This window comes from Dipteris shenzhenensis, chromosome 13, assembly GCF_047967505.1.
Source record: "Dipteris shenzhenensis isolate YYH24624 ecotype China chromosome 13, Dip_SZ_1.0, whole genome shotgun sequence".
NCBI classification, from domain to species: Eukaryota; Viridiplantae; Streptophyta; class Polypodiopsida; order Gleicheniales; family Dipteridaceae; genus Dipteris; species Dipteris shenzhenensis.
In genome coordinates, this window is record NC_141608.1 from 5,466,297 (window position 1) to 5,538,385 (window position 72,089).

Consider the following 72,089-nt stretch of genomic DNA (forward strand, 5'->3'; position numbering starts at 1 on the left):
AGGTACACGGCGCAACAACATCTACAAACTCTCAGCTTTCAGTGCTCAAGCCGATGTGAGCAACACTAACCTGTGGCATGAGAGGTTTGGTCATCTAAACCTTAGTTCTTTAAAGGAGATGCATAAAAGTGGAATGATTGCAGACCTACCAGAAATTACGTATCTGCTCGATGTATGTGAAGCTTGCATGATGGGCAAGCAGCATCAGCAGCCCTTTCCTAAAGAGGCCAGCAGGGCAAAGGCTCCTCTAGAGCTCATTCACACGGACCTCTGCGGAAAGATGGAGACGGAAGCTTTAGGTGGTTCCTACTACTTCATGACGCTGATCGATGACTACAGTAGAAGGATATGGATCTACTTCCTGAAGACTAAAGATGAGGCTTTTAGTAAATTCAAAGAATGGCATGCAATGGTCAAAAAAGAAACGGGGAGGAAGGTGAAGAAGTTGAGATCAGACAGAGGTGGAGAGTTCACATCAAGTGAATTCGAAAGTTACTGCAAAAGTCACGGGATCAAGAGGCAGAGACCCCCGCCACATATATCATAGCAAATCGGAGTAGCAGAGCGCAAGATGCACGTCATCTGTGAAATGGGCAGGAGTATGATGAAAGGGAAAGATTTGCCGAAGACTTTCTGGGCTAAAGCATGTAACACGGCAGTCTGAATCGTAGCTACACGAAGGCTGTGAATGGGATGACTCCATTGCAGGCCTTTTCTGGTAAGAAACCTTCAGCTGCACATTTCAGAGTTTTTGGATGTGACTGTTTTGTGCATGTCCCTGATGCTAACAGGACCAAATGGGAACCGAAGAGCCAGAAGTGTATTTTCTTCGGCTATACTGAAGAGGCAAAGGGTTACTATCTCTATAATCCTGTTACCAAGAAGGTAATAGTAAGTCGCGATGTGGTCTTCTCTGAATAGCCACATCAATTGGAGGAGGATGCTTCCTTCCCATACAATAATGACTAAGATATCCATCTAGTACAACCACCAACAACAGACCAAACTCCCCCAATGGTGCTTGGGAGGATTCAAGATAAAGAAGAGGAAGAAGAGCCTACAGAATCACAATGGCAACGGCCATTCCTGAAGTGGGTAAAGCAGCTTTTGGACGATAGAGAACCTTTAGCCATTGAGGAGGAACCATCCGAACACTGCCGGTCCAAGAGACTAGACGAGCAAAGAAGGGCACAAGAACACTTGGTCAACTACGCTTTGATGACAGAGGTGATCCGTGCTGAAGAACCCAAGTGTCTTGAAGAGGCACAGGGTGATGATATGTGGATGGAGGCTATGCAGTCGGCGTATGGCTCCATAATGAAGAACAACACTTGGGACCTTGTGGATCGACCACCAAAATGCAAGGTAATCAGCACCAAGTGGGTGTACAAGACCAAGTACAAGTCCGATGGCACGTTAGATAAGTACAAGGCTCGGCTCGTGGCAAAAGGATTCGCACAGGTACATGGTTTTGATTATCAGGCTAACCACAATTCGCAGTGTTTTGGCTTCAGCAGCACAGGAAAGTTGGCCTGTGTTTTAGATGGATGTAAAATCCGCCTTTCTAAATGGAGATCTCAAGGAGGAGGTATACGTGGAACAACCACCAGGTTTTGTGATAGCCAGTTCAGAAGGTAAAGTCTGTAAACTAAAGAAGGCACTTTACAGGCTAAAACAGGCCCCACGGGCATGGTACCAGCAGATTGATGCCTACTTTCTACAAAATAGGTTCAAGAGGAGCCCATCTGATGTAAATTTGTATATCTACAGAGAAGGAGGCAGGTGTATGATCGTGGTCCTTTATGTGGATGACCTTGTCATAGCAGGGAACCATGAAGAAAAGATCTCGCAGATAAAGCAATTGCTAGGAAGAGAGTTTGAAATGACAGACCTTGGACTGATGCATTTCTATTTGGGGATTGAAGTTTGGCAAGAGCCAAAATAGATCTTCATCTCACAGCTGAAGTATTGTGGAGAGATACTGAAGGCATTTGGCATGGCTGAGTGTGAAACCGATGTCTATTGTTTGGTGGAGAGCATTAAGGTTTGTTCCAGATGCAATAATAGAAGAAGTATGCAAGAAGATCCTAAGCGAGCACACTGCAACTCAGAGGAAAGAAATAATGAAACCGATGTCTATTGTTTGGTGGAGAGCATTAAGATTTGTTCCAGATGCAATAACAGAAGAAGTATGCAAGAAGATCCTAAGCGGTGACTACTTCTTTGGAAAGAAGAGCAAGCATAGTAACTTGGATGAAGTGGTCACCCGAATGATTCAAAGTGAGGCTGCTCTCTCAGCACTATTGTTTTTATTGAAATCTGATGATGAGTTAGTTAGCTAGCAAGTCAATTGATGTGGATAAGAAGAAAGCACTTAGCCTAGGTCAACTCCTTGATGAGACATGGGCTAGAAAGTGGTTGGCTTCAATGGATGCAGATGCCACACCAACAAAGGATCTAAGAGCTAAAATGCCAAAGGTTATTGAGACAGAATATATGGACATCAAGAAAAAGGCCTTGCAGTCCACTGCCCAAGATAGAGCAATTGGTGGTTTAGATGATGGTTCTCCGTTCAACTTCTCCTATGATATCTTGCTATCAGAGAATGATACAAATTTGGCACACATCAATGACATTGATACATAGCATTTCATAACAATGAGCGGTCATGCTTGGGAGAAGCCATGTGTATTTTTCATAGATGAATTGCAAGACCTTGCAGTGTCACGGATAGTTGAACTTGTGCGGTTTATCATAGAAGGTCCTATGGCAGATAAGAAAAGATCAACGTTGGTCCTGTTGTTCGTGATAGAATCACAAAGGGATGCCTTGTATGCGAGTTTGACATCTGCATTTGGGTATTTACTTTCAAAAGTATACCAGGTATAGTCCTACACAATCATATGACTGTCTTGGAAGGCACTGCCATTCAAGTCTTGCAGCCTTTCTTAATGTGCTTCTTATCCAGGGGTGGTGGCAAGCTACTCTCGAGCTTCATTACTTTGAGGACAATAAGGTTAAGCTTGATGCAGCAATGGTGGATTACAGAAAGCCAATGCATCCTAATGTGATACTAGAGATGACAAAGAATTTATTGAATGATGGGTGGGAAATAGCATTGTATCGAATGGGTTTTGCTACTGAGAAATTGCTACGCCAAGGTAGAAATGTAAATGTCATTGATACCCCCCATCAAATTGAGTTCTTTGACACATATTATAGTTACACTTCCTTCTTTGAAGAGGAAAATGTCAAAGAAGAGGGTAGTGAGAAAAATGTCGAAGACGAGGGTAGTGAGTCTGAGGGTGATGATTCTAACTTAGGTGATGATGAGGATGAAATCTCTGAATCCAATGACTTACGCCAAGAAGAAATCCGCACAAAGAATAAGGGTGATCAATTGTCAACTAGAGTCAAGGAGGTTCCACCCAAATGTACCCCTCATCCTCTGGAGGATGTAAGTCTGCTACACTTATAGAAAACTCTGTGAGACTTGTATCTTCTTCTTGTGGATCCTCCTGATCATCACTATCCAATTTTTCGCCTGGTTTTAAATAACCTACACTTGAACGATCTACACATGGAGTAGGAGTTATTTTGGCTCTCTTTCTGGGAATAGCTGTGGAACTTGAATCTGCTCCACGATCACTCCTTCTTGTTCCTGTAGTTGCAGCAGTCGATGGTGTAGGTACAGTTGGAGATACTATAGTTACTGCCATAGATATTGTAGCTACTCTTACCGGAGATATCGTAGTTATTGCCACAGATATTGGCGGTACAACTTGAGGGCTACATGCTATAGATGGCGTACTTACTGCTGCTGAAGGTAAAACACCACCACTTGGAAATGCATCCCACATTTTCTTTAATGCTTCCAAGGCACTAAGTAATTCTTGGGATCCCTCAATTGAATTTGGTAAGGGCTTCAAGAAGTGCTTGTGCATAACTCGTAACTTGTAGACCACATCGTCATTCTTACGTTTGCACACAACTTCTATCAAATTGTTTTCTTTAATATTGATGGTTGAGACCATGCCACCATTTCTTACTGCCTCTGGAGAATATTTCACGCTTGATACATTCCCGGCAGTGATCACTAAAAAAATACTTTGATTTGCGCTCCATAAAATACCAAGCATGTTGAAGATATTTGAAAGACACCTTGGAACCTCGAAGCCATAGTTTTCTACAAAGCAATCAAAAACAAAAAATGAGAATTACAATGATTTTCAAACTCAAAATATTAAAAAAATTACTAATTAAATATTTAAATATTAAAAATTAAAAATTAATTGAAATTTCAAAAGTTCAAATATATTTTAAAAAATATATTTTATTGAAATTTCAAAAGTTGAAATATATTTTTAAAAATATATGTTTATATTTGTAGATACTTTTTTTTCTCTAATATTTTTTTACATAAAAAATTTAATTCAAAATATTTTATAAACATAGATTAAAATTTTTAATTAAAATTTTCTAAAATTTTATTTGATTTTTAAATATTTTTATTTTATTTAGTTAAATTTATTTATTTATATATCTATATATTTAAATTTTAATTTAATTTTTTTAATTTAAATTTTATTTTTTAAAAAATTTTTATTTAAATTAAATATAATATAATATAATAAATTTTACTTTATTTTTAAAAAAAAATATTTTATTTTATTTTATTTATTTGAATTATTTGAATTTATTTATTTATTTAAAATTAAATTTTTTTTATAAATAATTTTTTAATTTTAAATTTTTTTACTTTTATTTATTTATTTAATTTTTAATTTTTAATTTTTATTTAAATTCAATATAATATATTTTATTTTATTTTATTTTTTTAAATTTTATTAATTTTATTTTATTTTATTTAAATTATTTAACTTTATTTATTTATTTAAATTAAATTTATTTTTTTTATTTTTTTTTGGAGGCCCAAAGCGCCGCTACTTAAGGGAGGGTTAATCCCCTCCCCTAAGGCCCCAAGGGCCCCCTGTTGCACGCACAACAGGTTGGCCCTCGCGGGGTCCCCTGTTGCACACTTAGCGGGGGTTAATCCCCAATCTTAGGTTATACAATCTAAGCTCTTAAACTTATATAACAGTTCTTATCCCTAAACCCTAAACCCTAACCCCTATAGCTTAAATTCTAAAACCTAATTTCCAGATCCTAAACCCTAGATTCTAGACTCTAAGCTCATGACCTTATATACTAAACCCTAAACCCTAAATCCTAAACCTTAAAACAATAATCATAAAACCCTAAACCCTAAATGCTAAATCTTAAATCCTTAACCCTAAACCCTAGATCTTAAACCCTAAACCCTAAATCCTAAACCCTTAGCCCTAAACCCTGAACCCTAAAACCATAATCATAAACCCAAAACCCTAAACACTAAATCTTAAATCCTAAGCTCTAAATCCTTAACCCTAGATACTAAACCCTAAACCCTAACCCTAAAATACAACCAAAATTTAATGATTTTTTTCAATTTGTGCAGTAGGTCTGATATATCCCCCAACCTGTTGCAAGTGGAAGAGGTTAATGGTGCACCCAACCTATTGCAAAAATAAAGGAATTTTCTTGATTTGTGCAACATATTGGATATATCCCCCCACCTGTTGCTCAAGCAACAGGTTGGGGATGCAGAACAAGTTGGATATATCCCCCAACCTGTTGCTTGAGCAATAGGTTGGAGTGACATTTGTGCAACAAGTTGGATATATCCCCTAACTTGTTGCTCAAGCAACAGGTTGGGAGATATATCCAACCTATTGCACAAATAAAAAAAATTCATTAAATTTTGGTTGTATTTTAGGGTTAGGGTTTAGGATTTAGGAGTTAGGATTTAGGATTTAGGATTTAGAGTTTTGGGTTTATAGTTTAGGATTTAGTGTTTAGGAGTTTAGGATGTAGGGTTTAGGGTTTAGGGATTAAATGTTTAAAGTCGGTGGTTAAGATGTTTTGGTATTAATTGTTTAAAGTTTAGGATGTAGGGTTCAGGTTTAATGCCTTCTCTACTAGTTTTAATTTAAAAGTTATCAAGTAATAATAAGCTCAATGATTATTTATTGTGTCTTTTTTTGAGTTGCTAATCTATTTTTGTACATAAAACAGGTATTCACCCTAACAGATTGTATGGATGTGGTGTTATATAAGAAGAATGAAGTGGTGGCTTTTGGACGAATTCATAGTCTTGATCCTATAAATGTGTGTCATTTCCAATGTTGTGGTCAGAGAAGATGTGTAGTGATAATCACCAACGTTGTAAATCTTGAAGTATATTTAAAATATCCACATGGAGACTTTGAAAAATTGGGAGATATCTTACAATGTGACATATTTGATATGCAAGCACACAGAACGCTTTGGGTACAAGACAAAATTATTCCAAAGACATACTTTCAAGATATCAAGAAAACTTATTTTGAGGGGAAAAAAGTAGAGATGTTATCTTGCTTTGGAGAAGTTTTAGCAATTGGCAACTTTAAGGGCTATGCTCAGAGTTTTTTCTGTATAATGGAGATAATTAAGTTGAATAGTGTAGGTGTCATTCAAAATGCAATGGATAGTACTTCACATCTAGACGTCCATAATACTACGTCTCATCTATAAGTTCATAGTACTTGTAAATGGGGGTTAGCTTTCTTGAAATCAAGTTTGCCCAAGACAGTTTCCTTCAATGTCATGGAAGACACAACAGAATATTATCAGAAGAAAAGGACTATAACACAAATGGGATCCAAATTAATAAGAAGCTATAGTAGTGATTAAGAGTATCATAGTGGCATGTTCATAAGTATTGATGACATTATAGTAACAGATGTTGATGTAGAAAATGTTTCTTGTGTTGCAAGTGTCTCAAATATACTCACTAGTATAGAAGACTTGTCTTGTGTTGCAAGTGACTCGAACAGGCTCACTGGTATAGAATACTTGTCCTGTGTTGCAAGTGACTCGAATAGGCTCACTGGTATAGAAGACTTATCCTGTGTTGCAAGTGACTCGAACAGGCTCACTGGTATAGAAGACTTGTCCTGTGTTGCAAGTGACTCAAACATGCTTACTGATATAGAAGACTTGTCTTGTGTTGAGAATAATAAGATGGGACCACAAAGAAAAATACACGCAAAGATCGATGGGATAAGTGATGCAATAACAGGAATTGATAATATTAGTGACAATGATCATGATGTTATCACTCGAATGTAGGGCAAAGGGGGTAGAGAATCTGAGACTTGTCATGTTGTTCGTAATATTGTTGCTAGCATGCTAGAGAATATAGATGGGAGAATAAGGATAAAGAGTTCAACCACAAAATTCAAGAGGCATTGGCAACAAATTGACATCAATGAACATGTCTACCAGATTGCCATTTCCAAGATATTATAAGGCATCAAATAATTCTCAAGCCCACACAACATTTGATTATAGAGATGAAGATTCAAGGGAAATGGATTCAAGGTTTGATGGTCTTACAACTGGAAAACGCAAGACACTATTTACAAAAAGAAAGTATGTGAGTGTGAAGAGGTGAAGAATCATGGCATCAATTCTAGAACCAAAGAGACATGTAATGTTATCCGAGGAGAATATGGAAAGGATGCTTATGCGAGTTTGTTGCAAGAGACTTTGCATTAGAAAAGTTGGGAAAGATGATTGTGCAGCCATACGCCTTGGTATTTGGAGTAGCCTAATAGACATAACTATCTTCTTTAAGAGTTTTCATGCTTTCTTCATCAAGGCACTGATCAAGATTTGTGCATAAGACACTATAAACCTAGATTAAAACCCATGGTTAATGGGAGACCCATTTGCAATCGAGGATATCAATGGTTAATTGGACTATCACATGGCACATATTGGACCATCTAGGCAAAGGTGAAAGAAAAAGTGGTTCATACAGTTCATGGAGATACCTACAAGCTTAAATGCCATGGAAGCACTATAAATGCAACCGCAACATTAAAGCAAGTTCTTGAAGACCATGCATTACCATAGCCTCATCTTCAACAAACAATGCTAGATGGGACGTGTCGAATGTCAACAACATCTTCCTTTGGGAATGACAAAGAAGGTCGTCCTAGAAACTGCCAATAAATCTTTACAAGACAGAGATGAGAGCATGATTTCGTGGTCAACCTTGTACAAAATTTGGTGTAGAGAATTTTGCCATCTCAAGATACCATCAAAGCAAAGGATGTCAAAATGTAAGACATGTAATGAATTAAAAAATGCCATTGAACATAGTAAATGTGAGTAGCAGCAAGGAAGATATATTAAATGGCGATCAATCCATTTACATCATGTGCAGGATGCTCGAAAGTTGTATGCTTCTTGGAGACAGGAAGCTATTTCACATGTCGATAAGTCCATGTGCATCACCATTGATGGCATGGACCAGAATACAACAACTTTGCCACGATATAGATGTATCCCACTGGCATTAGAGGCAAACATGGACTAAAAACACACTTGTGTGGAGTATTAGTACATGGATACCAAATCTTTTGTGATGTATGGATTGATAGTTTGCATGACCATGATAGTAACCAGGTTGTTACATCAATCATGAAAGCAATAAGAAAGGTTAGAGATGCTTGCGGATGTTTACCTAACACATTGCGAATACAAGCTGATAATTGTTGGAGAGAGAACAATAATAAATATATATTTGCTTTATGCTCTATGCTGGTTGGTTTGAAAATATTTAAAGAAGTGGAAATTGGATTTCTTCTTGTCGGCCATACACATGAAGACATAGATCAAATCTTCAGTGTTATCTCTGGTGAGTTGAAGTCAATGGATGTTTTGACAATGGAGGATATGCTATTTCGAATTGGGAAAAAAATTGGAGGGTCTCGCAAGGAAGAATGAGAAGTGGCTATCTTAGAGAGGATGGTAGATTGGAGAGCATTGATAGAGCCACATTTACAAACAGGAGATGATGCCCTAATAGGACACACAAATCCACACTACTTTCGGTTTCACATGCATAACAATATTCCAGTGATGCAATGAAAGCACTACTCAATAGATGGAGATCATTTATCGATTGAGTCATATGCTTTATTACAACGAATAATTCCATTGGAGGAAACTAGATTTGTTCTTGCAAAAAACAAATCACTTGACATAGATGAAATGAAAGGCTCGAAAGCCTTTATTAAACATCTTCAAAGTATGATGCAGAAATATCCTGAGCAATCAACTAAGAATTTGGAGACAATTAAATCAACTGAAGCACTTATCCAATCTTTAGAAAGACAAGAAAACTTAATGAGCATTGAATACTGTGAATCCTTTTGGCCAGAACAAGCTAGGTCACCAAGTTTTCCTTTAGATATAAATATGTTAGTAGATATGGAGGAAGCAGAGGAATGCCTTTTACCTCGAAAATATCGTGGTAGGAAGGGAGACAAACCCTTACCAGAGTTTATACCATCTAATGAGATTGAAGAGCGTCTATTTGTTGCAGTTTGGGCATCTGATCCAGGTTCAGAGTTGGATGACCAAGGTGGCCCAATTTAGGTTGCAAAGGTTGCTAAGATAGAAAGGGATGACAAGGGAACTCCTATAACATTCACAGCTTTATGGTATGAACCAAAGCCATTGAAAAATCTCCCGAGAAGATATACAATAAAACAACTCTATGAAGGATGCTTGCAAATGAAACGTGAACGGGTTCCAAATAATGAGGGATTAACAGAGGTGGAAGTCAGTAGCATTATTCATTGTTGGAAATCGAGGACACGAAGTTTTAAAAAGAAGCATGGATACAATGTATCACAATCCCTGATCCAAGTCGTGTCCATATTAAACATCATTTGGCAAGACTTGACCCATCAAGCGCAAATACATTACATGAATCTGATGACTCTGAATGAGATTCAGATGCATAAGATAATGTTTTGTATGCTTTTTTCCATACAAATGGTATATCTATACACCACCAATAAGATAATGTATTGTATGCTTTGTTTTTCAAAAAAAGGGTGTATCTATACACCACTTATATATTAAATTCAACAAACTCTTTTTTTTCAAAAAAATGGTGTATCTATACATCACTTATATGTTGAATTCAACAAACTCTTTTCATATGGTGTCATATTTTCACTTCTTAGTGTTAAAATTGAACTAGAGTTAGGAGACTACTACTATTATTATTATAGTTATTGGATGGGGGCACCATGCACAATTTTGGGAATTATAGCTTCTTTTTTGAAAATTAGAGGTCACCACTTGACTTTTTAGCTTAATAAGGCAATATTTGTATATAAGTGACCCATTTAGTGCTCTAAAAAACCCAATTTTTTAGCTCACTAAGTGAAGTTAAGTGGAGAGGATATGCTCCAAAAAAAAGTCCAAACCAGGAGAGAAAGTCCAAAATTTTTGAATAGTGTGTTTAAACCGTGTTTCAAGATGAGATTCAAGAAAATTTAAGACCTCCTGGTCAAGGTCCAAATGTTGTGCCTCTTAAACCAATTTACAAATGCTTCCTCAAGGTTGTTGAGAATCTTTTAAACTACAAATCATTCTTGGCAACCCAAATAAACCACAATGCATGTGCTGTGACTTGAACCTTAATTTGAAGTTGGATGTCTCTTAAAATTAAGATTAGGGGGCTATCAATTACGTGTTCCATACAATTCTTCTTATCCAAATATCCATATTGTCAAGATTCCTCCATCCTTTGTTTTATGAAGGAATTCATCTCTTTATATCTAACAAATCTTATCTTAAGTAAAGCAATAAACTTGATTTTCAACTTGTATCCCTTCACAAAAGGTTCTTTGAGTATCTTACTAGTCCTTCTTTATTAGTAGTGGGAATAGGGTTAAATTCCTTAGGGTTACATTTTCAAGCATCTTACTAGTCTTTCTTTATTAGAATTAAATTTTCTTAGCATGTTACTACTCCTTCTTTATTGGTAGTGGGAATAGGCCCCAAGTTGATTGAGCCATGGACAATGGAGACTAGGGTTCTTTACACACCTAAGACTACTCGCCCATCTTTAATACGAGAAGCCAATTAGGATGTTTAATTAGGACAGGTGAGCACACTTCTTTATAGCTGAACTTCAAGAGAGTCCGAAAGTTGATCCACCTACCACTTAGTGCTCATGTGGTAGCCACTCTTGGCTGGCCAAGGATGTGCACGCATCGACCGATGAAATATCAGTTAGGTGTAGCAATAACACCGTTGTTTTCGTCCTTAGGAATGTTGCTATAGTGGCATTTTAGAATATTTAATGGAGACCACTTGTCTTGTATATAAGCCTAGGCCTTGGCCAAGCTTACCTCCCCACAACTGGGCATGGGATTGGCGATGTGTGAAGGCTCGAAGGCTAGGTTGACACCACCTGCCCACCATCCTCCAAAAGATGGTGTAAGGATTGATCATTGCCATCCTAGTAGGCCCAACAGCAAGGACGAGCAGAGACACTACACAAAAGATTTGTGTGACTCCATGGCCAACTCTCACTTCATGGCCAACTCCTCCAAGTGCTATGTGATTGACCCATTCCATGTCCTCCAACAGGTTGATTGGGGGCGAGTGGTGTGAAGAGACCCTTCCTAAGCCCACAAATGCTAACAAAAAGTGGAACTCACGAAGGATAAGGTGTGGCATTCGTATAAGCTTCTCCATTCCAACCTTCGGAATTCTGCACTGCCATGGCTGCTTCATCTCCCCTTGTTTCCTCGCCACCGGGTATTTTTTCACACCTCCTACCACTGTCTTTCGATCTAGATGCTTTATAGTCACGAGAAAATGAATGCGTTTTTGAATTCTAAAAGAAGTTGCGAGCTACGAGAGAAGACGCGCATCCCATGCGTCTTGAATTTCGTGGTCAGTGAAGCTAAACCCTGCCACGCTTTGCATCCTCCCGCACTGTATTAGAGAAGATGGAGACATTTTATTAATTGCTGTATGACAGTCAAGTCAACTTACATCGTCGTTTTTAAAGATTGGCTCGGCAAATTCTTTATTTCATCTCTAAATCGCATTTCAGTGTAAGGCTTCAGGGTCCATTTGCCGATTGTATGTCCACTGAGAAGCTTCTCTGCTGTCTTCTTAGAGTTTGTTCTCTCGTCTTCGCTTGCATTCCATTTCCTCTAAAAACCATAGAAGAGATGGCATTCTTAAAGGTAAGAACAAGCTAAAACTGACCTACAAGTAGGTGGAAGGTAGTCCCAATAGAATGAGAACATGCTAAGCTTATTGTGTTTTTGTTTTTTGCGATCCATATGTCTAGGGCTATAGAACATGCTTGTCTTTTGTGGAGATTTACATCATCTACGTACAACAACAGAAAAACAGTCCTAGAAGAGTATAGCCAAAAGAGTCCTAGAAGAGTATAGCCAGCAAGGTACACTCCTTGCCCCACACATGCTCTTGTTTGCTCAAATTGTTCATTAAAAAAATGCCAACTAATGTTGGGAAAGAGGGCAAATCCCAACTAGAATCCAATATTTTTGGCTTTCAAGAACTCATGTCATCTGTCTGTCTTGCTAGTTCAACCAATCTCTCTCATAGAAATGGCTATTGGTCTTGTAGCTTCCATGAAACTGCAGCTTTGCGTTTCTCCCTCATAGCTTATTTCTAGGCACTGTGCCAAATGCATTCTTGAAGCCCATTCTTGAAGCCAACAAAACAACAAAACCTTTAGTGCCTTACCAATTTACTAAGTTCTTCAGTATTCTGTTTCTGTTGACTCCATGTGTGGCCTTGGTATCAGCTCACCTCCTCTTTCATAGAGCAATTAAATAGATTCTACCATGTCTCCCCATCTGACCTCTCCATACAAAGACTTCTTCAATGGAATTTCATGAAGAATCTTTTGTAAATTGTAATCCCCCTTGAGTAGCTTGAATTGTTGGGGTGTGGTTATGGAACTTTCCCTTTTTATCCTCACAAGTGCCTTGTGCAAATTTTCCTTTGTTGGGCCTCTTCCACTGCCTAAGGACTTAATTTGTTTGTTTGTTGCCCTTTTTGAAGCACGTGTGAGCCATTTCATTATCCATGGTTTTTGAACCTCTGTTGGGATTTCTTGGCATCTTTAGATTGAGATGTATTGATTGAGGTGGGGTTTGTTGTTGTGAGAACCATGTTTGAATGACCCTTGGAAATCAGTGATCTACTTTGCATAGGTGATGGCTTTTGAAGTGATAGAGGTTTTGGCCTCGAGGGCATGCATATGCATAACATGATTAATAGTTGATATGAAAGCGTCTAGATATATGCTTCTGCCGCTATGAAAGCATCTAGATATATGCTTCCGCCGCATTAGCGGACATGCAAATTTCACATGTGAAGTTTTCGTCCATGTTGTGGCGTGTTGATATTACGATAAATTCTATTTCAAGTGGCACAGTGCCCTATTAGCTAGATTGTCTAAGCATTCTTTTGCTTAGATGCTCGTTTCGGAAAGACTAAAATGAAATTGTATAGTCTTCACAAGCACCAATGTGGTGAACTGGGAGACATAGGTAGATAGGGAGAAGAATGTACCTGAAAGTCCATCTTGGTAAATGCGAACTGCTTACAGAGCACGTGTTTAAAATCATCCCATGTGATTATGGCTTTGCCATTGTTGAGGCTTTTTTACCACTAGAGGGAGGCAATGCCTTTCAATAGGGAGATAGTGAGTGCTATCTTCTTGCTATTGTTAAGTTCAATTGTTTCATAGTATAAGTGCTTCTTTGCAAGCCATTGGTCGAGAATTCAGCGGTCTCTTTGATCAGCATAGGCTTCCGGAGGCTAGATTTGAATTTTTTATAGAAGAAACTTGCAGGAGATGATAAAGGGCACGGAGTTCTTTGTTTCCCCCTTTGGGAGAATCTCATTGTCTCGAGCATCCGGAGAAGGTATGGTGTCTTCGCGTATGAATTGGCTCTCGAAGTCTGGAGCTGTTGAATTTGAGCCAGTAGGGTAGCCACAAGGTGAGGCAAGGGAGGGTGGAAATGGCAAGGCAGAGTGATGGCATGTAAGGCTAAGAGACAGCTGTGTAAAGGCTGTATGACAGGTGTGCAGACTGCAGAGTGTTCAGTAAGGTATAGGGTGGCTGTATGGCGATTTGCAGGATACACAACTGGGACAGGTTGGCTGTATGGTGGTCTGCAAAGGTGTATGGCAGGATGCAGGGCTGTACTGTTGGTGCAAGAGGGCTTGCATGACCACTGCTGACTGTATGATCAGGCATAGGGCTGTATGACGTGGGCAGGAAGAGGTTGTACGGCAAGGCATGGTGAGGCTGTATGGCGAGCAGGGTGTATAAAGAAAATACTTGGAGACAAATAAAACAATACTGAAGACTAATAATGGCTGAAGAAGAAATATATATATCACAAACGGAACTCAGTACAGGAGAAGATATGAGAGAGAAGCTCTGGAGGAAGCAAATGTCAATCCTCCAAGGAAGACAACTGTAGTGGACTTCTGCACTAGCTCCACAAGTTGGAACTGAACCAAATCTGAGACAGCAAATTGATGCAAGAGTTGCTGCAGATTTGGAATAGAAAGAACATAATCTGGAGCAGAAGTTGGGGCAGATCTGGAGCAGAAGTTGGGGTCAGATCTGGAGCAGAAGTTGGGGCAGATCTGAAGCGGAAAGGAAGGCAGATCTGGAGCAGAAATTGGGGCAGATCTGAAGCAGAAAGGAAGGCAGGTCTGGAGCAGAAAGGAGGGCAGATCTGAAGCAGAAAGGAGGACAGATCTGGGGCAGAAAGCAGAGCAGATCTGGAGCAGCAAGAAGGGCAGAAGAGGAGGCAGCAGAGGAGGCAGCCAGGAGGCAGAAATTGAGGCAGCGGAGGAGGCAGCCAGGAGGCAGAAGTGGAGGCAGCAGCGGAGGCAGCCAGGGAGCAGAAGAGGCTCAGGGTGTGCAGGTACCTCTGGAGCTGGAAGTGATAAAGAATACCTAGGCCCCCCCCCTTTAAATAGGAAGGGGCTAGTCGGTCAACCAGCTGGTCGGCCGGCTGGTTGACCCAGATCTGACCGACCTGGTCAGATATTGACCGGCCAGGTCAATCTGGTCAGCCAGATCTGGTCGGCCAGCAAGGAGCCTTTTTGTTTTTATTTTTGACCTCCGAACCGGGGCTCTTTGACAAGGCTTTGGTTGTGGATTTTGCCTCCGATCCGGGGCTCTTTGACAGGGCTTTGGTCGTGGAATTTTGTCCTGACGGAGAGTCACCTGTGGTGTTTTTACCTGTAAGTGATTGGACCTTTGCGCCAGTTTGACCTTTGATTATCCTGTCCTCTAGAATTGGAGATTGCCTGGCTTAACACCCCCTCTCAATGTCCGATGTAGACAGGAGAAGCAAAGAGGTGTTCCATGAGTGATCTATCTTCTTCATCAGCCTTTTTTTTTTTTTTTTGGTTGGGTTTTCATTTAGATGAAGATGCCTACAAAGTAGGTTTTCATCTTCACTAAATGCCCAGATGATGGTACAAAAAAGAAGTACTTGAAGGAGTGCCCTTGCAGGGGATTTGTTCACTTCGTTAAGTACACAAAAAACTGCTAAGAAGGAGGAGGCGGTATACCAATCCCCAACCGTGGGCAGAGATGCTCAAGAGTAGGGCGATTAACCGGCTTGGTAAGAATATCAGCATGATTATCGGCAGCTGGAACATAGATCAATCGAATAGTACCTAATTCCACTTGCTTGCGAGTAAAATGAAAGTGAACACTGACATGTTTGGTGCGGTTGGAAAAAATGGGATTGCCGGCGAGAGCGATGGCACTTTTGTTGTCGACGTAGAGGATCGTTGGTTCAGTACAAGGAAAGTGGAGCTCTGCCAGAAACTATCGGAGATATATGGCCTCTGTGGTACAATCATACAAGGCCCGGTATTCAGCCTCAGTAGAAGAGCCAGCAACAGTTTCTTGTTTACGGCTAGACCAAGAAACAGGTGCCGAGCCAAACGAGAAAATATAGTCGCCATGAGAATGACGATTGTCCAGGTCGCCAGCCCAGTCGGAATCAGTGTATCCCTGTAGGGTTAGTCTTGGTTTGAAATGTAAACCATAAGAGTAAGTACCACGTATGAACCGCAAGATACGAATACATGCATGCTAATGAGTGAGCTTGGGTTCATTAAAATACTGACTGAGAATGGAAACGGAGTAAGCAAGATCCGGACGAGTGTGAAGGAGCCAGAGGAGTTTGCCAACAACCTGATGATAGAGATGTTCATCAAAGGGAGGAGACTCCAAGTCTTTTGAGAGCTTTACTGTGGGATCTAAGGGAGTGGCAGCGAGCTTAGGCTCATGGGGAATGATCTGATCAAGGAGTTGAAGAGCATATTTCTGTTGAGAAACAAAAATACCACCAGAATATTGAACAACTTCCATGCCTAAGAAATAGGAGAGAAGACCGAGATCAGTCATTTCAAAAGTGGTGCTGAGTTGAGTTTTAATGAGTTGAAGTGTAGTGGGAGTAGAGCCTAAAAGCAAAAGATCATCTACGTAGAGTAAAATAAAGCAGACCCCCTCTGACGATTGATGGATATATAAATTTGGATCAAAAGGAGTAGAATGAAAACCATTAGTTTTGAAGAAGGTGTCTATCCAGTGGAACCATGATCGAGGTGCTTGTTTAAGCCCATAAAGAGCTTTGCGGAGACGGAATACCTTATTTTCATGGCCAGGAGGAGAAAAACTAGGTGGGGGAGTCACATAGACTTCTTCATCAAGGTAGCCATTGAGAAAGGCACTCTTGACATCCATCTGATAGATAGACCAGCGGTGATGAGCAGCTAGGGCGAGAAGAAGACGAAAGGAAGTTAATCGAGCAGTAGGGGCAAAGGTTTCCTCATAATCTATACCATGTTTTTGGCGAAATCCTTGCACTACTAAGCGAGCTTGGTACTTATCCAGTGTTCCATCGGCTTTGAGTTTTGTTCGGAAGATCCACTTGGTTCCGATGACCTTTTTGTGAGTGGGTCGATTGACCAAGATCTAGGTCTGATTGCGATCAATGCTCTCAAGCTCCTGTTCCATGGCACGATGCCACGCAGGATTTTGAACTGCTTCCTGCCAAGTGGCAGGTTCAGAATGTAAGATATAGGCCGTGGTAAAAAAGGAGGCGGTGGTAGTAGAAGAAGTTGTTCGAGTAGAGCGGCGAGGACCGGAAGGAGGAAGTTCTATGGAAATAATCGTGGAATCCTTCATAGTTTGGCGATACCAGCGTGGCAGCGGGTCGTGAGGAGAAGCACTGGGTGGCGAGAGAGAGGTTTCGGGAGGAGAGGAAGAAATTTCGGGTGGAGAATTGTCGGAGGGAACAGGAGTAGATACGTCATCAGGAGAGAGAATAGAGGAATTTTAAAGAACTTCTGTTTCATCGAAGACCACATCTCGGCGAACCAAAACTTTGTTTGTGCGAGGATCAAATAATCGATAAGCTTTGGCTTCTGCTGAGTAGCCAACTAGAAGAAAAAGTTCAGCACGAGGTTCAAGTTTACCACGAGTATCATTGGGAGTATGAGTGTACGCGCGGCATCCAAAGATGCGAATATGAGAAATAGAAGGTCGGTAGCCATAGAAGGCCTCAAAAGGCGTCATGTTTGGGATGGGCTGAGTAGGGCAGCGATTAAGGATATAGACAGAAGTATTCACAGCTTCTGGCCAGAGACGTTCAGGCAACTCGGCTTCAAAAAGCATGGAACGGGCCATGTTCATGACTGTGCGTTGTCTCCGTTCGACACGAGCATTTTGGGAAGGCGAATTTGGCTACGAGCAATCCCAATAGACTTTTCCGTTTGATTCATAACCAAGCGAGCCCAAGTAGCAAAGAAAGAAAAAGTGTCGGATTTTTCTTTCATGAAAAACACCCATTGATATCGAGAGTAATCATTCACAATTAAGAAGAAATATTGTGAACCATTGAGGGAAGGAACAGGAGATTTGCCACTAATATCGAGGTGAATTAGACGCAATATCTCACTGGCTCGAGAAGTGGAATGAGAAGGAAAAGGAGTTCAGCTTTGTTTGCCTAATTGGCAAGGACGACAAATATCTTTGGCTCGCGATAATTTAGGTAGGCCATCAACTAGATGATCCCGAGACATTTCATATAAAGAGTCATAGGACAAATGTCCCAGACGATAATGCCATAATCGTTCTGTGTCAGTTGGATCTTTCAGGGTAGCAAGACCATAAAGCCGATGAAACTCAGAACTGCTATGGGAGGGAGTCGCAAGAAATTGAGTTATGAAGTACAGACCATTAGGTTGGGCGTCGCCTCGAGCTAGAAGGAGTCCCGAGGTCTCATCTATGATATCAACATGCATCTTTGTAAAGAGCACTGTGCGACCAAGAAGGCAAAGTTGATGAACAGAAAGAAGATTGACCCCTAATTGGGGGACATAAAACACTTGATCCAATTGAGCAAGATTGGTGCCTTTGTCAGTATCAAAGTTATTGAACTAACACCATGAATAGTAGCAATAGAGTTATTGCCACAACGGACTCCCCCTGTTGCCGGTTGGCGAGAAATGAAGAGATCATGATGAGGAGTCATATGATGAGTGGCTCCACTATCCACAATCCAAGAAGATTTAGAGCCACATGGAAGAGTATGAAAAGCTGACCCAGATAAGGAAGGGGAGGAGTCAAGCTCGGTGATATGGATCAAGGCTTGAGAAGTGAAGTCTAGAGAATCTCCAGTGGACCAGTCAGACAGACCTTGAGGAGTTATAAAAGGAGGAGATGGAGTGAAATGATTAGTGACATGGCCCTGGGGTCTCCAAAGACCAGTGTTCGGAGGAGGAGGACCACTCCTAGGACGCCAACGAGGTGACTGAGGAGTCGTGGTAGGGGGCTGTGGAGTCCAACGGGGTGGTTGAGGAGTCGTGGTAGGGGGTTGAGGAAGAAGGCCTTTGGCTTTGGAGCGACATTCATCGTCAATATGCCCAACTCTCTGGCAATGCTGACAAAACCTATTCTTTTTGGGAAGGGTGTGCCAGGCGGATTTACTACTAGAGGAGTTATTGGAGTTAGGAGTAGGAGAGGGCTTCCCGGAGCTGGGTTGATCTTTTTGAATCCCGGAGAGAAGAGCCCCCTCTGAAGCAGGAATGCTATGTTTTTGGTGGACCTGAGAGTAAAGACGAGCATAATGCAAAAGTTGACATTCGAACTCATAAAAAGTAGGAAGAGAAGGTTGAGAAATGATTTGTTGCATAAAACTGAAATACTTGGGCGGAAGTTTGTTTAAAAAGAAAGTAACTTGGTCATCCTCGGATTTGGGAGGACCAGTTGTGGCAAATTCAGCAACTAACCGCCGGTAATCTGCTAGTTTAACCTTGAGATCATCGTCATTAAGGATCTGGAATTGTTGGAGATCATGGTCAAGATTGATGCGACGAGTACGATCTCGAGCTGCATAGCGGTCAGTGAGATGTGCCCATCGCTCAGAGGCAAGATCAAAATGCTGTAATTGAGAGTGAAATTCAGGTAAAAGACCTTGCATGATTTCGACAATGGCAGTGGCATTACGATGTCGCCACGAGCGAACTACCTGAGGAGGATAAACATGAGGATCAGGTGGCGATTCAGTACCTTAAACGAGTTCCCATAGGTCTTGAGAATCAAGCACATGGCGCATGAGATTTGACCATGTGGTATAATTAGACCCGTTAAAACGAGTCATATCAGTAAAAGCATGTTTGGCTGTTGCAGAGACAGAGTGAGGGGAAGAAAGAGAATGATAGGGAGAAGCAACCGGTGGAGGCAGAAGAGAATTTGGAACAGGAGTAGAGTGAGAAGAAGGGAGAGGCGGCACCACCGGAGGAATAAAAGAATTTGGAAAAGGTCCTGAGGGGGAGGGATGAATATGAGAGGCGGGATATGACATGAGAGGTGAAAAAGAGGCAGCGGGAGAGATAGAGGGAAATAAACTATAGGAATCCAGTGGCATGGGAGAAGGAGGAGGATGAGAAGCCACTGGAGGAAAGATGGCAGCGGAAGATATGAGAGGGATGGGAGGGAGGGAAGAATGTGAACCGAAAGCAAACTCATTGTCAGACGCATTTCTCCTTTCTCGTCTGCGCGTGTTCACATGCATGTATGGATCTGTGTCCTCGTGATTACTCGTTCCTATGCCTTGCATAACAGATGGAGTTGCACTAAGGGAATAGGGCAACATACCTTGCACTGATTCTTGTGGGATAGGCACTGTCGAATAACCCAATGTTCTCATGCCAGCCTGTCCTCTTTCGTCAAGGTATACTTGTTCTTCGTCGGCACTGAACTTGAGATGTTGCTCAGCTTCTTCTGAGTTGAATAAAGGTCCTTGTTGACGTATCGGAGAGAACCGTGGAGAGGTAGAGGCACAAGGTGTGCGGGTACCCGCTTCAAGTTCCTTCCATTTCTGGAATTCAGCAAATTCTTTAAAGAGTTTGGAGAGGTATTCATCACCTTCAATCCTTGCAGACTCTCTCTCGACATATGACGAAGGTGGTGGTTGAATAGAGGTCGATTCACGCTGAGATCGCTTCGGGGAAGAGGGAGAAGACATCTTCAGGTGATGATTTATCTTCCAAGCTTTCCAGATCAAGGCTCAGGTGTCGATTGGCACACTTGGCTCTGATACCATATAAAGAAAATACTTGGAGACAAATAAAACAATACTGAAGACTAATAATGGCTGAAGAAGAAATATATATATCACAAACGGAACTCAGTACAGGAGAAGATATGAGAGAGAAGTTCTGGAGGAAGCAAACGTCAATCCTCCAGGGAAGACAACTGTAGTGGACTTCTGCACTAGCTCCACAAGTTGGAACTGAACCAAATCTGAGACAGCAAACTGATGCAAGAGTTGCTGCAGATTTGGAATAGAAAGAACATAATCTGGAGCAGAAGTTGGGGGAAGATCTGGAGCAGAAGTTGGGGCAGATCTGAAGCGGGAAGGAAGGCAGATCTGGAGCAGAAATTGGGGCAGATCTGAAGCAGAAAGGAAGGCAGATCTGGAGCAGAAAGGAGGGCAGATCTGAAGCAGAAAGGAGGACAGATCTGGGGCAGAAAGAAGAGCAGATCTGGAGCAGCAAGAAGGGCAGAAGAGGAGGCAGCAGAGGAGGCAGCCAGGAGGCAGAAATTGAGGCAGCAGAGGAGGCAGCCAGGAGGCAGAAGTGGAGGCAGCAGCGGAGGCAGCCAGGGAGCAGAAGAGGCTCAGGGTGTGCAGGTACCTCTGGAGCTGGAAGTGATAAAGAATACCTAGGCCCCCCCCCCTTTAAATAGGAAGGGGCTAGTCGGTCAACCAGCTGGTTGACCCAGATCTGACCGACCTGGTCAGATATTGACCGACCAGGTCAATCTGGTCGGCCAGGAAGGAGCCTTTTTGTTTTTATTTTTGACCTCCGAACCAGGGCTCTTTGACAGGGCTTTGGTTGTGGATTTTGCCTCCGATCCGAGGCTCTTTGATAGGGCTTTGGTTGTGGAATTTTGTCCTGACGGAGAGTCACCTGTGGTGTTTTTACCTGTAAGTGATCGGACCTTTGCGCCAGTTTGACCGAACAGGGTGGGGGTAACTGTTGATTTGATGCGGTAGTTCTGGGGGAGGTCTACTTTGCACTTGCAAGTGTCCTCCAATGTGGGGGTTGTGGGCATATATGACCCCCAAAGGGTGCCCTTTTAAAGTGTGGAACATTTTGTGAAGGGTGCCCTTTAGTGAACGGACGGGTGTCCCTTTGGACTGCCTGCGTGTCCTTCATGTAGGGTGGGTGCTTGGCATCCTTCTCTTACAAAGAGAAGTTATTTTGTATTGCAATAAAGACCTTCGGGGGGGGTCTAGTCGTTCTTTCTGGCCCCTAGTGCTGTGTATTGTCTTTTTCTCTCTTCCCCCCGGTCCTCCCTCCTTGCAGCGAATTCCTTCTACTGTCCCTGACTGTCCCTGCACGTCTTCCCGACTGCTGTACTACTGATTCCAGCTCTAGATCCCCTTTTCCCTTTGCATGCAAGAGCTGTTAGAGAGAGAGATTCTGCTTCAAATTGTATTCCAGCCACTAGGGGGCAACCTACTTGCTGCGATTTGAATTTCCAGCCCCCAAAGTGCCTTAGGCCTGCTGCGAATTGTCCAAGGAGAAGAATTCCACGCTGCGATATGCCCAATAGCCCTCTAGAAGCTGCGAATTTATTGCAAGCAAGGTTTTTGAAGTCTCTGGAACTGTTTTCACTGGTAGTAGAGCCTAGGCTTGTTGTTTTCTTTGGTAGTAACGATCCCAGGAGGACCCAACACATCTACCATTCGAAGGAGGGTTGCAATTATTCAGCCCAAGGTGAGTTTACCCATGAGCAGCCCCAGCTATGGCCTTGGAGGAAGGCAGTTCAGCCACCACATGACCCAGTATTAGACGTTCTATTGGACTTGATGAAGATCTCAATGAAGAATTTGTGAAGGAAAGAATCAAGGAGTACCAGTCCGTGAAGTGGATACCTCGATTTCAGCACTTGTTCAAGGAGATGATGACTAAGCAAGTTTCTTCTTCCCACAAAGAAGAAATTGGTTGCAAGCTTTCTCCTATTTCTAAAGGATCTCTAGGCAACGCCATGCTTTAGAAAAGCGTTCTCAAAGTTCTACTTCAGTTCAAAAATATTATGATTCAAAGAAAAGAGGGAGGAGTCCAAAGCCCCATAGAATACAAATTAGAAAGCACAAATAAAGATCTTCTAGCTCTAGCCCTTCTTCTTCTTCTTCTACATCCAGAGAGCATTCTACTCATGGGCGCAAGAGGAGGAGATGTAGATCAAAGAAAAGGGACTTTAAAGGAGGTAAATCTTTCAAATTTACTACTTTTTGATGGAAAGTATGGGGCAAGTGAAAAAGTTTTGAACTTCATTCGCTATATAGCTTTTCAGATAGGTCATTATTATGAAAAGTCAAAATTGAAGATTGTAAGCCTCCACTTTTCAAACAATGCCAGTGCATGGTGGGGAGCTCTTCTAATGGCGGATGAAGAACCCAAGAGATGGAAAGACTTCAAGAAACAATTTTCGAGCAGTTCTTGCCAAAAAACTTTTATGATGATGCCCATACAGCTTGGGAAAGTGTGTCCATGACAACATTGGATATGGTCAAAACTTATAATTAGAAGTTCTTTCAGCTGATCTCCAGATTACTTCCTTTAAGGAAATTTTAGAAAAGACAAATTTTCTAAAGTACAGGGCTGGTCTGCATCCAAGTATTCGTGCCCAAGTCAGCATTGGACGCAAGACAAAGCTCCAAGATTGGATGCATTCAGTCTCAATGGTCGAATTGATGAAGGAGGATCTGCTACGGTCGATAGCCGCCTAGAAAAGCAATTATGGGGACACTAGCAAAAGAAATATGGCCCCAATTCCCTCTCTCTCTCTCTAATGAAAACTAAGTACACAGAAAGAGCTTATTTTATTGATTTAGCAATAGAAACATTAGATACAATTGGAATCGTCTGATACAATTGAAATCGTCTCACCTCTTCCTTTGGCCAAAATCTTGTGTTCCTTGTTCATGTGCATGAAAATGAGAGTTCTTGCCTTTATGTCAATATGTACCTTCATTCTATGGAACCAACGGCATACCCAAAATTGTGTCATAACGCTTGAGGGGTCACCACTGACTCCTCGTGATTTACATCTGGATATTAACCCTAATCTTTCAAATCAATGGAGTGACTTTAATTGGATCCCCTTCGAAAACATGCTCCGCATCTAGGAATGGTATCAAGTCTCCAGTCTTAATTCCTACCTAGCCTCAAAGCTAGGTCTTCTGAGACAAAATTATTTGTAGCTCCTGGATTGAATAGATTCAAAGCATTCCGGTCTCTCGCTTTACCCTAGGAGAGGCCAAGTTCTCGATCTTCTGGATCAGTTTTTCTCCCCAACATATCAGGAACTCCTCCCACCAAAGGCTTTGGCAGTTCCTTTAGCATTTTCTGCTCCCTCAAACCCGAAGGCTTTTGGGGGCACTCGGCAACCATATGTCCTTTTCTATAATGGAAACACTTACCCTCCTTTCGAAAGGCCTCAAGTAGTTCTAGGGTAAACTTTGACTTTCCTTTGTAGGTCTTTGATGGACCCCTTGGCTTTTGAGATTGGAGCTGCTTTTGTCCTTTCTTAGATTCTCTACCAAGAGAGCTTTCTCGTGGTGTGGCCAGAAGATCATGTCATATAGCTTATTCCAGGAAGTGAGCTCCTGAATCGGTCACGTTATCACGTGAGTGCAACACAGATCGAAGAAAGTATGGCTCAAGTACATGATCTACTTTCTATAAAACTCATCCTACCCAGTTCTTCACCCTTTTGCTCACCCGTGCTCCTAGTTCAAAAGGACAGCTCCTATCGCATGTGTGTGGACTATAGAGCCTTCAACAAAACGACAGTCAAGATTAGGTATCCGATCCTAGCATAGATGATATATTGGATAGATTAAAAGGGGACACTACCTTCAATTGGATTGAATCGAAAAGCAAGTGCCTTCAAATAAGGATCAATCCTTTGGATATTCATAAGAGAGCTTTTCGAACCACTTTTGGATTGTATGAGTTTTTGGTGATGCCTTTCGGGTTAACCAATGCGCCAGCCACTTTCAAACGCATGAGATCCTATAGGCACTTCACAAGTACCTTCTTTGATGACGTATTGGTCTTTTCAAAGATGGAAGAAGAGCATAAGGAACACTTGGCCATTGTGTTTCAAGAACTTCGAAACAAGAAGGTAGTACGAAGACTTTGTATAAATGGATGCTCAAGTATGTGTGGGTGTGTGGATTTGTATGTGTGAGAGCGTATTTTTATACTATGGTCTACACTCGTTGTTAGGCGCTGATGATGTCAGTGGGGATGTCATAGTAGCTAGTCCCTGCTATGCGTGATGGAGTGTATGGTTTTCAATCTTATGAGTGACTATCGTGAGATTGAAACTGCTCTATGTTGTGTTTTTAGAGGATGAGTTTGGGAATGTTCCTGGATTCATCTAGGTATATAAATTTCTTGTACATGTTCCATTTGCGAATTGACTATATTCCAAGAGCCCGGAACAAGATAGGAGATGCTTTATCGAGAAGGCCGCGTGTGAACAATGCTACCATAGAGTTCATCACAAGGACCTAGAGACCATGAAAGAGCTTTACTTACAAGTTTCAGATTTCGGAGACATTATGAGAAATATTCAGCAGGGACAATGATCTAGTCATTATTCATTGAAGGATGGTTTCCTTATGAAAGATGATCACCTTTACGTGATATTTCTTCTACTGCACAAGCCATTGAAAGATATTTCTTTTGGCCAAGAATGCAAAAAAATATACATAAGTTTGTGATGGAATGTCTCACATCACATGCCAAAAGGTGAGACACAAGACACAAGACCCAGTATTTAGCACAGATCTTTAAAGTCCATGGGCTGCCTAAGTCGATTGTAAGTGATCGAGACCCTAGGATGAGGAGTTTGTTCTAGCGAGCATTGTTCGATATCATGGGTACGAAGTTGGATTTCTCATCTTCATTGATTCCCTCAGACGGACAGACAAAGCGAGAATACCAATTCTACGGTAATAGATATTTTAAAGTGCTATGTATTTGAACAGAAAGTCGAATGGGAAATGTACCTTCCCCTTGTGGAATTTTCATGCAACAACACTATTCACAACACCCTAGCAAAAGCCCCATTCTAAGTCATCTATAGGAAGGTGATGTTGCTGCCTATCCTCAGAATAAAAGACGAGATAGTTGCAATTGATCAATATGTTCGAGACTTGGATACGGCCTTTTCCGAGATTCGGACAACGATTGAAAGATCTCAACAAAAGCAAAAGATGGCTGCAGATAAGCATAGGAGAGAGATGAATCTCCAAGAAGGAGACTAGGTATCACTTAAGTTTGAAAAAGCACGCCTTAGAATGATGAAGAGAGAAAATAAATATACCCAAAGTTGTCTACTAGATATTGTGGGCCTTTCCGGGTTAGCGAGCCCATAAATGAAGTCGTGTATGGACTCTAATTCGCCCGAGACTTGGAAGGTTTACAATGCTTTTCATGTGAGTCTTCTAAGTTCTCAAGAAGTATCAAGGATCAGAGCCAACAGAACCAATACAAGAGGAGCCACCAGAGCTGGAAGAGATGGAGGAGATCCTCCAACGAGAATAGATTGTATATCACACAGAAAGGAAAGGATCCAAAGGCAAGGTCATCCGTAGATACCTTGTCAAGTTTAAGAACTATTCGGCACTTGATGCCAAGTGGATAGATGAGGAGTTCTTTTCAAAATACCCTTAAGTTTAATGGTTGTATCAAGAAGCTTTTCAGTTGATGGCAACTGATTAAAAGCGGAGGGGATGCTACCATTTGCTGGTCAAAGAATGATAACTTTGGTTATCTAGAATAAGTTTTGTTTTTACTTTTGCTTTGCATTGGTAAAAGAGAACTGTGGGGATGCCCACAAGGGACTAGGTTTAGTCCAAGAACTAGGAATGCATGCATTTCGCTAACCTTTAATGGCTTAAAGTGTTGGTGTTTGTTTAATTAAGGTGTAGAACTTGTAAGAGTGCAAAAGGCTCATATTTGATGGAGGAATTACCCCAAAAGCAGGTCCCACAAGGCAAACAGCACCAAGAGCTCCTAGAAGATGGTGCCCATTAATAACAGCCTCCCGGGGTCTAAAAAGGCCATTGAAGCTGCCCTCAAATGGACAAAAGCAGAAAATGTGAGCTTGTTAAAAAAAGTAGTTCTTGAAAGAAGGTGTAGCTTTTTGCTAGGCCAAGTCTATAAAAGAAGAACCTTAGAGCTTAAGGTCATTCAAGAGTTGTACTCAGCTTCATGGTCTTCTCAGAACCAGTTATACAAAGTTATTTTCTATTGCAATAAAGACCTTCGGGGGGGGACCAGCCCTTCTTTCTGCCCCTAGGCTGTGTATTGTCTTTTTCTCTCTTCCTTGGGCCCTTCTTCCTTGCTGCGAATTCCTTATGCTGTCCCTGCATGCCTTCCTGACTGATGTACGATTGATTCCAGCTCTAGAGCCCCTTTTCCCTTGGCACGTGCGAGCTGTTAGAGAGAGAGATTCTGCTGCGAATTGTATTCCAGCCACCAGGGGGAAACCTACTTGTGGCGATTTGAATTTCCATCCCCCAAAGTGCCTTAGGCCTGCTGCGAATTGTTCCAGGAGAAGCTCGATCTTTCCAATAGCCCTTGAGAGGCTGCGAATTTATTGCAGGCAAGGTTTTTGAAGTCTTTGGAACTGTTTTCAATGAGTGTCTTTTTGCGAATGGGTGTCCTTGGTATAAAGTGGTGTGTCCCTTCAAATAGGGTAAATCTCAAAATGAGGGGGTTTGCCCCTTCATGAAAGGGTGTTTCCTTGGGTGAAAGGGTGTGACCTTCCATCGTAGGGCAGCCACTTCAGATGAGGAGGTATGACACTTCAGGAAAGGGGTGTGTTTGTTAGGTGAATAGGTACAACCCATAGTTACCGATTTGCATCATTTGGTGACGTGAAGGTATGGAGGGGACAAAATGGAAGCATTTGTGGTGGTGGGTGAAAAATTTACCACCGCTTCTCTCCATTTCTTTTGTGTGCAAACACATGACTGTATATTGCATATAATGTCTGAAGTGGGTGATTCTAAGGCCTCTCTTATACATAGAATGAAGAGCTACACATGAAAGCTATGCGCTCTGAAGGGTGTCTACCTCTTGTGAAGGGTATAACCCTTGATCAGAGGGTGCATTACTACTTAATAATAAATAGAAGTGCCCTCTTCATAAGGTTACCCTTGCTGGAAGAGTTGCGACTCTTGATTATAGCTCTTATGAAGGGTTGTGCCTCATGGAAAGTGACCCATCAAAGGGCTTATATCCTGAACCATGCAGGTTGTATGTCAATTTTTGCAAAAGGTGGGAGTGCTCTTACAGGATTTTTTCTAGGTATACTTATTTGATTGATGAGTGTTTGTATACTTATTTGATTGATGAGTGTTTGCATTTGCAGCACAAGGAATTTTTATCGTCTGATAGGCCCATGGATTTGTTGAGATACTCTACTTAAACCTTGTTATGAAGGATCCCTCAAGGATGTAAAGGATGTATCCCTCGAAATCCCTCCTCATCCATAGGTGTTAGCTCGGTCCCCTAGAGTGATCTGTGTGTCCCCTCGATGTCTCGTGTGTCGTGCTGCAGTCGTCGGGTCGGGGTCTCTGTCACGTCTGTGGCTAGAGATTGGACGATCAATGTCACTCGATGGGAAGAACTTTGTGATCCTGCTCTGAGAGGTGTCTGATGATGTGGCCAAGCCCCGTCGCTTGAGTAAGTACTCTCTGTGTCGGACCCCCTCGAAAGGCCAAAGGGTCTATTAAACTGAAAAGAAGACAGATACAATGAAACCTAAGGGTGGGGCCACTGAAATGGGCACCCCTAACCAAGGCTGATGCCTGTGACGAGAAAGAAAAGTAGTACATTGCGCTATTGCTGCAAGGGAAAACTGCAGAGATTGGGGTGGCGAGCAGTGAGGGGGAAAAGGGTGTCTGCATAGAGAACTTTTTTTGGTCCATTTATTGTAGCTTATGCAGATCAATTGTTATTTGCAGGTTTAATTTCTGGGAGGGTGCAGACTGTTTGTGAGAGACCTGCAGTCTTCATATCAACACCATCAATAAGGGGAACAATTCTCGATGGGAAAACCAGTTTTGTCTCTTGTCAGATTTTTGGCAACACAACAATCTCCGGTAATGCTAGTGATCCTGTTTCCTGAATTCTATCTTGTCTTTTCCAAAATACTGAGGGTTATTTCTCTAGAGTTCCAGGCTGTCTGTGGCTCACTTCTCTTTTTAAAAAATAGTAAAATTAAGATCTATAATGGTGGGGTGAATACTCCTTGCAGCCTGTTTTTTCTTCACTCTTCTTGTTTCTACACTGCGCAGTCTTCTTCTGCAATGTTCATGTTGGATCTGTTGAAATAGCTTTCCCAAGGCAGGTTTTCAGTGTCTATATATCATTTGTGCCATATAGGCACATCCTAGATAGTTCAGGTTGATGCGGTGTGCACGCTTGGTGCATTTTACACCTCTGTTTCTTTTGGTGAGAACTCACAAAAGGGGCAGGGACAGAAATCTAGCTAGAAGAAATACTTTGAAGGTGCATGTGCTAAGGGGCAGGGACAGAAATCTAGCTAGAGGAAATACCTTGAAGGTGCATGTGCTAAATTCAAGCTTTAGGAAAAATTCCATCTTTACAAAATACGTTGAAGGCGCATATGCTAAATGCCTCATTTGTTTCCTTGGCTATGGCTCCTAATTGTCTTCATTATGAAGAAAAATAGCTTGACATCATGCATTCAAAACTCAAGTGCACCGTAAAATTTGTAACTTGCATCTTATGCATTATTGTCAGAAACGTCAGGTACGAAACGTTAGAATCGTTTTAGGGTCGAATACCTGAAGATCTAAAACTTAAGAAATGTTAGAAACGTCTTTTTATAAAATATATTGTGTGTGTGTGTGATTTCACCCCAAAACGTGTGTATGTGTACACACACAGACACGGACACATGCACACTTTTTTGGGGGGGGGGGTGAAATCCACACACCCCCATGCATATACATACATACATGCATGCATACATACATACCTACGTATGTATGTACGTACACACACACACACACACACACACACACATCTATATCTATATAATATTATATATATCTTATTATTAGTATGCTGTGATAGGTCAGAATATTCTGTATTAGATGCACATTTGACATTACATACTAGATAGTATTATAGTGATCATTGAGATAGCTGGTTCGGATCATGTCCTTAACCATGGTTTCGTTGGACATTTCACATGCCACAAAAGTAAATCTTTATTAAAAAAAAGAAGAAGGATAATTTATATTAGGAGGGTGGTCAGCCCTACCAAAACTGGACCTATGTACAAAATTTGGCCAACTAGGGTTAGACACCCATGGCCTACGCTGCACGCAGCCTAAAAACACTCACCCACGGGAAAATTCGTCTCAATTGCCAATAAGGCATGGCTTACCACTGGGTCACGATTTTCCACTACTTTAGCGAAGTCCTAAGAAAGACTTGACCCACGCAGCAATCACAGGAAGCCTAAAGCCCAACTACACCCTATGACGAAAGGAGTTCCCGTTTATCATTTCCCACATGCCCATGATTACAGCCGCCCTTAGATAAACCCAACTCGCAGCTAGAGTAGAGGGCAAGTTACGAGTGTCCTCTAGGATACGTATATTTCATCTTTGGTCCTCAGGATAGGTGGTAGAATCACCTTCCCATAGATGACCTCAAAGGCGGCTTTCCCTATGGAGCTGTGAACTGTATTGTTATATGCAAACTCCACTAGTGGTAGGTACTTTTCCCAGTTTGAACTTTGGTCAGCCACGTAGCATTTTTGTAAAATCTAACAGTGTAGAATTGCCTACCTCACTTTGACCATCTGTCTAGGGATGGAAAGTAGAAGAAAAATTTAGATTCGTTCCCATATTATCGAAAAGAGCTCTCCAGAATAGACTGGTCATTCTGGGATCTCGGTCACTAACAATGGACTTAGGCATACCATGGTGTTTAAAGATCTGTGCCATGAAAAGCTTAGCCATATGATCTGCCTTTATAGTTTTGCGAATTGGAATGAAAATGCTGAATCTATCAATGATAGTCCAAATACCATCATTCCCCGACTTTGATCTTGGCAAATTAAAAATAAAGTCCATTGCGATACTTTCCCATGGTGCCTAAGGCACGGGAAGAGGCATAAGTAGGCCGGTGCCTTCCGTCTATCATATTTGACCTTTTGACAGGATATGCATGCCTTAACAAACTGATGTATATTTTTTCCGCATCGCTGGTCAAATGAAATACCTCTCTAATGCTTGAGTTGTTGCTGTAATTTCTCTATGCCCAGCATAGGGAGGTACATGGCATTCTGCCAAAATCTTTTTCCTCATCTCTTGGGTGACGCATAGGCGCCTAATCATCTTTCATTAGATACCCATCTTTCAGGGAATAGTGACTGGTGGACTGCCCCTCTTGCACTTGCTGTAAAATCTCACCAAAATCTGCATCATTAGCGTATTGCTCCCTCATGTCTTCTAGATCCCTATGATAAGCAATAGTCACATTGTTCACCTGGGGTCTTCGAGACAAGGCATCTGCTACTCTGTTATGAGCTTCCGGAGTATGGACACTATGAAAATGATACATTGACAGCATGCTTGCCCATTTCATGAAGTCTTTTATCTATAATGTATTGGCCTTAGGTATGGTTTGTTTTCATAAGCTGAAAACAAAAAGCGAGGAGCTGAATAGCCCATTTTTCTTTTAGTTTCAAAAGAGAGTTTGATTGCGTATGCTTGTTCTTTCTAAGTTAGGAATGTAATTTTGCCTCTTTGTAGGAAGCGATACATAAGTGTAAAGGGTCCTTTTATCTTTTTATGTTTTAAATAAGAGAGAGAGAGAGAGAGAGAGAGAGAGAGAGAGAGAGAGAGAGAGATTAACATCCGTAGGAGGCCTCGCAGGCCTATGGGACAAAGTATGGAATCAAGTAACTCATATAGACCATTGTGGGCTGGGGCAAAGGACAAAGTATGGAATCAAGTAACTCATATAGACCATTGTGGGCTGGGGCAAAGGGCCACTAAGGCCCTTGCTGAGTACTAAAATACTATACTAGTACAAAATAGCAAAAAAGTAGCAAAATAGCATGAGGGTGGCATGAAAAAATCAAGTGCTTAGAGCTATAGTCCCCCCGTAGTGGTAGAGTACGTGGTCTCCCCGATCTCTGGATCCGATGGGCTATGGCAAGGGTGACGCCTCGCTTCGGTCGATCTCTCCTAAGGAGAGCTGAAATAGGTCGAACCTCGATCATGTGTGCTCTGGTCGCCTGTTGCGCCGTGTACGGTCTTCGTGTCCCTCGCCTAGCAATGCTGTGTTGGCTCTCTCCATCGATCCATATATCTCTGATGTGGACTAGCTGCTCCTCCTCTACCCCAAAGTGCCCTGGAGCTAAGTCAAATGCATAGAAATCCATGACCTATTTCTGTGCTCGGTTTACCTCAATACCTTGTGGTGCAGTGGTCCCATTCTGCTGCTCTCTGATATGTCGTAGTAGTGTCTCCCTGTGTTGTCACATCTCCATCAGGTAGAGCCCAGTACAGATCGTGTGTGCTCTGGTCGCCTGTCGCGCCGTGTACAGTCTTCGTGTCCCTTGCCTAGCAATGCTATGTCGGCTCTCTCCACCGATCCATATATCTCGGATGTCGGCTAGCTCCTCCTCTACCCTAGAGTGCCCTGGTGCCAAGTCAAATGCATAGAAATCCGTGACCTGTTTCTGCGCTCGGTCTACCTCAGTACCTTGTGGTGCAGTGGTCCCATTCTGTTGCTCTCTGATATGTCGTAGTAGTGTGTCCCTGTGTCGTCGCATCTCCATCGGGTAGAGCCCAATACAGATATGGTCCTGGAAGTGGATCATTCATGAGAGTGGGTCAAAGCCGTGCCCCTCCTGAAAAAGTCAGTGGTAGTGCCCTCGGACCTCAGTACCTTGTGGTGTAGCGGTCCCATTTTGCTGCTCTCTGATGTGTCGTAGTAGTGTCTCCCTGTGTCGTCGCATCTCCATCAGGTAGAGCCCAATACAAATCTGGTCCTGGAAGTGGATCATTCGTGAGAGTGGGTCAAAGTCGTGCCCCTCCTAAAAAAAGGCAGTGGTAGCACCATCGGATCTCATAGTAGGTTGGGTAGACACATAGATAGTGCTCCTCTGTCTCGATTGCCCCCATCGTGTACAACTTGCAAGTCCGTTGCTCTCTGGGTATGCGTGCAGCTCTCTTTGCCTCGATCCTCAACTGATAAGACGAGATCCGCATCTGTCCGATGGCAATCCTCAGTGCGTGTGAGACTTCTCTGTCCTCGAGATACTGAGGTCTGATGATGAGCTGATACTCTTGAGAAAATAGTCATAGTAGAGCTGGGTCTTGGTGGGGAACTCCTGGTCCCTCCCCCAAGTGCGAGATGTGTGGACGTGGAGGAGATCTAAGTGTATGATGTGGTTAATCTCATCCCGTGGGATCAACTCGGGCGGTTCATCCATTTGAATGCCGTGACTGGCAAACCATGCGGTGATGCGTGCAATCCATGCTGTACCTACTCCACTCTTTCTTAGTCGTATGGAGGACTCTAGTGCCAGCCTCGGAAGTCCCTTGCAAGGTAGGTCCTAAACTTTGTGGAGGAAAGTCACTGTCTAAAAAATGGCATCAACCTGGAGAGGGGTCATGGCAAACTCTACCTGTACTATCTGATGGGGAACCGAGGGCTTACTCCGAATCATCCTAGAGCCCATAATCACCTATAGCCGCTCAAATCTCCTCCATTCTACTGCTGAAAGATCACACCCCTAAAAAGGTGCCGCATACATGGCAATTGGCCTCACTAGAGTGTTGAAAAGCCAACACTTCGTCGGTGGATCTTGGAAGTGCGCGTGGAAGCACTGTCACTCTAGTCCGGCCAAAGCACCGTACCGGTCTATGGGACAAAATACACAAACCAAAAAACTACAGCATTAGTTAGAGACTAAGAGTCTGTGGGGGAGTACAATAACTCAGCCCCAGATTATTATAATAGCATAACATAACTACATTCAAGGATTATGTAAGAGTGATATGAATAACATCAGTTAGAGAGAGAGAGAGAGAGAGAGATTTTATTCCTGTTTTTTGGAAGGTTTTGTTTCTTAACTTGCTTCTTTATTTTTGCTTAGTCACCTTCTTCCTTTCTTCTTTATTTCTTGTTTTTTTAATATTTTGGACGTATTTAAGTAAGCACCGGGTTTGCCCAAGAGACTCCGTGGGTCTTTAGAAATCCAGTATAGCTGCTTATGCTTGGGCACTGATGACGACACAAGTGTTGCTTTGCTTGCCAAGTATGTCTTCCTTTCGTTTTTCATCAAAGTTTTTGTTTACCTCTATTTTTTCTTCTCTTTGGTTTTCTCTTTTATTTTCTGTGTGGATTTTTGGTCTTTAGAACAATAAAAAATCTAAATTTGTATGATTGGACATATTCTAGTCTTACAAAAAAATATGTTTGCCCATTTCATGTGCTTCTCGGAGAGCTTTGTCCGAGTCAAGAAATATCTCAGACTTTGGTGATCTATCTTAACTGTAAAGTCTGCACCTAAAAGATAACGCGTCCATGTATGGATGGCATGAATTACAGACATCAACTCTTTCTGATAGATTCCCAAATATCTCTTTGCGTCTTGGAGTCTTTCGCTCTCATAGGCGGCTACATGACCATTCTGATGCAATGCAGCCCCAACACACTCCCCACAGGCATCACATCTTTTGCTCTCATAGGCGGCTACATGACCATTTTGATGCAATGCAGCCCCAACACACTCCCCACAGGCATCACAATCCACATCAAACGATTGATACAAATCAAGAACTATCAGAATTGGCTCTGCGGTCAGCTTCTCTTTGAGTGTAGTGAATGCTTTCTTCTGTGGAATTCCCCATCTGAAAGCTGCATTTTTCTTGGTAAGGTCGTGAAGTGGAGCGGCTATATCTGCTAAATGCCTGGTAAATCTTCCGTAGTAAGAACATAGGCCTAGGAAACTTCGGACTTCATGCATAGTCTTCAGCTCTGGCCATTCTTGAATGGCTTGGATATTTGCCGGATCCATCCGTATCCCATCGTTGGATATTATATCCCCCAAATAATGGATCTCTTCTAGAAAGAATTCCCTCTTCTTGCTATTTGCATAGAGCTAGTGATTTCGTAGCTCTTGGAAAACTGTAGCAAGATGTTCCTTGTGCTCTTCTTCGGACTTAGAGAAAACAATGATGTCATCGAAGAAGGTTCCTGTGAACTGTCTATAAGGTCGGAAGATACGATCCATTCTATTGAAAGTAGCCGGGGCATTTGACAATCCAAAAGCATCACGAGATACTCATACAGCCCAAAAGTAGTGCGAAACGCTGTCTTATGCACATCCTGTGGTTGTATCCTCACTTGGTGATAACCACTTTTTAAGTCTATCTTGCTGAAAACTGAAGCCCCATTTAATTGGTTCAACAATCAGTCTTTCTCTCTTCCTCACTCTGCACACATTAGGGCCCAAGACAAACGTCGGGCTGGACCCCCTTGAAGGTCTTTATTTCTTGAGAGAATTTTTGAGTATCTTTGCTAGCTTGGCCTTGACAGGAAACGATTGGTTAACAATCTTCCATAGTATGAATTTAGCCTTCCCAACCGCGCATTCTTCCAAATCTCCGTGAGCCTTGGGCTGCACCCCCCCGAAGGTCTTTATTTCTTGAGAGAATTTTTGAGAATCTTTGCTAGCTTGGCCTTGACAAGAAACCATTGGTTAACAATCTTCCATAGTATGAATTTAGCCTTCCCAACCGCGCATTCTTCTAAATCTCCTTGAGCCTTGCCTTCTACCATGCTGCGCTTTGCCTCATTTCCCACTTACTATTGTTCTTATGAAGCCTTCCCAGAAGCCAACCTTCTCCAAGACTGCCAAAATGTAATCCCAATGAGCCCTGTCATACGCTTTGTCAAGATCCAGCCCAAAAAGGAGAACCTTCTACCCCGTGCTACAAGCATGATCCATTGAGGCTGCTACATTTAGAATGTTTTCATAGATGTACCTGCCCTTCACAAACCCATTTTTGTTCGAAGTCCACAACCTAATTGCACAATTCTCTAATTCGGATGGCCAGTGCCTTAGCAATGACTTTATAGGAGGTATTTAGCATTGTAATTGGCCTCTAGTCCCCAACCCTGAGTCTACCTTGCCTTTTCAGGAATAACTTCATCAACCCTGAGTTGACATCCTCTGACAGGGTTCCATTGTCTAGAGCTGCATTGGCCATGTCAGCCAAATCCTGTCCAAGCATATCCCAATAGGCCTTAAAGAACTCCACATTCAAACCATCCAGTCGTGGACATTTGTCCTTAGTCATCAAACTCAAGGCGTCTTCTAGTTCAGCCCTCGTAAAAGGTCTTGCTAGTAAGTTCCTGCGGTAAGTGAATCTGCAAAGAAAATGTGATCTTATTGACCACCAACTGCTACTTGAAACTTGATTGTCCTCCCAATGAACTGAGGAATAACAGTCTGCCATTGGGACTGATCTAGTACGGCTCCAAAGGTTGAGGAACGAATTTTCTATTATGATGACACGGCGGCTCAATAAAGACTCTTGAGAACCGGTACTGCCATGAAGACTGGAAGGCGAACTGCTGAGGCCACTCATCCCGATTCCCACCACGCTACTACTACGAACTCCTGATCCTTGGGTGGTATGGCACTCTGATAGGCTCTATCAAGAGTCGGCAATTATGGTTGACATTCGATGATTGCCCCTCTAAAACCTTTTTTCAGTCAGTGAAAAAGAATCACCAAAGGGAGACAATTGATCGGGTGGAGGACAAGCAAGGTAACGTCTGGACGGACTTTTGGCACATAACAACCATCTTTAAACAAGAACTAAGTGCTATAGTCAGTGAAGATGCAGTATAGGATCATACATGGATAGAGAACGTTAATAGGCTCATGAATATCACGCCCTGCAGAGTGTAAGATTAGTCCCTTAGCAACTATCATAATCCAGAATTTAAGTAGGAGGGAATGTCACATGCACCCCTACACTAGGGCGCATGATGACACACAGTCTGACCCATTTGTCGTACGCCGTGATAGTGACACCTATTCATCTACAACTCTCCTTGGTGGTCCAATCCTAGTTCCCAAAGTCACAAGCCACGGTGGAGCAGTTTGGGTTCCCAAGGTTGGACACAAGGGGATCAGGCTTGTCAACTCCCACCAATATGAAGTCTGCTAAACGATATGAGTGAAGCACAAACTCCATCATGACCTGCCAGACACCATAATTGGGGCCATTTAATTGACGGTTGTTCAGAAAGGTGGGCAAAATCAGAATTTTTTGTTAGAATTATTGGTATATTCTAGGCAGTGGCCAATGTAATGTAATAAGTAGGTTAGGGGCACTTTTCCCTCACTGAGGTTTTTCCCCCTAACCACAGATAAATCCCTAACTACGGTTAGTGGATAGGATAAGGTCTTGTCACTTAGACAAAACCTCACACTCTCTTGTATTTTACTACTCATCTATTCGGATGTTTTGCTTACTCTTGCTCTCACTCTTGCATTCTTCTCCCTCTTCTCTCACATTTGGTATCAGAGCAGGTTGCTTCTGGTACTGCTTCTTGCCCGCAAGCTTGAGCTCCAGCCCACGTTCCTACTAGTCCGTACGACTGTACGGATTTCTGTCGCATTACATCTACTGGTCGCCATACTGTTGCAGGTCATTATATTGTTGTAGGTCATCGTATAGCAGGCGCCATTCGTCTCAGCTCGCTGTACATTTGCAGCTGACAGGTCGTTCTATATATCTGCACCATCCGTACCAGCTTGCCGTACATCTGCCAGACGTCCGTACCTTGTACAGGTTCCTTACATTGACTGCGCCTCAGATCCATACATTCGTGCCATACATTTCTGTACGGGTGTACGGATTCCGTCCACATAGGCCGTACAGCCTGTACACTCTGCCTTGCAGTACTGACAGCTGCGGGAAATTTAAAAAAACGAGCTACGCAGCAAATCTCCACACGACCTGCTTCTATCTTCACGGCTCCACATCGTAGCTCGTCTCTTCTCCAATCAGCAGGCCGCATCGTCGCCGTCATCGCCTCAGACCTTTCTTCTCTAAGGTTCACAAAAGAGACACGTGGCAGATAAGGTGGTCAAAGCTAACTGAGGTTAGGTTCAGCTGCTTGGGTTAGTTGAACCATGGTAAGATTTGTGTAAACCTTGGGTTAACCAAGTTGGGTTTAAAGATTGCCACATGGCACATGTGCCACCATGACCAGAAACTACCAGGTATTTGAGACGTTTCCAGAGTACTTCAGCCCATCCCATGGAGGGGGGTTTGTAGGCCATCTTCTGGTGGTTCTAGTGATGCCCTATAGGCCATGGTATGTGCCTTGTAGGCATAAGTGTAGGCACTTATAGTGTTACTGCCTGCTAGGCCACATAGGACACTTAGTCCTATGTGACACCTAGGACACTTAGTCCTAGGTCTAGGTACAAGTACTTTGTACTTGTGTGTTTTCAAGTTATCTAAATTTTTGATGTGACTACTCAGCAATCGACTTGTCTTGTACCTGCACTCTCTCTCTCTCTCTCTCTCTCTCCGTATCGTACCTTCAGTGGTATCAGAGCCCAGCTTTGCTTCCTGTACCTCTTGTCCGTACTGCCCGTACAACAGTACGGACCTCTGTACAACCAGTGCGGATATCGTACTGTACCTTCAGTGTGCTTGTGCGTCGTTGTACATTGCATCGTCGTACTGAATCACGCGTCGTTGTACATCTGCATCGCGGGTCGCTGTACATCCACGTCATTGTACATCCGCGTCGCTGTACAACTGCGCCGTCGTACCTTCAGTGGTACCTGATCCGTACACGCGATCCGTACTTGCGCTGCCCGTACAGACCCGTACATGCAGTACAAGTCCTACGCAGATCCCCGTACCTTACATGCAGTACAAGTCCTATGCAGATCTCCGTACCTTCAGCGGTACACCGTACGTTCGTACAGCCATACAGCAGTACTTAAGCTGACAGTACAGCCGTACGTTGTACTTGAGCTGTGTGTACAGCTTGATTGCAGTGCATTGAGTCACATTTGCAGGACATTGAGTCTTTTTTTGCAGGATATTGAGTCAGATTTGCAGGACATTGGGTCACAGTTGCAAAATTTCAGCAAAATTTGGGGCTTTTCTACATTTGCCCTCTTTTTGGCCTATTTGCCCTCAATAAATTTGGGGCTTTTGCCAAATTTGCTGTTTTTGCAGTGAACATTGTCTGTCACAGTCACATTTGGGTCAGATTTGCTTTTGCCCTCTCATTTGGGTCTGAAACTTGCAGATATTTGCTGTCATTTTTGGGACAGCCAGCTTTTTTTTTGCAGTGATAGCCTCCAGGCTTTTGGGTTTTCAGGTCTTTTTCAGGGTATCACAGTTGCTATGGCTGGGAACAATCAAGATTTATCTGGAGTTCTTCGTGAAGATGATAAGTTGGATGGCACCAACTATCCGATGTGGTCTTATCTCATGAAACATATTCTTGTTGCAAAGCATTTGTGGAATATTGTTTCTGGGGCTGATTTGAGGCCAGCCAATGCTACAGTGGTTGTTTCTACTGCTGGTTCTTCTGCAAGGGGTACTCCTCCTGATGCCTCTTCCTCTAGCACTCCTGCTGCTGCTCTTCCAACTTAAGAACAGTCAAGATGGGATGCAAGAGATGCAAATGCACATTCATGCATTGCTTTATCATGCAAGAGAATCATTATTCCACACATCCGGTCTTGTAGGACAGCAAAGGATGCTTGGGATAAATTGCTACTTCAGGTTTCAGAGTAATTTTTCATGGCTAGAGATGCATAGTTTATGATCTTCGTGATGATAATGCCATAGTTCTCATTGGCACTTTGCAAAAAGGGCTTTATCACCTTGATCATCATTCAGCTGCACTTTCTATTGAAGCATTGGCTATTTCAGATTCACAGCTTGCTGAAAGTCATCTTTGGCATGAGAGAATGGGCCATCTCAATTATAGAGCTCTTGCAAAGCTACATTCACAAGAGATGGCAAATGATGTACCTCGGACTCACACAGTTTCCAAACATGTGTGTGAGGGTTGTCTTTTGGGTAAGATGCATCGATTTCCTTTTCAAAAGAATTGTCCAAAACTCTCACAAAGGAAATTGCAGCTAGTACACAGTGATGTCTGTGGCCCAATGAGGACAAATGCCATTGGGGGGTATAAGTATTTCATTACTCTCATTGATGATTTCACAAGATGAGAGTCTTGATTTCACACTTGAGCAATCTTGGGTCAATTCTCCAACAGTTATTTGCCATCCGAGCCATTGTTGAAGATGATGATCAAGTTGCTGTACTTCTCTCAAGTATTGAAGACATTTCCAAGTACAATGAGATCCTTGCTGTCCTAAGAGTCAGCCGCAATATGAGCTTCGTTGCTTCAAGAAAATGGCAAAGGTACAAGCCAAAGAACATGCCAATCTGGTTGCGGAGCAGAGCGAGGACGAAGACGATGAAGCTACACCTTCTGGACGTGAGGAACAAGCCTGCATTGCTGCTGTTTCTAGTCTATCCCTCCATGAGGTGATAGATGAAGAGTGGGCTTTCTAGAGTCATGTGTGTTAGGTACTCTGCCTTGGGTAGTCCCCCCTAAAATGATGTAATAATTTGTCTTTTTGTGTGCCTTGTCCTATAAAAGGCTCCACTTATTTCCATGTACCTAGTCAGGAGACAGGGGGTTGTTATGTCTTTCCCTTATTTGGCCTGGCCGAGTTCCAGGATGTTGGTGTACTCCCTAGACCTATGAGTTGGTCATGCATCCATGCTCAGATTTGAGTCTCTGATCACGTTGACACCTAAGCCATGAGAGTGCTTGGTTCAACCTCTGAATTATGCTCAGCTGTTAGCCTCTCAGATTGCCTGGGATGCACAGTCTGGATGATGTCATAGTTTTTCACCCTAGCTCCGAAGGGGGGTTTGTTGGAATCGGAGTCCTAGTGTGTGTGGTCCTAGTATGTGTGGTCCTAGAGTCCTAGCAGTGTCCTACAGTTGTGTGAGTGTGAAGAGTCTTGAGGCCACTTGTGCCACCTCATGTGGTAGGTGTGATTCCTCCCCTAGATTATAGGATCTAGATTCTCTTGTGTGTGACCTCATCTATGAGGTGTCTGTGCGGGAAGATAAGGCTTGCCCAGCCATAAAAGAGGCTATGTACTTGCTGTGAACAGATCAATCAATCAACATCAGTTCGTGCCTCAGCTCTTGTCTCCAATCATGTGTCTCTCACCCTCTCCCCATTTTCAGCATGCTCCTCTTCGTTCTTACTGAAGATAGGATATCATGAAAGAATACCACAACAAACTTGTTAAGGGTAGATCCTTCTCCTTGTTCTACAAAAGGTAGTAGGAGCATTTAGTGAGTCCAAAAGACATTACTAGGAATTCAAAATGTTCAGTTGGAGTCCTTAGCTGTCTTATGTATGCAAGACTCCATTCTCACTTGGTGATAACCAGATTTGAGATCTAACTTACTGTAATTTTTTTATTCCTTAAGTATATCTAGCAAGCCATCAACTCTAGGTATTAGGTAACGTTTTACAATCGTTATCATATTGAGAGCTTTATAATCAATACACATTTTACATGTACCATCCTTTTTGTTGACAGGAAGAACAAGAGCTCGAATGGTGAACCACTGTCTATTAGCTCTTTCTTAAGTACTTATTAACTATGTTTGTCAACTTCCTCTATCTCAATAGGTTAAGCCCATAAGGGGCTCTACAAGGACTCGCCCATGAGTGATCTTAACGTCTACTTATTGGCATCTCGAATGAAGAGTCATCTATCAACCTGGCCTCATAAGCGCTCAAGAAACTTTGCCTTTATCATGGCCTCAACATAACCCAAGTGGTTTTCTGACATAAATTAAATGGCAACTACGCCTTTTACAATAGCCTTCTTTGCTAGTGTGGAAGAAATCAATTGAATAGGAAAGATACCCTCTTCTTTCTTTATAATAACCTTTGTTCCTTGTTGTATGAACGAAACATGATGCGTATGAGTGTTAATATCAGGTAGAAAATGATACGGCCATGGTTTTTCCAAAATCATTTCCACTTCAAGAAGTGGGGCCGCTACGCAGATCTCTATGATCTTATCCTGCATTCAATGCCTTAACCATTGATTTATGCTGCTTCTCATGACCTCGAAAAGCTCTCGAAAGGGTCATGTCATCTGATGGTTGTAGTTTTGCATGGATGAGTTTAACTAATACGATCGTAATCACATCCATTATCTAAAAGGATAACAATCCTTTGACCATTCACAACCCATAGATTTTAAACAAATTAGGGGACTGAACAAGGGAGATGCTTCCACTACATTTGTAGTTGGTTGATCTTTACCTGTTCTCTCCTTCAAGAAGAAATCTCACCCTCTTGCTTGGGATTCTTGCTCTCTACAACATTAAGTGATCCAAGAGTATAGGGCACTCATAAAATGGATGCGCAGCTGAAAATTTATTGCAGCGAAAACATCTCCTTTCTCTTACTAAGCTTCTTTTACTCCTCTAGATATCTTGGGCTAGAGCGATTGCCATATTTTACTCCTCTAGATATCTTGGGCTAGAGCGATTGCCATTCTTAACTTGTCCACTTGGATGCTTTGTTCGAATAACAAATCCTTGTAGGATTTGGCTTTCTGTTAATCATCTCTTCCATTGGGTTTTCCCAAGAGACTCCGCGGGTCTTTAGAAACCCAGTATAGCTGCTTATGCTTGGGCACTGACGACAACATAAGTGTTGCTTTGCTTGCTAAGTATGTCTTCCTTTGGTAGTAGGGCCATGGACTTTTGGTTGTGAGGTTAGAACTAAGGTGTCGGATGATTTACTGTTGAAATTCTGCCACTTATTTTTATAGCTTCTACTTCTTTTTTAATTTGCGTTGGAAAATTCAGAGAATAAAATGCATGTATAAGTTCACGAAGAAGCTTTCACATGTGATAAAGAAATCGACTTCTATTATGGCTATCAAAGGACTTTCTGGGATAACAGAGATGACACTATAGGATTGTCTGATGACTTGTCTGCTCAGCCCGACCAGGCTAGTTGCAGCTCACAAAAGACCAGACAATACTTGCTCTACATGACCACAAAGATATCACAACACACAGTCGTGCATAGAACTATAAGGGCCCACACAGGCCGAGACCTCTACGTGATGAAGTGAGCACAGAGCTTGAAATGAGCTCACAGCTCAGTTGATGGACGACACACGCCTCAGCATATCATCCAACATCTCTAGTCGGGTCAAGCCTTATGTAGAGGTAAGCTTCACCGTTCATAGAACCGCCATGGAGGCTGACTGTCGATGGCCAGCACATGCGCTCCAATCACAAACGACTTGAAGTGACTCTCATTTGAAGCCTAAGGTCAAGCAACCTGCTGAGAATTCGGAGAAGACAAGAGGCGCCTTCCAGAAAACTGCCTGGCTCTTGTACACGTCAATGCATGCATGCATAAATGCCAAGGGCTGATCACTGCCACCTCAGACAACCCTCCGAGGTTTACCAATCCAAGACCCACTAATGCTAACAATCCCCCCTTAAACTGAGTAGGGGTGATAACACTACTATCAAGCCAAAAACTGCAAGCGATAAGACGTTGATGCCAAGCCCCATACGGGGAATTTTTCTTTGGAAGGAAAGGGGGCCTTGACGTGCTGCTGTGAAGCGAGAAAAGATTTATAAGAAATTCATCTTTGTGGTTATGCTCATCTTCTGTTTTGTCATGTTTGTTTTGTCAGTCATGAGATCTTCATCTACGGTGTATTTGAACAGGATCATGCTGAACAGGTATGGGTTTTGCAGGCAGCTTAAAGGCTTCTTTTGTGCCAACAAGACATTTTCATGGCCCTTCAGCTGGGGTAGCACGTTGTCAGGCCACTGATGAAAATAGTAACAGCGTGGACATATGGTTAGGCCGTGCAGCTATGCTAGGATTTGTGAGCGTTGTGGCCATTGAAATAGCAACAGGAAAAGGTGTACTGGAGGTGACATTTTCTGAAACCCTTTAAACAAACCATTGACAACACGAGGCTTAGAAATTCCTGGATATAGATTTTCTTAAAAAGGACACTGAGGATAATTTTCTTATACATCCTCCACCCTTCAGTAACTCCAATCCAGGAAGAGAGCGCAGTTATTCTCAAGAACTAGGCATTGGATCTTTGATGGAATCTTTTTTATACATGGTAAGCATTTTCTCTTTGCTGATATTGATGTAACTTATGTGCATACAGAATGCAGGTCTAGCAACTCCTCTCCCAACTTTGGCATTGGCCCTTACAGCTGTAGTAGGTGGTGTCACAGCCTTTGGAATTTTCCGTTCTGCCAATGATAGCTAGTGGGCAAGTGCCTCTTTCAACAAGCTACGGGATTGTACTATATGAGCATTGCAAGTGCATATTCAGAAGTTCTAAAAGAAAACATGTATTCCAATTATTCATTTCTGTAGAAGTAACAAATATGTGGTCACACCTTGCTTCCAAGCCCTTTCTTGCCCTTTCTTGCCCCTCTGTGTTCTCCCCTTTTTCCTAGCACTTCTTTTGGCTGGTGCTTCTGCAGGTGTACAAGAAAATGTAGTCCAACTCAAGAGTAGCTGCTGCTTGGTATAATATTTCTCTCTTTATGATTGTGTCCTATTGCACAGGGTTGTATTTTGCTCGATGCATGCTTAAACAGGAAATAAATAATGAAAGGACCAAAATATTATAACTTGACTAAAGATGCTAAGATTCGATGTGGACAAATGAATGGTAATTGAATCTTGGAATTGAGAGTCTTAGTACATCACCATCAAAACCAAACATAGACGGAAAGTAGTAGGACGTGCAATGATATATGAAGCTATCTACAATCTTGATGGTTAATATTTACAAAGGCTAAATGACCCTTCTGACCAACAAGTTACAAGATGAAAGTACTTCAATCTTCATTGGGATCCAATATTTGTACAAAATGCAAATCGAACTTTGATGTCTTTGTTGGGGATTAAGGACCAAGGGATAATGAGGGCATGTACTGTTTTGATTTCCTTTGGCAATAATGGTGCTAATAATTGTTTTTTATAGGCGCAGAGATGTGGGGTTTGGAGAATACATGATTTGTGGCCATGTAGCAAACACTTTGCTAAACATTGTGAAGATCGTCGAACATGTCCTACAATCTTTGTTTAGTTGTCTTAGCTGTAAGGCGAGCGTTTGATGTATCTTCTAAGATGAACAAAGTGATGTAGATCAATTCTCTTATGTACGAAGTCTAGTGGAAGGGTGGGTATACTTGCTCCTACAATGGTGTATGGTTTGGGCGATGAATGCATCTAGCTCCTATTGTTGTCTCCCTATTGGTTGGATTGGATGCTATGAAGGCCTTGGCCCCGTTCGTTATCCCCTGCACTACCTCACCTACGTCGTCCCTCACCTTCCATCTCTCTCCCATCATCCCTCACCTCACCTCTCCCTCCCATCATCTTTTTTTTTGTGAGAACTCCTCCAATCATCCCTCACCTCACCTACGTCGTCCCTCACCTTCCATCTCCCTCCCATCATCCCTCACCTCACCTCTCCCTCCGTCATCCCTGCCCCTGTTCGTTATCCCCTGCACTACCTCACCTACGTTGTCCCTCACCTTCCATCTCTCTCCCATCATCCCTCACCTCACCTCTCCCTCCCATCGTCCCTCCACTCCCCTCTCCCCGTGACTCCCTCTCCTCTCCCCCTCCTCTCTGCCTCCCTCCCTCCCTCCCATCTTTCCCTCCTGGCCTCGCTTTCTCCCCGACACTCCCCTTTTCCTACCTACTAGGCTCTCCCCTCCCCCTTCCCCTGGCCCCGCCCCCTCCCCTCCTTGGGTTAGCTCAAGTTAGTTCTAGCTAATGTGAGGTTTATGTAATGCCCTTATCATAACAAAGGCTTGCTCCAATATTAACGTAAAGTAATGTGAGTTTGAAAATGCTACTCAATTTTTTTGGACGCATGGCAATTTTGTTAGCGAAAATATAAAAATCTCGACTTTGGTATTACTCTCCACGGACTTACAGATTGAAAGCTGTAGATTTTAGAAGAAAGGGTAGCCATTATATTTATATAGTTGGAGACGAGAAAATGCAAAGACTTACTATGAGAGCGACACATGCACGAACTATGTCACAACTATGAGAGGGCAATCAAAATTACATCTAGACGAAGCATTCACTTCCTTTGGAATTCATGATATGCTAAGCATTTCATCCACGATCTCGACCAACATGGATATATAACTCCCAGTTTAAGACACAACGTAGATAAGCACGTCCAATTTAGCAATTTGTAGGAATTGTATATCAACTTATCGCCCATATACGAGACTCATTGCGGTAAGTTTATTCATAGCTTGCTAGCCATTAAAACACTATAAAGCACCAACAATGCGTCTTGGCTTGATGCAACCATCCTCAATAGAATTCAATTACTTTTTATTTGGGACACTTGTTTAACCTCAATGGTTGCTAGCTTTGATTGCATGACAAATGCTCTTGGTCATCTTAGCTTGGGCAAACATATGTGTGTTGTCCCCTTTCTGTCTCTCTCCATTAGGAAAAAATGGAGCTCATTTTGGGGCCTTGTAAAAGTTCATGATTTTCTTATTTTCTTGGCTCAAAAGTAAAAATTTCTAGAGTGAGAAGCACAACTTTATATGATCAAGCATTCAATCGGAGGTATAAATCGAAAAAACATAACGCACGAGGGTTTTCCAGTGTGTCATAAATGTTACGTAGGGCTCAAATGGATATCTACTATTTTGTTGGAGAACTTGATGGTTTTGACATCACCATTGTGTTCGAAGCAAGTAAAAACTCCCTAAATCTACCTCTTCTAAATAGTTGTGCATCTCCCTCAGACTTCAACAACTTCTCTAAGTGAGTCTGCTGCTGATCTTCTAGTGGATCCTCCTGAGCATCACAATATGGCTCTTCTAACCAAATAGATCTTCCTCTATGAGTGCACTTGGATGGTGCAAAAGCTCCTACAGAATGAGTATAAGATGTATTCTCAATGGCCCTCAATCTAGGGCTCTAGGTCTCCTAGATCTGGTCAACTAGATCTATAACCTAACCCCTAATCCACTCGACCAGATTTGTAACCTAATTCCTAATCCACCCGGCTTGTCCTGCTATCTTGCCAACCAAGTTTGGCCCTTTGGACCATCCTCTATAGTCTGCTACAAATCATGGTACAACGTGCCATGTGGTGCATTGCAATTGGCCAGCCTAAGGTGCAGGACTACTAGCCAGCCTTCCTTCTATCTATAGGGTTTGCAAAACACATGAATGTCTGCCATTGGAACTGCTGCATAGTTTTGTGGAGATGAGGAGAGAGGGCACAGCTAGAGAGCACACCACAAATGACTAACTGTACACTAGATTTAGTTGAAAATGTAGAATTTATACAAACCCATTTAGGGTTAGGGTTAGTGTTAGAAAAGACCCAACAGAGGGTACACGCAGTGGAAATAATGCCCAGGAGCTCACACAGTGTGCGGTGTGGGTGTGGAATCACAAACTTCTTTACTTATGTGCATTCAATAGGTGTGCAGACTCATTAATAGACAATGAACCAAACTAGATAGAGAAACCACCAAATAATATATTTCCGTCCACAACTATGGACACAATACAAGAGAGACAGATCTAGAGTCCCATCAATGGTGTGGTCCTCTGATCTTACCACAAAGTCCTTCTCCTATCTGCTGGCTATCTCTAGACTAGAGTCGGCGTGCTCCACCTCGAGCGTAAGTAAACTTTCCGTCTAGGATGATCCTCTCCACCTTGCTGTCTGGGAACCAGCCTAGGTGGGTAGCTTCCTAGCTAAGTCTGCAGCCCTGCTAGCACCTCTCTATCCTCCTGAATGTAGGTCCAGAGGGTGGCTACCTACTACTCCGTTTTGCTCTGGATTTGCTGCTGCAAGTGATGCTGAAATGAGGCTAAATGGCCTCTTTATATAGGCCCCAAGGCCTGTACCAAAAAACCGACTGGTCAGTCCTAAACTGGCTGACTCAGTCTGTATGAAAATCGACCCCACAGCTCCCCATTTATGGGACTATGGGCTGCCGTTTTGGGGCACTCATTACAAGGCCCTTGGCCCATCTTTCAAGGGCAGATGCCCTATAAATACAAGGTCTAACCCCCCCCCAAAACATACTGCAAACAGTGCGCCTCCTGTCCTAGATCTATCGCAATCTGTCCCAAACTGTCTTGCTTCTGCTCCGGGCTTGTTCCAGCTCTAAGGCTCCTGCCTGAGCTCCGTACGCCAGCCGTATAGCAGGCATCTGTATTCTGCCATCCTTCCGTACTTTCCTGGCCCTCTGTCCTGCCCATAACAGTTCTAGATGTGCTGCCCTCATGCCAGCCATGATGCTATGTGGCAGCCCCTTTCTCTCTTTTCCTGTTGGGTACTGCCCTAAGTCTCCCTCCCCCATGCTCTCCTCATATGGGGGCTTACAGATGGGGAGGTGACCTTTCCAACAGTTAGGGCATCTAACCCTTTCCTTTATAGCACTCTATTGGGTTAGTGCTATTTACATATGATCACATGATGGTGCTATGCATATATGATCACATGATGTTGAGCGTGAACTCTCAACACCTTCCCTTAAGATCAACATCATGAAGTAGGCCTTCCTTCAAGATGATGATTATGGGAAATCGAAGAAGGACTGAATATTATATTCCATCTCACCCCTTTAATGGGAATGTCCTTCCTCTGCGTCAAACCAAGAGCTAGTTGGTGTTTCTCGAAAAGCTCTTTACCGAGGGATTTGGTAAAGATGTCTGTAACATTCTCTTTGCTATCACAATACTGTAGTGTGATGTCACCAAATAACACTCTTTCTCTAATGAAGTGCTCTCTGACATCAATGTACTTTGTCCTGGAGCTATATATTAGATTCTTGGCTAATGCTTGAGCCGATTGATTATCACAGTATATTGTTGTTGGCTTTGACTCATCAAAGTAATTTGTTTCTGACAATAGTCTTCTAAGCCATATAGCCTCGCCTCACATGCACCTGTAGTGAGTGCTCTATATTTTGCTTCAGTCGAAGACAAAGAAATAGTTGGCTGTTTGTTTGACAGCCATGATATAGCACCTTGATCAAGGAAAAATGCATATCCCTGTGTCGATCTCCTGGTCTCATGATCTCTGACATAGTCACTGTCATAGTATCCATGCAACCTTGGATGACATCCTTTGTATTCTATTCCGAATTGTCTTGTACTTGTGATGTATCTCAAGACTCTTTTGGCTGCATTCCAATGAGACTGTTTTGGATTTTCCATAAACTGTGCTAGTGAGCTTACTGCATAATAAATATCTGGCCGTCTGATAGTCAGACATATAAGAGATCCGATGAGCTGCTTGTAGTACTTGTCATTGATTGTAGGATTTTTTGAATCTTTAGTAAGTTTCAAACTCTGTTCCATGGGAGTGGCTGCAATCTTACAATCTGCCATATGAAACTTCTTCAGGAGACTGTCAACATACTTGAGTTGACTCATGGATGTGCTATTTGAATCTCTCCAGAACTCAATTCCAAGACAATAGTGCATAAGTCCAAGATCTTTCATGTCGAAATCTGTAGATAAGTCTTGTTTTAGTTTTTTGATGAAGCTATCCTTGTTTCCTGTCACAATCAGATCATCTATGTATAAAAGTGTAATAGTTGTCTTCCCATTGAACTTTGTAGTAGAGAGTGTGATCTACATTGACTTCATGTATCCCAAAAATACTTGTCGATTCTACTGTACAAATGACTTGAACCATTTCTGTTGGATTCATAGTCTCTCCTACTGCTACGAGTTGATTGTTGTAGTCTTTGATCCAGAGTACATAAGCATGACCGGTTTCACTGTTGTTGTGAAAATTATGGTTGATTTGGTTTCTTAGTGTGAGAATCTTGGAAGTGTTCTTTGACTCGTAGAGAGCTGTGAACATATCCCATGCTTCTTTCGATGTCTTGACTGCGCTGACGTGTCCTAGCATGACATCTTGTAGATTCTGCTTGATCAGATGATATGCATACTTATCTTTCTTATCCCATTCCGCCTGAGCTCGGGCAATGGCAGGATCAGCTCTAGGTGCGGAAACTACTTGTGTAGCTATAGATCCCACTGTAGATCTCGCTACTGGTGCTGTGACAATAGGTGGAGTAGAGCTACTGTTGGTTGGATCGTCCAATGGTCTAGGTGTAGATCCATCAACATACTCCCATTTGTCTTGAAGTACAAGAATGGCCTCCATTTGGTATTTCCATTTGCCATAATTGGAGTTGTCTAGCTTAGCAGATGTCTCCAGATTGAGGTTGCTAGTTGTAGACATGGTGCAAGAAATGTACTCAAAGTGTCATGAAAAACACAGTCTGAATCAACTGCAAAACAGTGAGTGTAGCAAGTGAAATCAGAACTGTCGGTGAAGGTAGAATTGCAATATATATAATCCAATATGAATTACAAGGCTTGTAGCAAATGATGCCGAGAATAGCCAAGAGGCTTTACAAGGCTGAAATGATGTGCACAATGCCGTGAAATAGTCGAATAGGCTTTACAATGATGGCATGTGTGTGTGAAATCAAATCATGTGCTATCTGCCCCACTGAACAACTCACAATGCCTTTGAACACTCTGAAGTCTGCTCACTGAATTGATGAACGTCAGGTTTCAGATAATGTGATGATGTTTAACCGTATGTGAGCATAGGGACTCCGAGTAGGTACTAGTCAGGAATTTTGGGCATGGCTTAGATTGGTGGCAACTTGGGGAGATTCAAAGCGTCCCCTCTATGGTGATCTAGTCTACTCTAATCTAGATTGTCGATCGATGAAAGAACAACAAATAATTTCTTTTCTTTGGTTATTTTTAGGTGCTGGGTCAGATGCATCGATGTAGAGGGTGATGTGCATGTAGAAAGTGGATTTGTCAGTGACGCTCAAAAGTGAGTGATACTTGCACTAAAATGTGTGCATGATGTGACGAGTGCATAGAGCACAAAAAATTGATCGATTTTCCTTTTTGGAGCACCCTCAAATTCTTCTTGGATCAAGAGATATGGCTTGATCTAGGTGGAGGGGCAAAAGGAGTGCAAATGTGCTCAATGATGATGTGGCATTGTGAGTCACATGCAGTGACTATGCCTAGCAGGGATTGTGCCCATGGAGCCCTGTGCTGAGGTGGCAAGAGTGATCACATGAAGTGCCTGTGAAGAGGTAACTATGCTTGCAAGGGTCAGTGCTGACTAGACAACTGAGGTGACATTGGCTGGCCTAACCCAAGGTCATGGTGACCCAACCATGGTATGGTTTACTAACCCCAAGGTCTGGTTAACTAAGCTAGGATTAGATTGACTAGGGTTAGTTGATGACATGGTAGATAATGATGTCAGTTGATGACATGGCTGTGCTGATACGGCAGTTGAGGTGGCAGATGACATGGCTAGATGATGTGGCATGGTGACGTGCCCTGCTAATGTGGACTACTTACGTGGTAGATCAGATGATGTGGCAGTCAATGCCATGTGTCAGTCGGTGGTGATGTGGTAGGTTGACATGGCTAGTGCAGTCCCTTTCCTGGCCGCTCAGGCTAAGTCGTAGAGTTCTAAGCAGGAGGTCATAGACTAGCAGGCTATTTCTAGTTGTAGATGCACCACCTCAGAGGTAGAAGCATTGATGAAGAGTTGTTGTAGCCTTGAGTGCAATCAGGATGGCATCTCAGAGCTGTCTGGCTCATTGACCGGAAGCCTTCAATGGAGTTGTTACTTGCTTTGGAAGAGAAAGTCTCTTGGAGGTGGCATTGGAAGAGAAAGTCTCTTCTTTGTTTGTCCGACTCTCCTCTCAAATCATCGAAGCTTCAGACATGAGAAACAATCATTCTCTCTCAAAGATTGAGAAGACTATGGTAGCTTGGAAGAGGAGGAAAAGGACAAGATATGGTAGCTTGGAAGAGGAGGAGGAAAAGGACAAGATATGCCATCAAAGGGGGTTATTTCCCCTTGAGAACCTCACACTATGGTAGCTTGGAAGAGAAGGAGGAAAAGGACAAGATATGCCATCAAAGGGGGTTATTTCCCCACATCTTCCACTTAGAATGTTTTTGTGTGTGTGGTCAATAAGGGTTCTCTGCCTTGGGATGTACCCCTCAAATGATTGTTAGTTTATGTGTTACCTTGTTGGATCTAAGGGTATTCCCATGCATAGTCATTGTCCAGTCTTCCAAATTGTAAACCAAGAGACCAAAGTCATAGTGAGATCATGTTGGGATGAGGATGCCCAAATGAGTCTACTGCTGATGCAGCTAGAGTGAGTACCAGGTTGTGGATCATGTGTGTTGCCATTAGAGGTGGGCAAGCCATGAAGTTTCCCATGGACTATTGCTAGGGTTGAGGTCATCAATTTGTGGGGGGGGGGATGAAGGAAAAATTGATGTAATGGGATCTAGAGTCTTAAGGTCTAGGTTGTGAGTGTGAAAATACATGGTGTGTCTAGATAGGTGTCAGTAGGTGTGATTGAGTGAATCTAGGTGTGTCGTGCATGATTGAGGGAATCATGGAACTGATTGAGAGATTTGTGGATTTAGATGCTCTACTGAGCTCACATATGATGTCACTATTGAATGTAGCTGGAGCCTATATATTGGGTCTACCTCTCTTGAATAAACTCTCTCTTTTGATTCACTTGCTCAATCCTTCTTGCAACTCCAACATATATTACCAGAGTTTCCTTTAAAGTATGTACATTGGAGGAAAAAAATGAAACAAATAAATATTGACAAAAACATGAAACAGATTGCTTAGTTCTAAGTGAGTGAAAATTTCAATAAAAATGAACTACACTACAAGAGAGCATCCTTTCTTTCATCATTGGGTCACCCATCATTAGAAAGAACAGAAAGTACCATAAGCAGATCCTCAATACATATATATTGCAGCTTAGTCGCAACTGCTCGTCGTCTTTATGAATCCTACATAGCCGTAAAGTCTATTTATATCTACTTGTTTACACATAGATTCATTGTTCAAAATATGTACCAATCTCCTTCCTAACATAATCACCATACATTTCAAAAGATGACCTAAAGATCTACAACCAAGTCAAGAAGGTAGGAAATTAGTATTTCATGATTACTGCACAATTCTTCTTCTTGTGATTCAATTATCCAAAATTGTCTTATGTGGTTGATTTACAAAACGTGAAACTACGATTACACGTGTCCATGAGTTGTTTAAAGAAGAAGAGCATGGAAGCAAGATTCATTTCTCTAGCAAAGTTGAATTTTTAAAAATTATCCGCCTCTTCTTTTGAGGTGGTTGAAGTGATTTGCTTAGATGTATGTGTCCTTGGAGCTATGCTAAGATAGGGAGACATCGACTTGTGAACATAATTGCATATCAAATTTCTATGAATTACTTAATCATGTATTTATAAAAGTTCTATTTTAGCTTTCTCACAATTCTTTAGGTACGAGTCTTCTTTAGAAAAGACAAAAAATGAAGGCCTAAGCAAAGACGAGGGGCACCTAGTGCTTGATCTTGTTATAGAATTCCCATTGGGGAGGCGTACATTCCCAACTGATGCTCTGGTTCCATCATGGTTTGTTACCACATTGAGTACATTTCTTGCACCATGTCTATGACTAGCAACCTCAATCTGGAGGCATCTGCTAAGCTAGACAACTCCAATTATGGTACATGGAAATACCAAATGAAGACCATTCTTGTACTTTAGGAGAAATGGGAGTATTCGATGGGTGTACACCTAGACCATTGGATGATCCAGCCACTAGTACCTCTACTCCACCTATTGTCATAGCACCAGCAGCGGGATCTACAATAGGATCTACAGCTACATAGATAGTTTTCGCACCTGTAGCAGATCTTGCCATTGCCTGAGCTGACACAGAATGGGATAAGAAAGACAAGTACGCATATCATTTGATCAAGTAGAATGTGCAAGATGTCATGCTAGGACAGCTCAACACAGTTAAGACATCAAAAGAAGCATGGAATATGTTCGCAGCTCTCTACGAGTCCAAGAACACATCCAAGATTCTCACACTGAGAAACCAAATCAACCAGAGTTTCTGCAACAACAGCAAAACCGATCATGCTTATGTACTCCGAATCAAAGAATACAACAATCAACTTGCAGCAATAGGAGAGACTATGAACCCCGTAGAAATGGTTCAAGTCATCTTGAATGGACTAGGAGAGGGATATGAGAATCTATTCTAGAGTATTGACATTCAATGGCAAATTCCAACACTGGAAGAGCTTCAGTCAGTCCTACTTGATGAGGAACTCATGCCGAAATCAATTCAAGCATGTAAAGGTCATTCTAATGGTCAAGCATTCATAGCTTCAAACAGAAGCAGAGGCAGAGGTAGAGGTAGAGAAAGAGGAAGAGCTAGATCATACCAAAAAAGTGGTAATCATCAATAGAATCAGCATCAACATCATCCTCAGCAACATCAGAATCAACAAAAAGAGGAAATCATTCCAACCAAGGAAGATTCCAAGGACGAGGGAATGAATCCACCACTGTATCAAACATCCACTACAACTATTGGCACAAGTTTGGACACTATGAAAGATTTCCAAAAGAAGTAGTACGACCAAGGCGGTCAATACAATAGCAATTGAGGGAATTTTCGAGGTAGAGGAAATCATCGTGGTCTTCTAGTCACAGTCACTTTGCAAATGAACACGGGAATATGTTTCTTGCAAGCAAGCAAATGCATCAAACTGATACAGTGTACCTAGGCACTGATTACAATCCCAAAGAGGATTTCAACTATCAAGTCGACCAAGCAGAACAAGATCCTTGGTACATCGACAGCAATGCATCATCTCACATGACAAGTCATCAGGAATGGTTCATAGAGATGAAAGAAGGTTAGAAAAATGTCAGCTACACAGCAGACACAATACCCCGAATCTAGTTCAAGGGACAGGTGTTATCCCTATGAACAATTTCACTGGTATGAAAGGATTGGTGAAAGATGTGTTCTATGTTTCGAAGCTCAGTAAGAACCTTTTGTTAGTAGCTCAAATGACGGAACACAACTACCGAGTCATCTTCGACGGAGATGAATGCACTCTTAGAGACAAATCCAAAAGTTGTCAGCTAGTAACAAAAGGTGTCAAGGAAGGACAATTGTATAGAATGCTAGCTACAGTAACAAAAAGCATGCCATGTCAGCTCAACCACAATAGATGCCACTATCTGCAAAATGGCACAAGAGATATGGTCATGTCAATTTCAAGTACTTGCTAAATCTCAGGAATCAGAATATGGCAATTGGGATTCCTAAGCTACAATTTCTTGGAAAAGTTTGCGAAGCATATTGCTTCGACTAACCAAAGCGAACCAAATTTGGCAGAATTACCTCTCGTGCACGAGGTATTCTTGATTTTATACATACAGATGTATGGGGTCATGCCGAGACCCACAACATCAATGGTTCACTTTACTACTTGACTTTCATGGTTGCTACAGTGAAGAAAGCAAAGCATACAAGTTGTATGATCCCATTAACCGCCGCAAGGTCATTATATCCAGAGGTGTCATTTTCGATGAGGAATCAAAATGGAAAACCTCAAATACATCGGGGATAGAAGCATCGACTTCACAATAATCTACAGAATAGGTTGATGAAGAAGAGCAAGAATTGCTAGAAACACTCCAAGCAGAGCCACAATAGCTCAGACGATCTACTAGGGAAAGCTGACCACTAGTCAGATTGACATATGCTCAGAAAAGCAAAATAATTCACGTTGAAACCACCAACTATGCTCTTATGACTATGATTATGGCTACAGAAGAGCCAGTGTATTTTGAAGATGCAGTAGACAAACCAGAATGTCAAACTGCTATGAATGAAGAAATGGATGCTTTGCATAGGAATAATACTTGGGAATTATGTGACCTTCCACCAAGAAAGAAGGCCATAGCAAACAAATGGGTATACAAAGTGAAGTACAATTCAGATGGTAGTATTCAAAGATACAAAAATAGACTAGTTGCAAAAGGATTTGCACATCAATATGGTCAGGACTATGATGAGACTTATGCTCCAGTAGCAAAGATGGATTCCATATGGTTCTTGATATCACTAGCGACACTCAGCAGATGGAATGTGTATCCCCCCAAGAATGCATTTCTCAATGGTTATCTAGACGAGGAAGTCTACATGCAACAACCAGCAGGTTATGTTGAACTAGGAAAAGAAAATAAGGTTTGCCATCTCAAGAAAAGTCTCTACGATTTAAAGCAAGCACCCAAAAGTTGGTACAGCACAATCAACAAGTATTTTGCTGATCTGGGATAATTGAAATCCAATGCAGATCATACTCTCTACTACAAAATTCAAGGGGAAGACATTACTATTGCACTTTTGTACGTAGATGATCTGATTTGATAGGAAGCAAGGATAGCTTCATCAAAAAATTGAAACAAGACTTATCTGCAGAGTTTGACATGAAAGATCTTGGACTTATGTACTCTTGTCTTGGAATTGTGTTGACTCTGTGCCAACATGAACTTATGAAGAAAGAGGTGTTACAACTTTGTGATACAACTTTGTGTTACAACTTTGTGTTACAACTTCTAGACACAACTTTGTGTTACGACTTTGTGTTACAACTTCTACATGTAGAGAGAGAATGTGTTACAACTTTGTGATACAACTTTGTGTTACAACTTTGTGATACGACTTGGTGTTACATGCAGAGAGAGAAGCTCTCCAACTTGTATAAATACCCCATAATGGAATGAAGCCCACACTCTTTGTCCATGCTTCCTTGCACTGCACGTCCAAAAGCATGTCTTAACCTTGCAACTCCTCTTAAACCCTACAACCCCCAATGAAGGCAAAAGCCTTCATTACCTCAACAAAGATGATTTACGTTCCTTTTACACATGCATGCACTTTGTTTACTTACCACATTTAAGCCTACGTCTCTCACCGGAACACGACTCGAGGTCCTAAGCTACTCATATACTACAACCGACAATCCCAATATATCTGTAGGTGACAAAAAGCCTCGGAACCCTGCAAACATAGAATACCCAGCTCTTCCTACGAAAGCAGTAGGAAAGAGCCAACATCACTTCCAAAGGTCTTCTGCTCACCTTAGCATTTTTGGGAAATGCATGTCTGGCCTGCTTACCCATTTGGCATGCTTCACATACCTTTTGCATTCCCTCAACTCTGAATTTAGGCAAACCTGCAACAATGTTTTTCGTTTGCATAGATTTCAGCCTTTGTATATTCACGTGCCCAATGCGCTTGTGCCATATCTCAATATCTGCAATGACACCTCTCCCATGTGCAAACATAGCAGCTTTCACCTCAGGCATATCAACATCCAAGGTGAACATTCTACCATTTTTGTTGCCTTTTGCAACCAAGCGGCACTTATTTTTCAGGTCCTCAACAAAGCATCCATCAGGATTAAATCTAACCTGCAGACCTTGCTCAACCATCTGGCCAACTGAAACTAGGTTCTTAGTGATTTTTGGCACATGAAGTACATCTGCCAAGTACTTTGTTTTGCCATCCTGCATAGCCAATGGCACTTTACCAACCTGCGTAATTGGGTGCGCAGTATCATCACCTGTTTCAACATAACCTGGCTTATCCAAATTTCTAACATCATGAAACCACTCACCATGACTGGTCATGTGGTTAGAGGCACCTGAATCAACATACCAAACATCATTGCAAGCTGCAGCATCTCCTGACATGGAGTTAACCATATGCTGCATCACAAAAAGGTGCTCATTTCTATCGTCACCATGCCCACTTGATGATGCATAGTTGCTTTACTGCAACTTCCCACTTTTGATGTCAATCTGTTTTTTATAGCATGTATTCTCCTTGTGTCCAGGCTTTCCACAATAATAGCATTCTGTGCTGCTATTTACTTGCTGATTCCTTTGCCATGAACCACGGCCTCTTTGGCTCCCCCTGCCTCTAGAACTACCACGTCCTCCTCCATAGGACTGGTTTTCCTGTTGTTGCTGTTGGTCCTGATTTCCTGCACGGCCACCAAAATGGCCTCTTCCTCTACCTCTGCCTCTACCTGTATTCGAGTAGAAAGCAGTCTCTTGAGAAGTTGAGGTGGCTGAACCACCATTCCTTTGCTCTTCACTCAGCAAGAGAGCAATAAGTTCCTGAAAATCAGGAAATGTTTCACGGACTCCAATGGATGTCCGAAATTGTGCATAATCTTTCCCAAGACCATTCAAGGTCACGGACACTAAGTCCTCATCATCAACAGGTGCTCCAATGGAGGCAAGAGAATCTGCAAGGCCTTTCACCTTCAAGGAATACTCATTTATATTCAGATTTTTCCTTTGCACATTGTGCAACTCCTGCTTTAGTTGCATCTTTCGTGCTTTGGTATTTGTGCTATACAGCTTCACCAATGTATCCCATGCCTCCTTAGGCATCTCTACATCTTGTATATGCACAATCATAGAATCTGAAATGCTAACAGACAGCCAATACAAGCATTTTCTGGCTTTTTCATGCCATTCTTTAAAGGCCTTCAATTCAGCAGGAGTGGGAGCAGCACCCAAAACTGGTTCTACAGTTTCACCACTGATGTAATCCCAAACTCCCTTTCCCATAAGGAAGTTTGTCATCCTGAACTTCCATGCTTGGAAGTTGTTCTTGTCAAGCTTCTCACTGACAATGGACGAATTGCAACAGCAACCTGTAAACACAGCAAATGCCTCACAAGGGCAAATAGCAAAACTTCTGCAAACAGCCTCACAGGGGCAGATCCGCAACACTGACGAAAGTGGTATTTCACCACACAGTCACTTCCTAGTGACGATTTTGCATCAACTGGCAACAGGCATGAATCTGCAACTCCCAATATCTCTGCACACAGGCATACGATGCAATTTCTGTGACACCTTTCCACCGACTAGCCGCGCAGTGGTCACACAGCGAAAAACAGGGCCTTTTTTCTGAGTGCCTGCGAAGAACTTCCGCCTTCAAAACGGGCCCCGAAACGGCCTCAAATCAAAATAATAAAGTCACTAAGGGCTTTGCCCTGTCCCGCAGCATATACTGCGCTCTCGCCACACCGCGAAGGGCCTCTCAATCTGAAACAGTGCACTCCTGCACTTCTGGCTGTGCTACCTGCAGAGATTTGCTCCCAAACTCGAAATAGGAAAGCAACACTGGTCCTCTTACCAAGACACCACAAACTTGGCTTGCTTTCTTGAGCTCCTTACCACGAACAAGGCTCTGATACCATGTAAAGAATGAGGGAGAGAGATAGGAGACTCAAGTGCAGCTTTCTTCACAACACACAAAAGAGAGAGGACACAAGGTTGGAGGGTGAAGGCTTTCTTCACTTTTGCAAACAACAACAATACAATAGAAGAGGGAAATACCCTATATGTCAAAACCTAGAATACGTGGTTCATATGTGAACCCAAACCAAAAACATACGTGGTAGTCTAACTACACCACGAGTACATCTAACATAGGCGGTGACATAAATGATAGTCACCCAGGAGATATATCGGGGGTAGAGCTTGATATCTCAACAACCTGACATCCCCATCGGCATCATTGGGGTGGACCATCAAAGTCTGGGTCCGGCAAGTCTAAGGTCACAACCTATCAATGTAATTACACGCCAACAGAAAGAGGCCACGAAGGACCCTATTATTCCAATCCAACCGAAGCGACTTCTAAAAAAGAAAGCACAAGTGCCTCCACCTCCGCCAAGCAATGAGCAGCTGAGCTCATCCACATCAACTCCCGAGCCTCAAATAAAAGAAGCTCCATTCCCGAATGCAGAAGTGAAGAAGGCTCATTTTTAGGTACTTCAGCAATGGGTCCAAAATGAACAAGCTCAATTTGAGAGCTCGACTGCCATTAGGGCATGCAGAATGGCTAGGTCATTATCAAAGATTTGATCTTCAATTTCAGCATTCGCAGCCTGTGTTTCAAGGTCCCAAGGAAAATCTGAGTCATCATTGGTATGGGTATCTTCTTTAGGTTCATTATCCCATTCGAGGTTAGCCATAAAGAATGGCATCTCTAGATCGATTGGTTCTTCATGTGTTGGTGGAGGATCGACGTGTAGTGCATTAGCATCTATCTGTGAGAAGATGGGGTCTAATGAATGGCAGTTGTCGATGGTTGCCAATGTTTGTATCTAGTTATTGACATTGCTTTGGGAGTCACCTGCTATGGCATGCTATTGCAAGGGAGCTGATTTGCTTGAGATTGTCGTGGAAGATGTGTCATCCAATGCTCTAGGAACAATTGGTTTACATTCACCCTGACTGCAGTGTCTCGATTTTGGATTGTCAGTCTATCAGTTCCCGAGTCATGGAGGACTGATGCTTCCCGTAGCCAAGAAAGTCCCAGTAAGATTTGATTGGATTTTTTGGGGAGATCCAAGATTGTGAATTGAAGGGAAAAGCGGACTCCTGCGATCTTTGTGGACACGCCATTCACTATTCCCAAGGGTTTAGCCCGTGAATCATCGGCAAGGCGTATGTTGAAATTAGCCTTTTTCATTGGTGGGAGACCCCATTCTTCATAGAGCTCCTTTGATAGGACATTGACACCTGCTCCACCATCCACTATGGCTTAGACTTCATTATATGCCTTGTGGATCAAAGGCACAGTGATGTTGCGTATGTCATCTCTCTCACCCATCCGCACAGGGATATCTTCAATGTCGTTCATAGGTGGAGGGGGATTTGCGAGTTCAATCCATCCTTTGAAACTCTCCTAGAGATTGGGACAATTTCGTAAGAGGATTCCGATGGGAATTGACATAGGGCAACTCAAGATGCTAGAGAGTGCGGCTCCTTCAAGTTGACGTGGCGGTACATTCTGTTGTGGAGTCTGTTGTTGGAACAAAGGCTCGAGTACAGTATCAATACTTTGTGGGGCCAAGTCATGGATTGGGTCTTGAGCTTGCTTCTCAGCCTCAAATTGAGCTTGTTCATTTTGGACCCATTGCTGAAGTACCTGAAAACGAGCCTTCTCCACTTCTACATTCAGGAATGGAGCTTCTTTTATTTGAGGCTCGGGAGTTGATGTGGATGAGCTCGGCTGCTCATTGCTTGGCGGAGGTGGAGGCACTTGTGCTTTCTTTTTTAGAAGTCGCTTCGGTTGGATTGGAATGATAGGGTCCTTCGTGGCCTCTTTCTGTTGGCGTGTAATTACATCGATAGTTTGTGACCTTAGACTTGCCGGGACCCAGACTCTGATGGTCCACCCCAATGATGCCGATGGGGACGTCAGGTTTAACCTTTGTTTGTTCTGGGACCTTAGTTTTCATGGGACAATCCATACAGGCATGTCCTATGCCACAATCTCTGCAGAGTGGTTGGAAAGTAGCGGGGCTACCACGACGAGGGCACTCTGTGATCCGATGATTTCCTCCACAACCGTAACACTTGATTGGTGCTCGATATGTGTTGGGTCGTACTTGATTTGCATAAACTGGTATGAGACCCTCTGCACCTTCTACATAGCACACTGGGTACTTTGCTTCATACTTAAATAGTGAGTCTACTTCCTCAGCTTGTAATTGATGTATGGGAACTGCCTGAGGAGCTGGATTTGGTGCTCTTGGATACGGTCGTGGATTCGGATTCCTGAGTAGTTGTGGGACTTGTGTCTGAATGGGAACAGGATTTAGCCTTGGAGCTGGGGGCGCTTATGCAAGTGCCGATTGCCTGTATACTAGCATGGGTGCTGCTTGGTATTGTGGTGGTCGAGGCAGATTATTGTGCATGTTGAAGATGCAACTGTTCTCATCATGGCCGCCGATGACACAGATATGGCACCACAACCGTGGTGGTGGAGTTGCTTGTGCAGTGATCCTTGCTCTTAGGACTGGGCATTCATTTGCTGTATGATTTGCCAAGCAGTGTGGGCACCAGACATTTTCTCACCGTGGATATGTTTGAGTTGGCGGCTGAGACAAGTGGAGTTTTTGATCCATGGCCTGCATCATATCTTCTTTCAGCTTCAAGGTCATGGCCTCTAGGCGATCTTCATTGGATGTTTCAGCAGTGTCCTTTGATTTACCTTTTTTCGTGCGCTTATCTCGTGTATTTGATCTGGCGTCATCACTGCTAGTTTCTGAGTCTGTCATGCCATCTTCGATGTCAATGGCTGCCGCATGAGCATGAGCAGCACTGAATGTTTCATAGCTACTTATCTTTTTCATATCCTTGCGGATTTTCTTTCTTAGACCTGCTATGAACCATGCCATGAGGTACTTTGCATCTAGGCATGGGTCACATTTGGTGATCAATCTCTTCATCTTTCCCAAGTATGTGCGTACATCTTCTCTCTGGCCTTGTTCGATCTTGCTGAGTTGGAGAGCGGGATCATCTTGTAGCCTCTCCATTTGAAAGCGACGTTTGAATTCAGTTTGAAGTAGGTCCCATGTGGCGTGTTCTTCCACAAGAAGGTCAAGGTACCATTCTGACACTTCATCAGTTAAGGCCATTGGAAACCAAGCCACCTTGGTTTCATGGGATTGATCACCACCTGCTCGACATGTGGCATCAAAATGCTAGAGGAAGCGAGCTGGGTCTCCCCTACCATTATATTTGGGAAGTTCCAGTTTTCCCAAGGGGCGTCGGCCTTGATTGTTGTGATTTCATCGATTGAAGAAGTTGTCAGCCTCTACATCGAGCTCGATATCCCCATCATGGTCATGATGATGTCCAGCCATGTTGGGGCGTGGAGGAGTTAAAGGGAGTTGTTGAATCTCAGGGGGGGATTCGGGGTAGAGGATAGGCAGGGGCGGTTGTTGCAGTGGAGTTAGTTGTGGATGGGGCGAGCATTGGAGTCGAAGTCGTTGGCCGGAACGTAATTGCATGCAGATTGTGCGTGATTTGCCAAGGGTGTCGCTACCCCAAGTGCGGGTGTGGAGGTGGTGTTGTTAGGAGAGTTAGAGTGGTGTTAGTTTGTGTAGGGACCATCGTGTTAATAATGTGCCTAATATTATCCTACGTGTGTAGGGAAATGTGCCGGTGCAAACAGATCGTTAATCGGAAGTCACGGCGTGAAAATACGAGTGAATTAATGCAAAATGAGGCCCACACGGGGGCGCAAATGAACGTGTGCTAGGGATGCCGAAATGGTGTGCAATGGGCTGGAAAAATACCCCGTAATGTGGTGTTTCCATGTGTGAAATCTCGGTTCAAACGGGGTTCAGTTTGGGTCCCAAACGGATGAGTTTCGAGGGGTTAAAGTAGGGGTAAATTTTGCGTTTAGGGGGTCCTAATGGTGGTGTGAATGGACTTTAAGTCCAATCGAGGGGTTGAAACCAAGTTGATCTAGTTAGACTAACTAACCTATTTGTCAAGTTAGAGGCTAATCAGTTAGTCTAACCTAGCCTAGTGGACTGACCATAGTCTAACTTAGTTAGTGTAACTAACTATAGTTAAGTTAACTGAGGTTAGGTTAAACTAACCGAACCAAAGGCAAAACTAACCTAGTCTAGGTTGCTGCCAACTAACCTAGCTTAACCTAATCTACTGAGTTAGACTAACTAGCCTAGGGTTAACCGACTAACTTAACCTAACCTAGGTTAACCAACTAACCTAATCGTAGTTAGTAACTAACCGGAGGTTGGTTTTTTTAGGGGGGTGGTGGTTTCGCGCGGGGGGAAGTGGTTTCGCGCGGGGGAGTGGTTTCGCAGGGGGGCGGTTTTGCGCAGGGGGGGCGGTTTTTCGCAGGGGGGTTCTGTGCGGGGGTGAGGGGATCAGTGAGGGCGAGGGGGAGGGGGAGGCGGCGCTGAGAGGGGGTTCAGGGGAGAGGGGGAGAGGGCCGGCGTGGGGGAGGGGGTGTGGCGGCCGGGGGCATGGGTGAGGGGGTTGGGCGTGCGGGCGCCGCCGCTGGCGGCTCGACCGCTGGCGGGGCGGGGGAGTGGGGTGAGCGGGGGGCAGCGCGAGCGGAGGGGTGAGGGGGTGAGGGGAGAGGGGGGCTTTGCGACGGGGGAGGGCGGAGGGCAGGGGCGGGGCGACGGGGGAGGGCGCGCGGGCACTGCCGCTGGCAGGGCGGGGTGGGGGAGTGGGGTGAGCAGGGGGGTTAGAGAGAGGGGGCGGGGCGGCACTGTGTGCGCCGCCGCGGGGCGGGGGAGGGGTTAGAGAGGGGGGCGGCGAGGGGTTAGAGAGAGGGGGCGGGCGACGGGGCGGGGGGTGGGGGGTTAGAGAGAGGGGGCAGGGCGGCACTATGTGCACCGTCGCGGGGCGGGGGAGGGGTTAAAGAGGGGGCGGGCGGCGGGGCGGGGTGGGGGGTTAGAGAGAGGGGGCAGGGCGGCACTGTGTGCACTGCCACGAGGCGGGGGAGGGGGTTGGGCGCGCGGGTGTTGCCGTTGGCGGGGGCGGGGGGTTGGGGGGTGCACGGGGGCGGGGGTTAGGGGGTGCGCGGGGGCGGCGGCGGCGGCTCTGGCGGAGCGCCGCCGTGGGAGGGGGGTGGGGTGGGTCGCAGAGGTGGGGTGGGGTGGGGTGGGGTAAGGGGGAGGGGGTAAGGGGGAGAGAGAGGAGAGGGGGGGGGGCAGGGTGGGGGGGTGGGGTTGACAGGGGTAAGGGGGGGAGAGAATGAGGGGGAGAGAGGAGAGAGTGAGAGAGAGAGGGGGGGGAAGAGAGGCGAGAGAGAGGGGGGGAAAAAAGACGAGAGAGAAAAGAGAGAGAGAGGGGGGGAAGGGGGAGAGAGGAGAGAGAAGAGAGAGAGAGAGGGGAAAAGGGGGAGAGAGGAGAGAGAAAAGAGAGAGAGGGGGGGAAGGGGGAGAGAGGAGAGAGAAAGGAGAGAGAGGGCGATGGGGAGAAAATGAGAGAGAGAGAGTAAGGGAGGGGGAGGGAAAGAGAGAGATAGAGAGAGAAAGGGGGAGGGATAGAGAGAAAAAGAGAGAAAGGGGGAGGGATAGAGAGAGAAAGAAAGAGAGAGAGTGAAAGGGAGGTGGTGGGGGTGGTGGAGGTGGGAGGGGGAGGGGGAAGGGGGGAGGGGGGAGGGGGAGGTGGAGAGGGGAGGTGGAGATGGAGGGGGAGGGGGAAGGGGGAGGTGGAAATGGAGGGGGAGGGGAGAGGGGGAGGTGGAGATGGAGGGGGAGGGGGAGGTGGAGATGGAGGGGGAGGGGGGAGGGGGGAGGGGGAGGTGGAGATGGAGGGGGAGGGGGGAGGTGGTGGTGGAGATGGAGGGGGGAGGGGGGAGGGGGAGGGGGGAGATGGTGGTGGAGATGGAGGGGGGAGAGGGAGGGGGAGGTGGAGATGGAGGGGGGAGGGGGAGGTGGAGATGGAGGGGGAGGGGGGAGGTGGTGGTGGAGATGGAGGGGGGAGGGGGAGGTGATGGTGGAGATGGAGGGGGAGGGGGGAGGTGGTGGTGGAGATGGAGGGGGGAGGGGGGAGGGGGGAGGTGATGGTGGAGATGGAGGGGGAGGGGAGAGGTGGTGGTGGAGATGGAGGGGGAGGGGGAGGGGGGAGGTGGTGGTGGAGATGGAGGGGGGAGGGGGGAGGTGGTGGAGATGGAGGGGGGGAGGGAGGGGGAGGTGGAGATGGAGGGGGGAGGGGGAGATGGAGGGGGAGGGTGAGGGGGGGTGGTGGTGGTGATGGAGGGGGGATAGGGGAGGGGGGTGGAGATGGAGGGGGGAGGGGGGGGGTGGTGGTGAAGGGGGGGGAAGGGGAGGTGGAGGTGGAAATGGAGGGAGGAGGTGGGAATGGAGAGGGGGGAGGTGGGTGGGGGGGTGGTGGAAGGGGAAAAAAGAGCACAAAAACTTGAGGGCAAAATCGAAAAAGAAGGAGAAGTGCTCTAACGCTCTCCAAGTCTTTCCGATGTAATGGGATTGTTGTGGAACAATGGACGGTGGGTGGAAGGCTAGGTTATCGCTGCGAGAAGGGCTCAAAGTCATTAACAATGCAAGGATAGGAGTAAGGGGGTGGTCGATGGTGGAGAGGGAGGAGTGTCTTGCGTGGGGCTCGGAATGAAGAAGAGAATGGAGGCAAAAAGTGAAAGATGAAGAATGAGGGGTGGAGTAGGTTTTTATAGGATTTGATTTTAGGTTTAGGGTTTAGGTTTAGGGTTTAACCCTAAACTCTTCCCGAGCCATAACTCTTTATGGAGAGCTCGGTTTGCTTTTCTGTAAAAAAGTAAAATGATCAAAATTGCAAGCTCTACGCATCCGTGTCCACTACCTAGCCTGATTGTATATCATGTGGCTTCTATTTAAGAAATTAAGAAAATTTCTTAAGGTAGTAACCCAAAGTTGATGCTTGGGGTTGATATGTTTGGCTAGAAATGGAAAAAAAAAAAAATTACTCTCCTTGCCCTTGAGTGTTATGTTCGTGAAAGTTCAAAGTAGTGTCTTGTTGTACACATACCTATGTATGTTTACTCACTACTTGAGACGCTAGTCTCCTCGGCAACGGCGCCAAATGTTGGCTCTTTCCTACTGCTTTCGTAGGAAGAGCTGGGTATTCTATGTTTGCAGGGTTCCGAGGCTTTTTGTCACCTACAGATATATTGGGATTGTCGGTTGTAGTATATGAGTAGCTTAGGACCCGAGTTGTGTTCCGGTGAGAGACGTAGGCTTAAGTGTGGTAAGCAAACAAAGTGCATGCATGTGTAAAAGGAACGTAAATCATCTTTGTTGAGGTAATGAAGGCTTTCGCCTTCATTGGGGGTTGTAGGGTTTAGGAGGAGTTTAAGGGTTCAGAAGGAGGTTCCAGGGTTTAGAAAGAGTTCCAGGGTTTAGAAGGAGGTTCCAGGGTTTAGAAAGAGTTCCAGGGTTTAGAAGGAGGTTCCAGGGTTAGAAGGAGGTTCCAGGGTTTAGAAGGAGGTTCCAGGATTCAGGGTAGAGTACATGGTGGAGAACTCGTCTCCCTCATAGATCATGGAGTTTAAGGGTTGAGGAACAAAGGGTTTAGGGGAGCATAGGAGTGGGAGAGGAAGAAGGTGTAAGAGCATGGGGGAAAGAAGAGAGAGGAGGGGGGAGGAGGAGAGAGGAGGAGGAGGAGGAGGGAGGAGGGAGGAGGAGGAGGGAGGAGGAGAGGGAGAGGGTGGGTTGCAAGGTTGGAGGAGAGGGGAGGAGGAGTTGCGAGGTTAGGACATGCTTTTGGACGTGCACTGCAAGGAAGCATGGACACTTGAGAAAAATGCTTGGAATACCAAAGTAGACTCAACACAATGCCCCAAAGAGTGTGGGCTTCATTCCATTATGGGGTATTTATACAAGTTCGAGAGCTTCTCTCTTTGCATGTAACACAAAGTTGTATCACAAAGTTGTAACACAAAGTTGTAACACATTCTCTCTCTACATGTAGAAGTTGTAACACAAAGTTGTAACACAAAGTTGTGTCACAAAGTCGTAACACATTCTCTCTCTTCATGTAGAAGTTGTAACACAACTGTTGTAACACAAAGTTGTAACACAAAGTTGTAACACCTTCTCTTTCTTCATAAGTTCATGTTGGCACAGAGTCAACAAATTGAGTTCTGGAGAGATTCAGATAGCACATTCATGAGTCAGCTCAAGTATGTTGACAGTCTCCTAAAGAAGTTTCATATGGCAGATTGCAAGATTGCAGCCACTCCCATGGAACAGAGTTTGAAACTTACTAAAGATTCAAAAAAGCCTACAGTCAATGACAGATACTACAGGTAGCTCATTGGATCTCTTATATATCTGATTGTCACATGTCTAGATATTTGTTATGCAGTAAGCTCACTAGCACAGTTTATGGCAAATCCAAAACAGTCTCATTGGAATGTAGCCAAAAGAGTCTTGAGATACATCAAAGGTACAAGACAATTTGGAATAGAATACAGAGGAGGTCATCCATTGTTGGATGGATATTGTGACAGTGACTATACCAAAGATCATGAGACCAGGAGATCGAGACACAGGGATATGCATTTTCCTTGTTCAAAATGCTATATCATGGTTGTCAAACAAACAGCCAATTGTTTCTTTGTCTTCGACTGAAGCATAATATAGGGCACTCACTACAGGTGCATGTGAGGCTATATAGCTCATAATATTCTTGTCAAAAATAGATTACTTTGATGAGTCAAAGCCAACAACAATATACCGTGATAATGAAATGGCTCAAGCATTGGCCAAGAATACAGGATATCACTCCAAGACAAAGCACATTGATGTCAAAGAGCACTTCATCAGAGAAAGAGTGTTGCTTGGTGACATCACACTGTAGCATTGTGATAGTAAAGAGAATGTTGCTGACATCTTACCAAACCACTCGGTAAAGATCTATTTGAGAAACACCGACTAGCTCTTGGTTTGACCGAGAGGAAGGACATTCCCATTAAAGGGGTGTGATGGAATGTAATGCTCAGTCCTTCTTCGATTCCCTAGAATCATCATCTTGAGGGAAGGCCTACTTCATGATGTTGATCTTGAGGGAAGGTGTTAAGAGTTCATGCTCAACATCATGTGATCACATGTGCATAGCACCATCACGTGATCATATGTGCATAGCACTAACCTTATAGAGTGCTATAAAGGAAAGGGTTAGATGCCCTAACACTAACCCTAAATGGGTTTGTATATATTCTACATTTTCAACTAAATCTAGTGTACAGTTAGTCTCCTCATCTCCACTCTTCTCCTCTCCCCTCTCCATATTTTGTTAGATGTGTGGTTAAGGCAATGGAACTATAGACTTATAAAAAGAATTGACTTGCGATGCTTGAAGAGGAACATGATTCAGTTGGTTAGTGAATTCAATTTGAGATGTGGATCCCTCTTGGATTTCTGCCCTGGATTTCTGCCCTTGAGTCATTTCACTGTGGTTGATGTGGTAGCAATTCTGAACTGAGATGCATTAGTTTTTGGCATAGTTTTATATTGTCAACCTCAAGATTTTGCTCTAGTTGTATGTCATTCATGGCATTCACATTGTGGGTTGGGTCTCGATTTTCCATTTAGGAGATAAAAGAAATGCATCAAAGTCCTCCATTCCTTGGGCTAAAAGGGCTGCAGATACTTCTTCTTAATGTATTTCATATCCAATGATAATGGCCAGTCGATGGGCAATGTAGCTCTTACCATTATGGGTTGTTGATACATATTTTGTTAGCAATAAGGATAAGTGTTGACCCCGATCCTGTATTTTTTCCCTGCCAAGGAGTGTAAGATTTTTTATGGACATATGGTGTTTTCTCACTCCTTTGTACATGTTCTATCATAGTAGGTGTTGGTAATAAGAAGAATTGTAGCGTTTCAAAAAACATCCCTAGGCCATTAGCCTACAAAAAGTTGCATGCATTAGTTGATATGTTGTATGATGTGGCGTGCGGCCATACAAGCTGTATTGCTCTCTTTATTATTGGGTCCCTATCTTGTCCCTATTGGCTCGGGCATCAAGCTGATCTGAGATTGCATCTTGTATAGCTGACAATTCTACATCTTATTCCCTTATCTCCCCAATCTCTAACTCTTGTTGCATCTCTCCTTGGCATGGTGCATCGATTTCCGCATCACTGTCACCATCTAGAATTACCATTCATGGTATCTTTGGGGTTAATGATTGGTTTGGTGATTCCAGGGCTTATTCTTCTTTAGGTTGGTGATTTGGGGAGTGTTGATGTTGAGGTTTGAGCTGTATGGCATTATGTTACTTTGCCGATGGTGTGATAGGCCTTTTTCCCATCTTGTCGAGCTGTCTTTAGCTTGGCATTTTACACATGAATTAACTTCCAATTTGGTAGTACCATGTGACAATAGTGTCATGTGAGAAGAGTAGCATATGGCATCAGTGCATGTTTCTTTTGTGAGTAGGCAAAATAATTCATTGTCTTGTGTGGAGATGAAAGAAAATGTTTCATGGGGATTTTATTTGTGCAATTTATTCGTGGTGCTCAAAACATGTGGGTGCTCTATGCATGACTAGTGAGGCAGTTATTCCTCCTATATGCTTTAGTTTGTAAGGAGTTCATAGGGTAGCTAGGACTCAATCATCACTTTTGAGCCCTAGGTTGAGATTGATTCAATCTACCTATATGAGCAAAAATGTACATATGCCAGTGGGTGCTCATGATATAATCTAGTGCTAACTAGGAGAGGTTTGGGGTTCCCAAATCCTCTTTATTGTCTAGGTTGGCTTGTGTGTTGATATAGTAAAGCTTTAATTGGATCCCATTGATTGTTGTGGTGAATTGGACTCCTTCTATAGCTCCAATTGAACTCATCTTCTTGACTCTATAAAGTCCTTGACCTAGATATTTGAGCTTTCCCTTATGGATCTTGGCATTGTAGAGCAAGACTAGGTCATCTTCCTTGATGTCTTTTTCTTTAAGGTTTCTGTCAAAATCTTGCCTTCCTTCTTTATTTTTTTGTTGTCATGGCATGGTAGGCCACTAATTTGGTCTCTCTATGCTTCTTTAATTGATAGATTCTTTCTTTCAGGGATGCATGATCTCCCATATGTTCTTGCATTGCTATGCATAGGCTTGGTATTACAAGTTCTAGCAGGACCACAGCTTCAAGGCCATACACAAATTGAAAAGGCATACTCCTAGTGTTGACCTTGAGTGTGGTTCGATATGCCCATAAGGCTGCATGTAGTTTTTTTGCCCAATCAGAATGCTTTGGTTCTACTACCTTGGTGAGGACAATGCATAATATTTTGTTGGTGGATTTGGCTTGTCCATTCCCTTGGGGGTAGTAGGGTGTGCTTTTTTATCATAAAGACAGGCAAGACTTCTTGGATAACCTCGTTAACAAAATGTGTGCCTCTATCTGACATAGTTTTGATGGGACATGTGAATCCTGAAGGTAATCACATTCTTGTATAAGAACTTTGATGTGTTTCTGGAATCTACCTTTCTGATGACTGCTTTAGCTTTAGCCCATTTCGTAAAGTAATTAGTGGCCACCAAGATGTAGCATGCTTGTTTTCCCTTTATTGTTCGATTCACAAAATAAATCCCCCATTTTTCAAATGATTTTTGTACAACAACTATTGTTGGGGGGTTGAAGTCCTTGTGTTCTAGTTTAGTAGTTCATTGGGGGGTGGAAGTCCTTGTGTTCTAGTTTAGTAGCTCGTTGGCATACATCACAACTTTTGACATATTAGTAGCCTATGAGGAGGATTTTTCATGCTGTTGCTTCATCTTGGAAGTGTCCTACAATGCCTTCATGGAATTCATTGAGGATTGGCATAATCTCATGTGGCATTAACATCTCCTTAAAACTTGGTCCTTCCCTAGCTTGTATAGTTGTCCTGCAATGAGTGCTACTTTTAGAATTAGTTTTCTAGCCTCTATTGATTTCATTTTAGGGGGTGATCTTCTTGCCATTAAGTACCCAATGATGTCTACATATACTAGTTAGGCACAAGATCAATTTGAAAAAATGCGACATCTGGTAGGTCATCTTCTATTCCTTTTGGCTCTTCTCCTACCCTCAATCGTGACATGTGATTTGCAATGTAATGTTGAGATCCTTTTCTAACCACTATATTGAAATTGAATTCTTGTAGCAGTAGAAGTCATACATGGTCGATTCACAAGATAGAATAATGCTTGATGATATATGTAGAAGATAAAATCAGCAGGCAATAGATAGTGTCGAATTTTTTTCCAACTGTAGAACATTGCCAAAGATTCTCTTTCGATTGTGGTGTAATTCAGTTCTTGCTTGCAGAGTATACTAGGTAGTCTTTGTTGTGTTTGTTAGTTTGACATTATAAGCCTTCCAAACATAGTATATAGCCAAGCTAGCAGCTCTCACTTAGACCCCGCCCATGGAGAGATGGTCATGAACTACTACAATGACACCCCAAGTGAAATTGTTCTAGAGATACATCCCACCACTCTCTAAAACTAGTTGAGTTAAACTAGGTAGGGGAAGGGAGGCACTGGGACTACTAATACTATTGTGGATGGAGGGGCACTTGAATGGAGCATCTATGGCTGTGACAAATTGCCACCCGTATGGTTCCTATTTCTCTTCCTTTGCTATGCATTGGTAACATGATCTGTGGGCCCCGTCGTCCTCTGCTGTGCATAGGTAACATGATCCGTGGGCTGGGCCATCTAGTACAAACACTCCAGCTCCAAGGTGTGGGGGTGAGAGTGCTCTCAACGGAAGCAAGAACAGAAGAGGGAGAGAGAGAAACAGAGAGCCACACAAGTTTTGGTGGGTGTAGAACCACCCTAATCTTCTTTTTCATTCATTTATATATGTGTTTGAGTATTGTACATAACCAGGGTAAAGGCACAGTGACCTTTAACCCCCACAACCTCCCACTTAAAGGACAATGTGCCTTTAAGGGAGAACAACTAGTGAACATACTATCCAATGCCCATCAATACATGACAATACTCAAACCGCTGACTAGGTAGACTCTTCGTCAGCATATCTGTAGGGTTATCATTTGTATGAA

At 43.3% G+C, this 72,089-nt stretch overlaps 1 protein-coding gene across 2 annotated transcripts; it reads left to right on the forward strand.

The window, feature by feature from the left end:
- The first annotated feature begins 11,555 nt into the window (after positions 1-11,555).
- SEP1 (stress enhanced protein 1) lies at positions 11,556-44,290 on the forward strand. 2 transcript variants are annotated; one of them, XM_087384038.1, is made up of 4 exons: positions 11,556-11,712; positions 28,548-28,685; positions 43,455-43,651; positions 43,901-44,290. In XM_087384038.1, exons 1-4 carry the CDS (start codon positions 11,676-11,678, stop codon positions 44,003-44,005), a joined length of 477 nt encoding a protein of 158 aa, XP_087240164.1. In that variant the 5' UTR covers positions 11,556-11,675; the 3' UTR covers positions 44,006-44,290. The 2 variants fall into 2 exon arrangements, with proteins under 2 accessions (XP_087240164.1, XP_087240165.1); XM_087384039.1 differs by having other exon boundaries at positions 43,470-43,651.
- Positions 44,291-72,089: the final 27,799 nt, after the last annotated feature.

Excerpts from the sequence above, each read along its gene's own strand:
- SEP1 (XM_087384038.1), top strand. The coding sequence starts at position 11,676 with ATGGCTGCTTCATCTCCCCTTGTTTCCTCGCCACCGG. Across the intron at positions 11,713-28,547 it reads CCTTGTTTCCTCGCCACCGG|GTTTAATTTCTGGGAGGGTG; the intron begins GTATTTTTTCAC and ends TGTTATTTGCAG. Across the intron at positions 28,686-43,454 it reads TGGCAACACAACAATCTCCG|GTATGGGTTTTGCAGGCAGC; the intron begins GTAATGCTAGTG and ends CATGCTGAACAG.